This window comes from Triticum aestivum, chromosome 3D (assembly GCF_018294505.1).
Source record: "Triticum aestivum cultivar Chinese Spring chromosome 3D, IWGSC CS RefSeq v2.1, whole genome shotgun sequence".
In the NCBI taxonomy this organism is placed as follows: domain Eukaryota; kingdom Viridiplantae; phylum Streptophyta; class Magnoliopsida; order Poales; family Poaceae; genus Triticum; species Triticum aestivum.
Window position 1 is genome coordinate 581,554,971 of NC_057802.1, and position 72,089 is coordinate 581,627,059.

Consider the following 72,089-nt stretch of genomic DNA (forward strand, 5'->3'; position numbering starts at 1 on the left):
CAAGGGGGAGGAGAGGTTGATGGAGATCCAGCAGCGCGACGGCATGGTGGTGGAAGTAGCGGGATTCCAACAGGGCTTCGCCAAGCGCTGCGGGAGGAGGGAGATGTGTCACGGGAGGGAGAGGGAGGCGCCAGGGCTTGGGTGCGGCTGCCCTCCCTTCCCCCCACTATATATAGGGCCAAGGGAGAGGGGGGCGCAGCCTTGGCCCTTCCTCCAAGGAAGGGTGCGGCCAGGGAGGAGTCCATCCTCCCCAAGGCACCTAGGAGGTGCCTTCCCCCTTTAGGACTCTCCCTTTCCCTTATCTCTTGGCGCATGGGCCTCTTGGGGCTGGTGCCCCTGGCCCATATAGGCCAAGGCGCACACCCCTACAGCCCATGTGGCCCCCCGGGGTAGGTGGACCCCCTTGGTGGACCCCCGGACTCGAGGGTCTGATTCGTCAAAGCTCTACGAGATTAAGGTTTAAAATGGATTTTTTTCCCTTGTTCGGCATGGTTTGGAGTGCCATGCTGAGCTGGGCTGGCCTCCCACATCTCCAGCCTAGAGCCAACTCCACCTAAGGAATAGTGGTCCGTCTCTACGTCAACCATGAAGAATAACAAGAGAAGCGGTTAAACTCCCTGGTCGCCTTGGTCGTTTCGTCTCCCTGGAACAAGCGGAATGACAGACTATGCAACCACACTCAACTTCCGCCGCAGAAGCTAATTGATTTAATTAGATCTGATTGTGTCTTGTGGGTGCGTGCTGGCGCTAAGCATCTACGCACCCTCCACCCTATGTAATTTTTGCTTCACCATGGTTGTTCATTGTCATGACTGGTTGTTCCTGCCTTGTACCACATGCACTGTTTTGTTTTCTTCTTACTTCTATCTGAATATAGGCAGGGCCGGTCCTGAACCCCCCCCCCCCACAGACACAGAAAACTAAGGGGCCCCTCCGAGGGACGTGGCTGGTAACGGCAATCGCTAATCACGCTGGTATCGTACGTGCCTTCCTTCTTCCGATCGAATGTTTTTCTTGCAAAATTCTTCCGATCGCTAATCACGCTCTCGTACCTAAAGTACACTTATATAAGAAAAACAGAAATATGTTATTGGGCCAAGCCCAAGCAGCAATAGGTATACGTACCTGGGGCGTCTAATGCACATCGACGCACAACGCACCCAGCATGCGCCACCCTTTCGCTTCGCATCCGGATCGCGATAGATGAATAGCGGCGGCGACAGGGATGCAATCGAGGAAGCTTGCTTTGATGAGCCCCCACAGTAATCTCGAGCTACCAGGATGGCTCTCCCCTCTCCTCTCTCCCGTGGCGACGCCTCCCTCCCCCTCCTCCCCTCCGGCGGCGGCCTCGTCTCGTGCGGCCTCCCCCCCCCCTCTTCCCCGTTGTCTCCTCCTTGTTCCCCCTCGGCGGCGTGCCCCGCCCCCTCCTCCGCCCCGGCCCCCTTGCCTCGCTCCGTCCTCCCCGCTCCTTCTCGGGCCAACAGGTTCTGGGCTCTCGACTCGGATGATTAGGGGTCGGATTCTGAGGCTCTTCCTCCCCCTCCTCGTCCGGTCGCTGCGGGCGGTCTCTCCGTCGTTTCGGCCCCGGGCCGCCGTCGGAAGTTCGCCCCTGGCGGGCGCGGTCGGCTTGCCGGTGTCGTGGTGGAGGAGGATGGCTGGCATCGCATTTCCCGTGGGCGCCTCCGTGCTGTGGCCTGGTCTCCGGTTCGGGGGCCTCTGGGCTCTGGTGGGGGTGGGGGTGGGGGGGCGGTGGCTGCGGCTTCCTCTCCGTCCTCCCCTCCGGTGGTCCTCCCCGCCTATTCGTTCTCTGGGGGGTCGGCTCCGGCTTCGCCGTCGGCGGCGGCGCCGGCGCCTGACCTAGATCTTGGATGGGGTTGGTGGTGGATTCTGTGTCTGGGCTGCGGGCCCTTGTGCCGCTTGATGGGCCTTGTGGGCTTGGGTCGGTGCCTGCCCTGGCCTGCATGACCGTTCCCCCCTCCCTTCCCTGGACTCTGGGCCACGGATGGCCCAGCCCCAGTCCCCCCCTCCCCCCTCGGCCCTCCTTGTCGGCCCGGGCCTGGCTTGGTCCGGGTATATATGGATCCGGAAGGGGTCGGTTCCCCCATTTCTAGGGTTTCCTGCCTCCTCTTCCGATATGCGTCGTCACCGCCTCCCCATTCGCTTCTTCTCCCGATCTGCTCCTCCTCCTCCCCTTTCTCGTTCGTTTGCGGCGGTGGTCGCGATGGATCGTTCGCGCGGGTCCACAAGCGAGGCCGTCCCCGGCCAGAAGCGGGGGCGTGATGGATCTGGCGAGGCTGCGACCGATCTGGAGTATGAAGCTGCGCTGCGCGCTAAGCTCGAGGCGTCGCTCGCTCCGGAGGCGGGGTCGGCGGCAGCGGCGGCCGGCTCGTCCCCGCGCGCCTCTGGTTCTGGGCCGACGGATCCCTCGCTGCCCAGTTCCCCGATCCCAGCGGCGGCCGCGGGCAGTCGGGCTGGCTCCTCTGGCCCGGTTCCGCCGCCTCCTCCGCATGGTGCTGCTCCCCTGGGTGGTGGGTCGGTGCGGGCTCCGGCGGTGGCTGGTGGGGGTCTGTCGCGTTTCGTCCCGCGAGGTGCGTCGGTCCGCCGTCCCGTTGGCGCTGCTGCTGGGCAGGGCGTCGGTTCTGGGCCCGGTGCGGCTGGTGATGGTATTCTCCCCCCTCCCCCTCGTGGTCCTGGTCGCGCTCCTCCTCAATCTCAGGTCGCCAATCCTACTCTCACCGGCTTCGCATGTCACCGTCCTGGTCATTTTCAGTCCCGATGCCAAAACCCCCCCTTCTGCCTCATCTGTAGGGAAGATGGTCATCTCACTGTGGATTGTCAGAACCGTACCAAGCCTCCTGCCTTTGTCCACTATGGTCTTGGCCTTCCTGGGTGCTCCTTCTTCGCCTTAGATAGGGAGGTTCCTGCTGTTGCTCCTATTTCAGCGCTCTCCAACGTCAGCATCATCTCTGTCCAGTCCAAACGCATAACATCCGAGGTTCTTCTTGATGAGCTCCGGTTGTGGGATGAGGGAGGGTGGGACTGGCAAATCCGTCAACTTTCAGACTTCGAGTTTGCTGCGACTTTCCCCTCCAAGGAAAGCCTCCGCATGATTTCCTCCTGTACTAGCTTCACGTTGCCTCTGAACCAATTGGTTGTCTCGGTCAAGGTTGCATCTAATGGCTCTAAGGCTATCTCCTCCCTGTCTGGTGTATGGGTTCTAATTGATGATGTCCCTCCTGTGTTGCGTTCCATGGCATTTCTGATGGCTTTCGGGGTGCTAATCGGCAAACCTATTGAGGTTGATCATGAGTCTTTGGCTATCCTCGGGCCGGTCCTTCTGCGGGTGTGGTGTGTGGATCCCCTCTGTATCCATGGCTCCATTGATGTCTTCCCCTCGGCTGGCGGCTTCCGGCTCAGGGTCCAGGTGGAGGGTGACTCGGGTCCGGTGTCGCCCCCGCCTCCTCCCCCGCCCCTGCTTCCGGCAATGATGACAAGAGCAAGGATGGTGACGGATGCCCGGACGATTCTATGCATGGCAATGATCAGCGCTTTACCCAGTCGGAGTGGGACGGGCTCTCTCCAGAAGACCAGGACCTGTTGAAGGAAAATGCTCCGGTCGGCCGGGGGGCTAATGATTCGTTGCCGGACTCAGTTGGAGGGGCTGTGGCTTCTGGTGGGGCGAAGGGAACTCCTTTTTTGGCGGTGTGCTCTAACCTTCCAGCCCGCCCTGCCTCTCCATCCCTCTCAGGAATTGAAGACTTGCCCCCGGCTGGCCCCTTAGCCTCCAAGAAGGAGAAGAAGTCGTCGGTCAAGAAATACTCTGCTAAAAGCAGGGCGTCTGGTGATTCAAGGCAGTCTGCGGCTGGGCTTTGCCGCAGGCTGGATGCTGACTTGGGTACGTGTTGGAAATATGCCCTAGAGGCAATAGTAAATGGTTATTATTATATTTCTTTGTTCATGGTAATTGTCTATTATTCATGCTATAATTGTATTGTCCGGAAATCGTAATACATGTGTGAATACATAGACCACAACCTGTCCCTAGTAAGCCTCTAGTTGACTAGCTCGTTGATCAACAGATAGTCATAGTTTCCTGACTATGGACATTGGATGTCATTGATAACGGGATCACATCATTAGGAGAATGATGTGATGGACAAGACCCAACTTAAGCATAGCACAAAAGATCGTGTAGTTTCGTTTGCTAGAGCTTTTCCAATGTCAAGTATCTTTTCCTTAGACCATGAGATCGTGCAACTCCCGGATACCGTAGGAGTGCTTTGGGTGTGCCAAACGTCACAACGTAACTGGGTGACTATAAAGGTGCATTACGGGTATCTCCGAAAGTGTCTGTTGGGTTGGCACGGATCGAGACTGGGATTTGTCACTCCGTGTGACGGAGAGGTATCTCTGGGCCCACTCGGTAATGCATCATCATAATGAGCTCAATGTGACTAAGGCGTTAGTCACGGGATCATGCATTGCGGTACGAGTAAAGAGACTTGCCGGTAACGAGATTGAACAAGGTATTGGGATACCGACGATCGAATCTCGGGCAAGTAACATACCGATTGACAAAGGGAATTGCATACGGATTGATTGAATCCTCGACACCGTGGTTCATCCGATGATATCATCGTGGAACATGTGGGAGCCAACATGGGTATCCAGATCCCGCTGTTGGTTATTGACCGGAGAGGCGTCTCGGTCATGTCTGCATGTCTCCCGAACCCGTAGGGTCTACACACTTAAGGTCCGGTGACGCTAGGGTTGTAGAGATATATGTATGCGGAAACCCGAAAGTTGTTCGGAGTCCCGGATGAGATCCCGGACGTCACGAGAGGTTCCGGAATGGTCCGGAGGTAAAGATTTATATATGGGAAGTCTTATTTTGGTCGCCGGAAAAGTTTCGCGCTTTATCGGTATTGTACCGGGAGTGCCGAAAGGGGTCCGGGGGTCCACCAAGGGGGTCCACCAGCCCCGGGGGGCCACATGGGCTGTAAGGGGTGCGCCTTGGCCTATATGGGCCAAGGGCACCAGCCCCAAGAGGCCCATGCGCAAGAGATAAGAAAAAAGGGAGAGTCCTAAAGGGGGAAGGCACCTCCGAGGTGCCTTGGGGGGGAAGGACTCCCCCCTGGCCGCACCCTTCCTTGGAGGAAGGGGCAAGGCTGCGCCCCCCCTCTCCCTTGGCCCTATATATAGTGGGGGGAAGGGAGGGCAGCAACATCTAAGCCTTGGGCGCCTCCCTCCTCCCCTGCAACACCTCTCTCTCTCTCGCAGAAGCTTGGCGAAGCCCTGCCGGAGACCCGCTACATCCACCACCACGCCGTCGTGCTGTTGGATCTCCATCAACCTCTCCTCCCCCTTGCTGGATCAAGAAGGAGGAGACGTCGCTGCACCGTACGTGTGTTGAACGCGGAGGTGCCGTCCGTTCGGCACTCGGTCATCGGTGATTTGGATCACGGCGAGTACGACTCCGTCATCCACGTTCATTGGAACGCTTCCGCTCGCGATCTACAAGGGTATGTAGATGCACTCCTTTCCCCTCGTTGCTAGTAGACTCCATAGATGCATCTTGGTGAGCGTAGGAAAATTTTAAATTATGCTACGATTCCCAACAGTGGCATCATGAGCCAGGTCTATGCGTAGTTACTATGCACGAGTAGAACACAAAGTAGTTGTGGGCGTTGAGTTTGCCAATTCTTCTTGCCGCTACTAGTCTTTTCTTGTTTCGGCGGCATTGTAGGATGAAGCGGCCCGGACCGACCTTACACGTACTCTTACGTGAGACAGGTTCCACCGACTGACATGCACTAGATGCATAAGGTGGCTAGCGGGTGTCTGTCTCTCCTACTTTAGTCGGAACAGATTCGATGAAAAGGGTCCTTATGAAGGGTAAATAGAAATTGGCAAATCACGTTGTGGTCATACGTAGGTAAGAAACGTTCTTGCTAGAAACCTACAAACCACGTAAAAACTTGCAACAACAATTAGAGGACGTCTAACTTGTTTTTGCAGCAAGTGCTATGTGATGTGATATGGCCAGAAGATGTGATGAATGATATATGTGATGTATGAGATTGATCATATTCTTGTAATAGGAATCACGACTTGCATGTCGATGAGTATGACAACCGGCAGGAGCCATAGGAGTTGTCTTTATTATTTTGCATGACCTGCGTGTCATTGAATAACGCCATGTAAATTACTTTACTTTGTTGCTAAACGAGTTAGCCATAGAAGTAGAAGTAATCGTTGGCGTGACGACTTCATGAAGACACAATGATGGAGATCATGATGATGGAGATCATGGTGTCATGCCGGTGACAAAGATGATCATGGTGCCCCGAAGATGGAGATCAAAGGAGCATGATGATATTGGCCATATCATGTCACTATTTGATTGCATGTGATGTTTATCATGTTTTTGCATCTTATTTGCTTAGAACGACGGTAGCAAGTAGGATGATCCCTTATAATAATTTCAAGAAAGTGTTCACCCTAACTGTGCACCGTTGCGAAGGTTCGTCGTTTCGAAGCACCACGTGATGATCGGGTGTGATAGATTCTTACGTTCGAATACAACGGGTGTTGACGAGCCTAGCATGTACAGACATGGCCTCGGAACACACGCAATACACTTAGGTTGACTTGACGAGCCTAGCATGTACAGACATGGCCTCGGAACACGGAGGACCGAAAGGTCGAGCATGAGTCGTATAGAAGATACGATCAACATGGAGATGTTCACCGATCTTGACTAGTCCGTCTCACGTGATGATCGGACACGGCCTAGTTAAACTCGGATCATGTTTCACTTAGATGACTAGAGGGATGTCTATCTGAGTGGGAGTTCATAATCAGATGAACTTCATTATCATGAACATAGTCAAAAGGTATTTGCAAATTATGTCATAGCTTGCGCTTTAGTTCTACTGGTTAAGATATGTTCCTAGAGAAAATTTAGTTGAAAGTTGGTAGTAGCAATTATGCGGACTGGGTCCGTAAACTGAGGATTGTCCTCATTGCTGCACAGAAGGCTTATGTCCTTAATGCACCGCTCGGTGTGCTGAACCTCAGCGTCGTCTGTAGATGTTACGAAACATCTGACATACACGTTTTGATGACTACGTGATAGTTCAGTGCGGTTTAGAATTGTGGCACCAAAGACGTTTTGAAACGTCGCAGAACATGTGAGATGTTCCGAAGACTGAAATTGGGATTTCAGACTAGTGCCCACGTCAAGAGGTATGAGACCTCTGACAAGTTTCTTAAGCCTGCAAACTAAGGGAGAAAAGCTCAATCGTTGAGCGTGTGCTCAGATTGTCTGAGTGCCACAATCGCTTGAATCGAGTGGGAGTTAATCTCCCAGATGAGATAGTGATAGTTCTCCATAGTCACTGCCACCAAGCTAGTAGAGCTTCGTGATGAACTATAACATATCAAGGATAGTTATGATGATCCTTGAGCTATTCGCGATGTTTGACACCGCGAGAGTAGAAATCAAGAAGGAGCATCAATTGTTGATGGTTAGTAAAACCACTAGTTTAAGAAGGGCAAGGGCAAAAGGGATACTTCATGAAACAGCAAGTCGTTTGCTGCTCTAGTGAAGAATCCCAAGGTTGAACCCAAACCCGAGACTAAGTGCTTCTGTAATGAGAGGAACGGTCACTGAAGCAGTACTACCCTAGATACTTGGTAGATGAGAAGGCAGGCAAGGTCGACAGAAGTATATTGGATATACGTTATATGAATGTGTACTTTACTAGTACTCCTAGCAGCACCAGGGTATTAGATACTGGTTCGGTTGCTAAGTGTTAGTAACTCGAAATAAAAGCTGCGGAATAAATGGAGACTAGCTAAAGGTGAGATGACGATATGTGTTGGAAGTGTTTCCAAGGTTGATGTGATCAAGCATCGCATGCTCCCTCTACCATCGAGATTTGGTGTTTGCGTTGAACATGATTGGATTATGTTTACCGCAAAACGGTTATTCATTTAAGGAGAATAATGGTTACTCTGTTTATTTGAATAATACCTTCAATGGTCTTGCACCTAAAATGAATCTCGATCGTAGTGATACACATGTTCATGCCAAAAGATATAAGATAGTAATGATAGTACCACATACTTGTGGCACTGCCACTTGAGTCATATTGGTGTAGAACGCATGAAGAAGCTCCATGTAGGTGGATCTTTGGACTCACTCATTTTTGAAAAGATTGAGACATGCGAACCATGTCTATTGGTATATATGCATGAAGAAACTCCATGCAGATGGATCGTTTGGACTCACTTGATTTGAATCACTTGAGACATGCAAATCATACCACATGGGCAAGATGACTGAAAGTCCTCGTTTTCAGTAAGATGGAACAAGAGAGCAACTTATTGGAAGTAATACATTTTGATGTATGCAGTCCAATGAGTGCTGAGGCATGCAGTGGATATCGTTATGTTCTTACTTCACAGATGATTTGAGTAGATGCTGAGTGTATTTACTTGATGAAACACTAGTCTGAATTATTGAAAGGTTCAAGTAATTTCAGAGTGAAGTTGAAGATCGTCGTGACAAGAGGATAAAATGTCTGTGATATGATCATAGAGATGAGTATCTGAGATACGAGTTTGGCACACAATTGAGACATTGTGGAAAGTGTTTCACAATTAATACCGCCTGGAACACCATAGTGTGATGGTGTGTCCGAACATCATAACTGCACCCTATTGGATATGGTGCATACCATGATGTTTCTTATCAAATTACCACTATCGTTTATGGGTTAGGCATTAGAGACAACCGCATTCACTTTAAAAGGGGCACCACGCAATTCCGTTGAGACGACACCGTTTATAGAAACCTAAGTTGTCGTTTCTTAAAAGTTTGGGGCTGCGATGCTTATGTGAAAAAGTTTCAGGCTGATAAGCTCGAACCCAAAGCGGATAAATGCATCTTCATAGAATACCCAAAAACAGTTGGGTATACCTCCTATTTCAGATCTGGAAGCAAAAGTAATTGCTTCTAGAAACGAGTCCTTTCTCGAGGAAAAGTTTCTCTCGAAAGAATTGAGTGGGAGGATGGTGGAGACTTGATAAGGTTATTGAACCGTCGCTTCAACTAGTGTGTAGCAGGGCACAGGAAGTTGTTCCTGTGGCACCTACACCAATTGAAGTGGAAGCTTATGATAGTGATCATGAAACTTCGGATCAAGTCACTACCAAACCTCGTAGGACGACGAGGATGCGCACTACTTCAGAGTAATGCGTGATCCTGTCTTGGAAGTCATGTTGCTAGACAACAATGAACCTACGAGCTATGGAGAAGCGATGGTGGGCCCATATTCCGACGAATGGCTCGAGGCCATGAAATCCGAGATAGAATCCATGTATCAGAACAAAGCATGGACTTTGGTGAACTTGCCCGATGATCGGCAAGCCATTGAGATAAATGGATCTTTAAGAAGAAGACGGACATGGACGGTAATGTTACCGTCTATGAAGCTCGACTTGTGGCAAAGAGTATTTTCACAAGTTCAAGGAGTTGACTACGATGAGTTTTTCTCATCCGTAGCGATGCTTAGGTCCGTCGGAATCATGTTAGCATTAGCTACATTTATGAAATCTGGCAGATGGATGTCAAAACAAGTTTCCTTACCAGTTTTCGTAAGGAAAGGTTGTATGTGATACAATCAGAAAGGTTTTGTCGATCCTAAGGATGCTAAAAGGTATGCTAGCTCCAGCGATCCTTCCATGGATTAGAGCAAGCATCTCGGAGTCAGAATATACGCTTTGATGGGGTGATCAAAGTTTTTGGGTTTATACAAAGTTTGTTAGAAACTTGTATTTACAATAAAGTGAGTGGGAGCGCTACAACATTTCTGATAAGTATATGTGAATGACATATTGTTGATCCGAAATGATGTAAAATTTCTGGAAAGCATAAAGGGTTGTTTGAAAGGAGTTTTTCAAAGGAAGACCTGGATAAAGCTACTTACATATTGGGCATCAAGATCCATAGAGATAGATCAAGACGCCTGATGATACTTTCAAAAGACAGCACACCTTGACATGATTTTGAAAGAGTTCAAAATAGATCAGCAAAGAAGGAGTTCTTGGCTGTGTTACAAGGTGTGAGTATTGAGTGAGACTCAAGACCTGACCACAGCAGAAGATAGAGAAAGGACGAAGGTCGTCCCCTATGCTTTAGACATAGGCTCTATAGTATGCTATGCTGTGTACCGCACATGTAGTGTGCCTTGCCATGAGTTGGTCAAGAGGGTACAATGGTGATCCGGGAAAGGATCTCATGACAGCGGTCGAACTTATCCTTAGTACCTAGTGGATTAAGGAATTTTCTCGATTATGGAGGTGGAAAGGAGTTCGTCGTAAAGGGTTACGTCGATGCGAACTTTGACACTAATCCGGATGACTCTGAGTAGTAAACCGGATTCGTATAGTAGAGCAATTATTTGAAATGGCTCCAAATAGCGCGTGGTAGCATCCACAAGATGACATAGATATTCGTAAAGCACACGGTTCTGAAAGGTTCAGACCCGTTGACTAATAACCTCTCTCACAAGCATAACATGACCAAACCAGAACACATTGAGTGATAATCACATAGTGATGTGAACTAGATTGTTGACTCTAGTAAACTCTTTAGATGTTGGTCACATGGTGATGTGACCAGTGAGTGTTAATCACATGGTGATGTGAACTAGATTATTGACTCTAGTGCAAGTGGGAGACTGTTGGAAATATGCCCTAGAGGCAATAATAAATGGTTATTATTATATTTCTTTGTTCATGGTAATTGTCTATTATTCATGCTATAATTGTATTGTCCGGAAATCGTAATACATGTGTGAATACATAGACCACAACCTGTCCCTAGTAAGCCTCTAGTTGACTAGCTCGTTGATCAACAGATAGTCATGGTTTCCTGACTATGGACATTGGATGTCATTGATAACGGGATCACATCATTAGGAGAATGATGTGATGGACAAGACCCAACTTAAGCATAGCATAAAAGATCGTGTAGTTTCGTTTGCTAGAGCTTTTCCAATGTCAAGTATCTTTTCCTTAGACCATGAGATCGTGCAACTCCCGGATACCGTAGGAGTGCTTTGGGTGTGCCAAACGTCACAACGTAACTGGGTGACTATAAAGGTGCATTACGGGTATCTCCGAAAGTGTCTGTTGGGTTGGCACGGATCGAGACTGGGATTTGTCACTCCGTGTGACGGAGAGGTATCTCTGGGCCCACTCGGTAATGCATCATCATAATGAGCTCAATGTGACTAAGGCGTTAGTCACGGGATCATGCATTGCGGTACGAGTAAAGAGACTTGCCGGTAACGAGATTGAACAAGGTATTGGGATACCGACGATCGAATCTCGGGCAAGTAACATACCGATTGACAAAGGGAATTGCATACGGATTGATTGAATCCTCGACACCGTGGTTCATCCGATGATATCATCGTGGAACATGTGGGAGCCAACATGGGTATCCAGATCCCGCTGTTGGTTATTGACCGGAGAGGCGTCTCGGTCATGTCTGCATGTCTCCCGAACCCGTAGGGTCTACACACTTAAGGTCCGGTGACGCTAGGGTTGTAGAGATATATGTATGCGGAAACCCGAAAGTTGTTCGGAGTCCCGGATGAGATCCCGGACGTCACGAGAGGTTCCGGAATGGTCCGGAGGTAAAGATTTATATATGGGAAGTCTTATTTTGGTCGCCGGAAAAGTTTCGCGCTTTATCGGTATTGTACCGGGAGTGCCGAAAGGGGTCCGGGGGTCCACCAAGGGGGTCCACCAGCCCCGGGGGGCCACATGGGCTGTAAGGGGTGCGCCTTGGCCTATATGGGCCAAGGGCACCAGCCCCAAGAGGCCCATGCGCAAGAGATAAGAAAAAAAGGGAGAGTCCTAAAGGGGGAAGGCACCTCCGAGGTGCCTTGGGGGGGAAGGACTCCCCCCTGGCCGCACCCTTCCTTGGAGGAAGGGGCAAGGCTGCGCCCCCCCCTCTCCCTTGGCCCTATATATAGTGGGGGGAAGGGAGGGCAGCAACATCTAAGCCTTGGGTGCCTCCCTCCTCCCCTGCAACACCTCTCTCTCTCTCGCAGAAGCTTGGCGAAGCCCTGCCGGAGACCCGCTACATCCACCACCACGCCGTCGTGCTGTTGGATCTCCATCAACCTCTCCTCCCCCTTGCTGGATCAAGAAGGAGGAGACGTCGCTGCACCGTACGAGTGTTGAACGCGGAGGTGCCGTCCGTTCGGCACTCGGTCATCGGTGATTTGGATCACGGCGAGTACGACTCCGTCATCCACGTTCATTGGAACGCTTCCGCTCGCGATCTACAAGGGTATGTAGATGCACGCCTTTCCCCTCGTTGCTAGTAGACTCCATAGATGCATCTTGGTGAGCGTAGGAAAATTTTAAATTATGCTACGATTCCCAACAGTACGGCCTCGGGCCCGTCTTCTGCTGCGGCATCTCCCTGCAGTGCTCGTCCTGCGCCGTTGCGCTCGCCGGCATCCACGGCTCGCAAGAGCGGTCGCGTCTCCAACAGCGGCGAGCGGGTGGCTGATCGGGCCGCTCGGCCCCCTGCGGCTCGGGATCTGCCTCCTTCAGGTTCGCGTCCATGCCCCCCCTCCTCTAACCCCGATGTTCATTCTCCTGTTCGTTTAGTGCTTCCATCTCAATCTAATGAACATTTGCTTAGTATTTTAGATGATGTGGGTATTTGCTTTGACGCTAGTTTGGGTTCTCCCTCTTCATTGCTTGGCGTTATTAGGGCTAATGAAATAGCTCAGGCTGACATCGCCAAAGCAAAAGGAGGCTGGGCTGGGATCGATTGCCCCATTGGTTGTGGCCGGTGGGGATGAGGGGGGATCTGACAGGAGTCAGGCTCCCCCGACTGCTTCTAAACGTGGGGCTGGGAAACGTGCTAAAACCTGCAAGGCTCCGAGCAGGTCGAGCCTTAGAATTAAAATCCTCTCTTTTAGATGAAGGCTCTATTCTAGAATATTAGGGGTTTCGGCGCTAGGGGGCGCAGGGACCAGCTAAAAGACTTGGTTCGTTCTGAAAATGTTGATATCATTGGTCTTGTCGAGACTCTCAAACCCTCCTTCTCCCCAAATGAACTCTCGGCCGTTGCTGGGACAGATAGATTCGATTGGAACTTTGTGGCCCCTGTTGGTCATTCGGGTGGTATTCTTCTTGGCACTAAGAAAGATGTTTTTGATTTTGTCGCTTTTGATCATGGCATTTTTTGGGCTAGCACGGTGGTTTCTCACCGAATCCTTAACTCTTTACTAGAAATCATGGTGGTATATGGTCCGGCTGATCATTCTATGTCATATATTTTTCTGGATGAACTTCGCAATAAAATTGAATCCTGTGAGCTGCCACTATTGATTGAGGGAGACTTCAATTTGATGCGCTACCCTTCGGATAAGAGTACCTCTAACTTCTCGTGGCCGCTGGCCGACGCGTTCAATGCTTTCATCAGAGACACGGCGATCTGTGAAATCCCTAGGGTCGGGGCCCGTTACACCTGGACGAATCGTCAAACTTCTCCCATTCGTTCTGTCCTTGATCGGGTTTTCTTGTGTCCTAGTTGGGATTCGTTGTTTCCCCGTTTCATTCTCAGAGCCCTAGCTATAGTGGGCTCGGATCACTCCCCTCTGATTCTTGATGATGGTACTCGTTCGGTTGCCTTCCCGAGGTTACAGTTCGATGCCTCTTGGCTCCATGTGGAGGGTTTCGCTGACTTGATTGCGCAAAAGATTTCATCTTTCCTGTCTTCTAACCGCCGATCTTTTGGTCCGATGGACGACTGGCATCAATGCTCCTATTTTCTTTGTAGATTCCTTCGGGGTTGGTCTAAAAATCACTTTGCTGAGTCAAGGCGTGACAAAGTTAGGTTGGCTGCTCAAATAGAGGTGCTTGATGCTCGTGCGGACAACTTAGGCCTCTCCTCGGCCGAGTGGCAGACCCGTTATGGTCTTGAAGAGGCACTTTTGGGTATTCATCGTCAGGAAGAAGTGTATTGGAAGCAAAGATGCACTATTAATTGGACTTTAAAGGGTGACTCGCCCACGGCCTACTTCTTTGCCATCGCGAATGGTAGACGTCGGAGAGGTCTGATCGATAGCCTCCTTATCGAGGGCCTCAGGGTCTCTGATCAATCTGTGATTATGCGTCACGTGGTTCATTTCTTCTCTACTCTCTTATCTGCTCAACCCGAGCTGGGTTTTAGGTTGGCGCCTACCTTTTGGTCTCCCCTCGAACAGGTTTCGAGCGATGAAAACGAGGGATTGATGATTCCCCCTTCAGAAGAGGAGATTTTCGATGCGATCCGAACTGCCAATTCTAACGCGGCTTCCGGGCCTGACGGTTTCTCCATTCCTTTCTTTAGGCAGTTCTGGCCTCAGTTAAAAAGCCTCATTCAGGCAATTACACAAGGCTTTTGGCTGGGAACTGTTGACATCTCTAGATTGAATTACGCGGTGCTCACTCTCATCCCTAAGGTCAAAGGTGCTGACCTGATCACCCAGTTTAGGCCCATTGCCTTAATTAACAACTTCGCGAAGATCCCGGCTAAGGGCCTGGCTACTAGGCTGTCTCCGATCGCCCATCGCGTCATCAGTCCTTTCCAATCGGCGTTCATAAAGGGTAGATTTATTCTGGATGGTGTTCTTTGCTTGCATGAGATTGTCCATGACCTGCGGACCAATGGCACTAAGGCAGTGGTTCTTAAACTTGATTTCGAGAAGGCTTATGACTCGGTGAGCTGGAATTTTCTTCGCCAAGTTCTTCTTGCTAAAGGCTTCGAGGGAGCGGTGGTTCACCGTCTTATGCAGCTCGTTTCGGGAGGGCACACGGCTGTGGCGGTTAATGGACATATTAGTAATTTCTTTACTAACGGTAGGGGCCTTAGACAAGGAGATCCGGCGTCCCCCCTTCTCTTTAACTTCGTTGCGGATGCTCTTTCTCATATCCTTTCTCGAGCAGTAGTGCTGGTCACATTACACCTGTTAGCTCTCACTTGATCCCCAATGGCATCACTCACCTTCAATACGCGGACGACACCATTATTATTGTTGAACTTAATGAGGCCAGCCTCTCGAACCTGAAATTCCTTCTCCTATGCTTTGAGGCGCTATCGGGTCCTAAAATTAACTTTTCAAAGAGCAAAGTAATTGTGACTGGGGTACCTGACTCTGAAGCTCAGAGAGTGGCGCATCTTCTGAACTGCTCCCTTGGTTCTTATCCTTTCAAATACCTGGGCCTCCCAATCTCCCCTCTCAAGCTATTGGCAAAAGACTTTGCCCCGACAGTGACTAAAGTAGGGAACAGAGTCCTGCCGTGGAGAGGCCGTTATAATTCCCAGGCGGGCAAGGTCGCCCTCTCTAATGCGTGCCTCTCCTCCCTTCCGATGTTTCTAATGGGCTTTTATCTCCTGTCCGGAGGGACTCACGCTGGTTTCGACAAACATAGGGGTGCTTTTTACTGGAACTCCTCGGACAATAAGCGCAAATATAGGATGGTTAAGTGGGATCTAATTTGTAGGCCTAAGAACATGGGGGCCTAGGCATCATTAACACGATGGTCATGAACAAGTGCCTCATGATAAAATGGTGGTGGAAAATTATGTTCCTCGAGGAGTGCCCCACCTGGCTTTCTCTTCTCAAAGCTAAGTACTTCCCCTCCTCGAGCCCCATGTTCGCCTCTTCCTCTAGTGGTTCTCAGTTTTGGCGTCAGCTTGTTAAAGTTCGCCCGATTTTCCGGTCCCTCGTTAAGTTTGTAGTTCGGAATGGTAAATCCACTCGCTTTTGGTTAGATTGGTGGGTTGGGGATACCACTCTCGCGGTGGCCTACCCGACCCTGTTCTCGTATTGCGCTGCTCCCGAGATCTCTATCTCTGAGCTCTCGGCTCACAATTGGGACCTTGACTTCCGGCGAACCCTTTCTCCTGTGGAGTTGGATGATTGGCAACGTCTTACTGCCTGCTTCCCCTTGCTCTCGGAGGAAGATGACTCGGTTGTCTGGCCTCACTCTGCTTCGGGGCGTTTCTCAGTTAAATCCGCGTACGCCAAACTTATCTCGGGTGCCCGTACAGTGAAATTCAAGGATATTTGGTCGACCCGTATCCCTCCTAAGATAAAATTTTTCTTCTGGCAAGCTTTCCGTCGTAAACTCCCTGCGGCTGATCAAATTAGGAAGAGGAACGGGCGGTGCTCTGATAGATGCGCTCTATGTGGGGCTCTTGAAAACACCGAGCACATATTTTTTCATTGCTCTTTGGCTAAATTCCTTTGGAGTTGTATTAGACTTTGGCTTCATGTTAATTGGAATCCATCTTCTTTCGAGGACTTGCGGCGCTGCGTCAGTACTTTATCAGGCCGGTCTAAGAGGGTATTCTGGGTTGGTTGGGCAGCGATTTGTTGGTCACTGTGGACTACTAGAAACAAGTTCACTATCGAACATATTTTCCCGGCTAACCCTGTGAATTGCTTATTTAAAGCCAATGTCTTTTTGCAGCAGTGGAGATCATTGACTAAGGAAGTGGATTTAGAGGCTTTCGACGACATGTTATCTAAGATGAGATCTACGGCTTCTTCCCTGCTGCGGCGATCTAGGAGGATGGCTTAAACTCCGGTTCTTTTGGACTCTTGGCTGGCCTGCGTGCCATATTTGGCTGGTAGCCATGTACTCGTACTTCTTAAACTTTGCTCTACTTCTATGATGTTTGGTTGGCTGTGTCGTGACTCTGCCTGATGGCTTTATTTATAAAGTCGAGCGTATGCCTTTTCTCTAAAAAAAAAGAAGCCCCCACACCCACCCAGCGGTGCTCGTGCGTACACACACCACAGCGGTGAGTCGGAGTCTTCCATTGTATCATTAATTGTTATGTTTTTGGCAGTTTCATAATGATGTTTGTAGGATAGATCTCAAAGAAATCAAGAACATAGCAATGTTTTTTTTCACTAATCTTGGCGAGTAGTTTCGGATAAACTGTGTGATGATTGCATAAACAGTAATGCTAGACCCACAAAGGGTTACGTAATTGTTTTACGTACAGGCTGACTTGTAAGATTTGGATTGGAAGTGGGGGGCGATTAGGATTAGGATTTGGCAAGTTACGTAACCCTTTGTAGGTGTTTACGTAGGTTTAGCATTTTCATTGCATAAATGTGGTAATTAACTCTTGATTTACTCATTTCACAACTAGGTAAGAGTAACTTAACACTCCAATATTTTGGATATATATCATTCATATGGATTCGCTCATCTATGATAATTTCTCATATACTGCGAATTAGAATAGCGATTTTACCATCAGCATCCATATTTTCTTTTATAGGACTATTTAGAGTCACATGTATCAAAACCTTTTGGTGTCTCAAACATATTATGTACTCCTATAGTAGTTGTACTAAGCATGACAATAAACATGGCTTTGTACTTCTATGGATGTCCTGTGATAGACACACACCTTTGTTTATTTTCTTGATATAGGACATTATATGTACCTTGGAGTACTCGCAATATTGACAGTGACACAGATCCCAAGTGTTTACCTACAACATTTTCACTTATACATGTATATTGACCATTAATATTACGAGCCCCAACTTTTAGTTTAGCCCTGGGCCCCCAAAATATCGGGACCGGCCCTGAGTATACGACATGCAGTCCTCCTACGTGCTTTGAAAAAATAAAATCTGTGAGTCACAAACAGCAGCAACATTGTGGAACTGTTGTCCTCGAGACTGCCAAGAACTCGACGTGGTATAAACCATGACTAGGGCTCCCATGTAAACCTTGGGAAACCTAGAGATCTCACGGTTGGCATAGCAAATTGAACATGTGTATGCTTCTAAAAGAAACATCATATACAAGATAGAGACACTAGTAGAAAACAGGGCTTTGGTCACAGGGCAATATTAACATTAGTCCCGGTTAAGTCACGAACCGGGACTAATGTGAGCATTGGTCCCAGTTCGTGCGGCTAAGGCATTAGTCCCGGTTCACCTAAGCCCTTTAGTCCCGGTTTGAGACACGAACCGGGACTAAAGGGTGCGATGCCCTTTAGTCCCGGTTCGTGTCTTAAACCGGGACTAAAGGTGGACCTCCAGACAGCGGACACGTGGAGGGCCTTTAGTCTCGGTTCGTGTAAGAACCGGGACTAAAGGGGGAGGCTTTAGTAACGACCCTTTAGTCCTGGTTCCAGAACCGGGACTAAAGACCCTTATGAACCGGGACTAAAGGCCCTTTTTCTACTAGTGAGACCAGTGCACGAACACAGACTTAACACAAGACTTAAGACATACAATCCTTTGAAGTGAAGGATTTCATAAGTAACAATGGATGTCTAGCCTCGCGATCAGAATGAGTGAATAACTTTTGCCTCTCCGGTCACAATAAAGGTGATGATCTCCTACCCTCGTCAATGAAGGTAGAAAAAAGTCTAGTACTTTCGTTCATGACTAATGAATGGTTCAAATACCATCGGTCATGAAAAAAGAGTTGAGTTATGACACAACAATGAATCATGGTGATGATGATCGCGGAAAAATGTATCATGATTTTTTTTAATTTTTTTTTAGAAAATGAGGATGACCCCCGGCCTCTGCATCTGGGAGATCCATGCGGCCACTTTATTGATTATTCTCGAGGACTTTACAAAGTATTACAACGATATGCCTGAATCCGCCATCTTGGCAACATATGCCACTACTCCTAATCATATGATGAAGGGATGCTAGCTGGGCCAAATACCCAGACCACTCACCTAAACCTATCATCAAAAGCCAGAAGTCCCAGTCGAGCCACATACCGGGTCTGGGACACAAAACGGTCTGACGCACTCACATGTGTCGTCGCCGTCATCTTCCACAGGTCCATCTTCAGAGCAGATATTGAGGCTTCCACCTTGTCAGGCCACTATGCCATCGACGCCACCATGATGCCAGACAGCCACCTCCTCCTGCGCGAGTCCATCTACACGCATCGCGCGCCGAGTCTCCGCTGCGCAATGCCGCCGAGATCCGCCGTCTTCGATGCGGAGGAGGAAACACCGCTCCACCTCTGGGCGCATCGCCGGCCACCTACCGCGATGTCGTGCAAGTCCAGCTCTGGGAAAGCACGCAGGGAATCATGATCTTCAAGATGACGCCCTCATGAGGGGAAGCGACATCACGCCATCATCTGGTCCTACACTGCAGGTCCTGGGCTTTCACCCGAAGAAAGTGACCCGGGAGCGGAGGAGGTCGAAGAACTCCACAACAGCCCCCAGGAGGAGAGCGACATCCGCAGACACCGCGCCGTCGGCTTTCGCCCGGAGCATCCCTACCTCCGCACCCTCACGCTGCCAGACGAGGATGGGGGAACCCCAGCGCCGCCAGCATGCGAACCCACTAGCCCAAGCACCTCTTGCGTGGCGGCGGCGCCATCACCACGCAAGACCACCAACCTCACCGCCGGCCGAAGCTAACGGGCCAGATCGGCCGAGCCCACCATGGCCAGATCTGAAACCTCGGGACGCCGTCGCGTCGAGGCACCCACGAGCAGCGGACAGCCCATCACCTGCGAGAGGACGAGGACGCCGCGCCGGGCAGCCGCCACGCCGGCCGGAGACGCCGAGGACGAGACTCCCACCACCACGGGCTCACGCCGGCAACCTAGGCCGCCGAGCGCGCAGAGATCCCCGCCGCCACGGTCCTCCGGCACGGGCTTCGCCCGGTGGACTCATCCGGCGGCGGCGGGAGGGGGACGTGCTATAGAGGGGAGCGGCGGCGGCGTACCTAGGGTTCCCTCGAGCCGCCCTGGGGACGACACGGGGGTCGGGCGACGCGGGGGTCGGGCGACGCGGGGGGCAGTTCACGTTTGCTGCATCATGATTTATAGAGTAGACATATCAATTTGTCATGATGTTGAGTAGGCACACCACTCATACAGAAAAAGCATAAATTTCACTCAACATGTTTTTTTTTGTGAGGGAACACTCAACAAGTATTGATGCTCAAAATAAGTTAAAACTTTGTAGGAAGCTCCCAATAGCACTGGGGTCATGTCACCAAAGTTGGGCTCAAATATGTTTTTTGTATCATTCTGACGCGCACCACGGCCATGTGAACAAACATAATAATTCAGGACATCGAGCTGTTCTTCAAATGATATAGTAGAACTTATAATGGAGCCTTTTACATGTCTCTACTACCCTTCATTAGATTTTCAGAGCTAAACTCTTGGTAGATGCAGGCTAATTTTATTATTTCATCTGTGCTGACCTTACAATGTGTAGCACTACCCGCTGGATGTAACGATTATTTAACTGAAATATGTACAGAGCATGCAGCGAAAATGTACTATGGCCCTAAAATGTTTCAGGCCTGAATCCTTCCTTGTTAAGCTAAGGTTATTTTCTAAGTTAGCACTACTATGCTAATATTGAAAGACTTTTTTCAGGGCCCAACTCACAAGAATTTACTCATGATTAATCTGCCAACGTTGTCCACTTTCGCGAAACGGTGCCTTGCTCTGGACACCTGAATCAAACATGCTGACCCTATGCTGGTTTAATAATTTTAAATATAATAGGTATCCTCTTCTTCAACTTCAAAGCAAAAAGATATCCATAAAAGTTTCATTTTATAACTTGGCAGGGGCCGCGCGAACGCGTACCCCTCTAATATAAATTTTGACGTCCACTCTCCCAAAGGAGATGGTAGATCAACACATTCACTATGTGCAATGTGAACCATTAATATAGGTCATGAGCCTTTTTGATCACCCATAAACCCCGTTCAGGTAAGTATGTTTAAAGGCCGAACTCCTCTAGTTATATACTCTTCTTTACAGAGGGAATCTTGTTAATCTTTCCGTGTGGGACTAAACCAAACGTAATTACCTTAACCACGATTTCACAAAAAGGGCAAAGGATTCAAGGGCCCAATTGCTTCTAGCCCATTAACACCGAGCCAACCTCTCCCCCGATCGCTACCCTTGTGTCTGCTTGTTATTCAAGGGCCGGAAGCGTGGATTCAATCTGCCAGCGGGTATTGGCTGCGTCGTTTAACTATTGCTGCTCAACTTGATCGACCGCTACCCTTGTGTTTGCTTGTGTCCCCGGTCTGATCAAAACATTGCAAGAACACGTACCAGGTGCCGGCTCGTGTCCGCCGTGTGGAGCCACTCCGAGAACGCGTTCAAGCCCCTCACCGCGCTCCCGACCACCAGGGAGGCTGGGCCGGGTGGCCAGCACCGACGCCGGCTCGGACGAGCACATCCTCGGCTGGGACCAGCACGGCAACAGGTGGAGCCTTGCGTGCGACTTGAAAGCGCACGCCATGGCCGTGCTTTGCTTGTGAATGGCCGGTGACCTGGTGTGCACCGGGTCGGCCTGTGGCTCCGGCAGCCGTGCAGCAGCCCACCAAGGTCGGCGCCGTCATTGGCCACGAGGGCCGAAATGCATCCAGGACACCCTGCAGGCCAGCAATGGCTATATGGCGTAAAGCGGGGGTGCCGAATGGGGCCAACGGCGAGGATCGGACGCGAAGACTACACATTTTGCCGGAGGAAGGGTGATATTTAGATTGTTTTTGGTTTGGGTTTAGTTGTTTTTTTGCAGCACTGGATGCTTGAGTTGGTGATGTCCATCGCAGAGAGGAGGATTTAATAAATTTTAAAGAATCGCACAAACTTTGTGATCAGTAAATTATACTGGCACCAATACTCTGGTTTCTATATAGGTTTTGACTTTATTTTCAGTTTCTTATCAGGCATGACAATGAATATTTTTATCAACGAAAAATGTTAATATTGCTTACCTCGTTATTTAAAGAATCGTTGAATAGAATGAGCACATGTGCTCAAACTGAAGAAACACATGCAAGCAAATAACAATAGAAATTGAAGAAATACGTAGACTCATAAACCGATAAAATGGCAAGCAGTGAAGTGCCCCCACACTCACTATGCCCAGACTACACATGTACATGTAGATATGTAATTTCATAGTCTCTGAGTTTTGATTCCTCTAGAGACCATGACCATACAAGATTCATACGTTCAGGGGGTGGACAGGGCACCACATCTAGATTTGTTGTCTAGGCTTGGAAGGCATCAGGATTGACTATTCTACGCCATGCCAATAATTCACTAGCAACTTGCTTACTTGAACCTTGTATAGGGTCACCAGTTGGGTCTTGGAGACACCATTCATTTCCAATGTAAGGGAGCACATGATGTTGATGGGTACATAGAATTCTGTCGACGACCATCATGGAGGAAACACCGAAAACATGGTGGCATTTCTTTTTCTAGAGACTACCATAAAGTCCTGGCGGTCTAGGATCACAAATTGTTGCTGGACTTTCGGGAGCCAAACAGGCTGATATTTTCATACATAGGGCCACCGTGCATTATCTTTCTCTCACTAAAATTGCTGCTCTTTCTTAAAAAGTACTCCCTCCGTTTCTGAATATTTGTCTTTTTAGAGATTTGAAATGAACTACCACATACGGATATATATAGACATATTTTAGAGTTTAGATTACTCATTTTACTCCGTATGTAGTCAGTTGTTGAAATCTCTAAAAAGACAAATATTTAGGAACAGATGGAGTAACTAAAATTGCTGCTTGCATGGATGAAAACTACTAATCCAGAGGCTATACCGTGCACACATGTCAGATATTTCTGGCACAAGCATCACACCTAATCTTGCAGCATATTTTAGCAGACATGTTGACTCCTTCTCTCATCAATAAAAATAAATTAATAGGTATTCTCTTTTCAAAGAAAAAAAACACATCCATCATGTTTTTTCTAAAGTGGATGATCAACACAAAGTTTAATTTTATAACTTGGCAGGGGCTGCGCGAACGCGTACCCCCTCTAACACAAATTTTGACGTCCACTCTCCAAAAGGAGATGATAGATCAACACATTCACTATGTGCAATGTGAACCATTGATCTAGGCCATGAGCCTTCTTGATCGCCCATTGACCCCGTCCAGGTAAGTATGTTCAAAGGTTGCCCTATCCTCTAGTAATATACTCGTATTTAGTGTGCCAATCTTGTTAATCTTTCCGAGCGGGACTAAACCAAACGTAATTAGCCTGGTGGGATGGTCTACCTCAACCGAACACACATTGGCTAGCCAATATTTTCTTACCCATCGGTCGAAGGCTTAGGACGAAGGCTTCAAGTTCAAGGGCCCAGTTGCGTATAGCCGATTAACATAGAGCCAGCCTCTTGCACGATCTCAAAAAACAAGGAAAAAAGGCAGTGATGCTCAAAAAAAAGGAAAAAAGGCAGTTTTTTTTCAAAATGAAGAAGAAGAAAAAGGCAGTCTCTTGCACGACGACGTCGTAGGGGGTAGGGCACCCTGCAATTCCTGCCGTCGTCTTCGGCTTCTCGTTGCTCTGAACTGACGAACCGATATGCATGGCTCAAGGTGTACTCAGGCTTCTGGAACAGGACACTCAGAGTGTGTCGCATGTCCGTCTGCGGCATCATGTACTCCGCCGACGGCCGCCTCAAGGAGTGGGAGAGGGGCAAGGCTGGGGCCTCCTGAGCCAGTGCGCACACCCGCTTGGCCGTCCTCATCGCCCGTGATGGCGTGTCCTGGAAGGCTGGAACGCTACGCGGCCGGCTCTGACGGGTACGCCTTGGGTGGGACCGGCACGGCGGCAGGTGGAGCCTCGTGTGCGACGTGAAGGCGCTCGCCATGGCCATGTTGTGCGCCTGTGCCTGCGCGTGGCCGGCGACCTGGTGGGGGCTCCACCGACAAGACCATCAGCCTATGGCACCGTCAGTTGTGAGGCGGCTTCACCAAGGTCGGCACCGTCAGGGGCCAGCAATGGCTATATGATGTACAGCGGCAGGCTGGACAGGAGCATCAGAGTTTGGTGGGTGCCGTCAGGGGCCAGTAATTCTACACCAACATAGAGTAAGTTACATGTTTTACGTATCAACCAACGTGGATGACCAGGATTAGAGAAGGGGAGGAAGGGCCCCTACCCTGTCTGAAATTCACGGGGTAGAGAATTATTAGGGAAGTTCACGTAAAAAGTTTTGTAGCTTTAAGTGGATGTAGGATTATCATAAGTTGGGTGTAAAATGGCTGTAAACTGTAAATTATAGCACCTATATACTCTGATTTATATATAGGCTCTGATTTAATCTCTCATTACTTCTCCGAAATAAGGTGAGTAGGGAGTCACTCATGTGTTGTAAAAAAAATTACTCCACTATGGACCAACCTGTGATTAGATGGTTAGGAGGACAGTGGTATTCTCAGCTCATGAGGGTTCAAGTCCTGGTGCTCGCATTTTCCTGGATTTATTTCACGATTTCCCGTCGACTAGGTGCGCCTATGGTGTCTTCGTCAATCTCAAGAATATATGCCGGCTCAGTTTCTCGAAGGTGCTCGTAGGGGTAGGATGTGCATGTGTGCATTCATAGGAGTGATTGTATACGCGTATATGTGTGCGCTTGCGTCTGTACTGTGTTAAAAAACGGTTTACTCCATTTTAAAGCAGTTTTTCTCATGGTAAATGTTAATTTATTTTCGGTTGAAAAAATGGCAAGTTTATTTTCATGTAAACAAGGTTTGATTATTCCATAAAAAAGGTTTGTTTATTTTTCTAAATAATGACTTACACGTCCTTCTTCCTGAAAAACAATCTTCTTGTACGTCTTACACGTCCTTCTTCCCGAAAAACATAGTTAGGTGTATTCAGCAAATTAATACTCACCCAACTATGTACAAGGTGGTCCACTAAAAGTTGACAAGGAGCGAAACACACACACACACACACACAAAACGATAAAAAGCCAAGGATTGATGTCTCCCACTCACAATGTCCAAACTATACATGTACATGTCGAGTCTTAGTTTCTATAGCCTCTAAATTTGGATTCCACTAGAAATGATGAAAATACATCATTTGGAGTGAGTGGATCTTGCACCGCATCTAGTTTTGTTTCTTAGGCTTGGAAGACATTGGGATTTATTATTCCGCACATTGCCATTGTTTAACGAGCTACTTGGTTCATTCAACCTTGTAGAGGATAGGCAGACGGGTATTTCAGACACCATCTACGTGCAACGTCAAGGAACACATGTTATTAGTAGGTACGTAGCATTCTGGTTTGCAGCCTGTGTGTCACAGACACCAACAAGACTCTGCCAATTTTTATCTTAGAAGCCATCAAGAAATTAGTGTGGAATAAACCACAACTAGGGTTCTCCCAAACAAACCTTGAGCCACCTTGTGGTCTCGAGGTCGATATAGCAAATACAACATGTGTATGCTTCTAGATGAAAGATCGCCAACAAGATATAAATTAGTGCGCAGACACAGACTTTGCAGAAGATCTTTGAATGGAAGGATTTCATGAGTACCAAATGTGGGGTACAGAATTATTTGGATCATAAGAAGGAGATCACAAAATTTGTATGAATACCTTTCCTACAGTTCTTGTTCAAGTTCTTAAACAACCTATGCCAATCTTAATGACATGATCATAACTCCCAGTGACCTAACATACCCTTTATGAATATTGACATCACAAAAATAAAGACCAATCATTCAACACCACCCGCGAGAATGCATCACCTAGCACAAATATATCTTATATACAATCAATCGGTAGCAAAACAGTGATATGTTCTGTTCCATCCACGCCTATACTATCGAGGCGCGACCTCATCTCTGACCCACCCCACCCCGTATACCTTTAATATTTTCTTTTTTGTAAGTGGGGGGAAGAAAGGAAACGCTAACCAATGATCAATGTCAGCAACGTCAGACACCACGAGGGGTGTGCGTTTGGTTGATGTCAAACAGCGACGAGCGGCAGTGAGAAATAAACACTAATGATCATAGACCATGTGTGTTCTTGAGGTGAAGCATCTGATTTGTTTGGCTAGAAAGTGTGGTCTTGAGATAGTTTTTGTTTGATTTGCACCTTGGTAGCACTGGATGCCTGATGTGGTGATTAGTGTAACTGGGATAATTAAATACTTGAAAGAATTAAAGGAACTAGTCATACGTTTTTTTAGACTAGGTCGGGGTCATTGTCAGTTTTGTGATCATGGGATAGTGTTGTTGTGAATTGGTCTGGCCACACAATAGGTGAAGAGTAGGGAAGGTGTTCATACTAACTTTTATGATCAACTTCAATCTTTGATCGAAAGAACTTCCATACAAAATTTACTTAAATCGGTGATGACCGAGGCCTCATAAAATGACCCGATTAATTACATTCCTTTTTAATTCTGCAGATTACATCTGACTAAGTTACGTTGATGGTCATCACCCTGAAACTTCAATTGTTCGCCAATAGGGTACGTGGTAATAGTGGTCATATGGTGACATAACCAAGCCTCATCAGACAGAGTTCGTTATATAGTCTCAAGGTGAATGCTTACCCCTGTTGGTGATGAACAATGGACGTGTCACCTCATCAGTTAGAATGTATGAATAATTTCTGGCCTCATAGATTATGGAATGATGGCATCCTAGCCTCATCGGTCAATTAGAAAAAAGTCTAACTTCGTCAGTCAGGATCAAGGAGTGGTCGTGGTCTCATCGGTCGCGATAAAGTTTAAGTTATAAGATTGAAGGCCTTTTTCGGTACTCTGTCGGAGGTTAAATTCATCAGGACGTTCATGTACAGAAAACTTGATGCCACAATGTCCATTTGTGAGCATTCCTCTTTGGACTATGGGTCCATAGCAGTACATAATGTATTCAACCATGGCATTACTTAACAAAGACACTAACCCTAGTTCTTGCTAGAAACCACAAGCATAATGCCTACTACACGTCATGCATATCCAATTTCACCATTTCAACAAACGCTTGGAAAAAATTCAATTCACTATGCTTTCAGGAAACTATCAACCAGGGTTCCACCTTGGGGGTAAAAAATGCCACCGAATTAACAAGATTTTACCATAAAAAGTAGTGGATTCAGTGGAGATTGCCTCAAGAAACAAGGGGAGGGAAAGATCCACAAAAAGGAGCTCGGTTTGATGGGGATTTGAGGGGAAATTACCCCAAGCTGAGCATGCTTAACTTTGGAGTTCTGTCCGAATGGGCTTCCGGAAAAGAAGGAATTCCTTATTGATATGAGTAGTCTATCATCCCTATTAAGCCAGGCTATCACATACAACCCCACTAAGAGGAACCACGTCCTCGTCGGGCCACAGGAACGTTCCCTCTTGGCACACACGTCTGTGCATCCAGTCCGGTACATGTGCCATGCCGTGTGCCATGACGGGTCACAAACGTCATGACACCTATCAGCAAACATCCGTGTAACCGCGAGGGCCGGCTCTGATACCAACTTGTAACGCCCCGGACACACCAGTCGGTGGTCGTTACTCCTGGCGAGATCTAGACTGGCCCCATAGATCAATACTAGTCTTTTCTGCGCACTTTGTCCTCACTCGTGCGCACCCGGGACCAACTTCCCGATCGGTCACCCATCCTGAAATTACCCCAAGCTGAGCACGCTTAACTTTGGAGTTCTGTCCGAATGGGCTTCCAGAATTGTTGCTTGGGGAGGCGGCCGATTGAGGGCTGCAATGGGGGTGGGCTCCACATGCGGCCCCTGTGGGTTATTACCTCTTCAGTATGATATGTTGCAGTCTATGGCGTCTCCCTCGGGGTTGAGACACCAATGGGAGGGGGTACATTGATGTCGCGAACCTCGGTGTTTCGGCCATGCCACGTCGGACGGTCCATAAGTGGCGACCAACGCGTGGGCAAGTTCCAAACGACATTGACCTCGGCGTCTCCCATGTATCGCAAATGCCACGATGGGCGGCATCCCTAAAAAAGGGTTAGATCATGCAAGACTTTTGAAGTAGACTTTATTCACGCTAATCTTTAGAAAGGCTAAAACAATGATTTTGTCCCTCACGGTCGCGGGTGGAGATGATGGGTTGCGGGTTGCAGGATGTGGAGCTTAGCGGGCCAGTGACATTTCTAGGCCCAATCAAAAAACCAGATGATTTAGTTGTTTACGGGAGTAGTAAGGAAAGCTACCCCTGTTCGTGACCTAAGTTTCATCTTTTTTTAATTCAAAAAGAAGGATTACTCCTGGCCTCTGCATCAAGCGATGCACACAACCTTTCGCAAAAAAAAAAAGCGATGCACACATCCATTTTATTAGTATATTATAAAAAATCCAACAAACAAATACAAGGATCAAGCCAAAGCCACCTTTTTGACAACTACTGTCGCTACACCTACAAGGTTGATGATGTGCATTGATCGCACATCAACACACACCATTTATACCGGTAGCCTCACCAAGCCACCCGATGGCAAGCCGAGATCATCAACCGGCCTAGCTAGACCCTGTACGCGCAATGCATGCACACGCCCTAGGATCAGCTGCCGCCATCTTCCACCAGCCCCCTTCAGGAGTGATCGACGCATTCACCTTGCCAGGCCATTCTACTGTTGATGTCACCACGACGCCAGGCAGCGCCTCCATCTTGCGCTTGTCCGTCCACACGTACCCTTCGTCGAAACTGCGCTGCGCCACGCCGCCGAGGCCCGTCATCACTGAAGGTGCCATCATCATCCGATCCGGGAGACCTAAATCTTGGGTTTCCCTTGGAACATCCCGAGTGCGGTGACGCAAACTGCAACGACGATGCCTTGAGAAGGAAACGATGTCAGAGCCGCCGCCATCGTCCGCCATCACCGTAGACGGCGCGATTTTCACCGAAACTCGCATCGCCCCAATCTCGCAGCTGACTGGATCCGTGCGGAGCCTCGCCATGAGGACGTACGCTGACGCAGACATGCCGGAAGAGAGCCTCCATCTGCGCATCACTAGTCCTTCCACAAGCCGTTGGACGGTCTAAGGCCAGTCCGCGACAGATCTAGCTGGGATGCCAGATCCGCGGCCACCGCCACCACCAACCTCCAGGCCGAGCAGCCCACCCCGCAGGCCACGGAGCGCCGGCCACCTCCGCCACCCATCTCCAGTAGGACAGTCCACCCCTCTGGCCGTGGAACGCCGGATCCACCGCACAGATCTGGGGCGTCGTCCGATCCGCTGCCCAGGGAAGCTCCGCAAGAGGCGCCCCAGCCGCCTCAGGGGTCCTATTGCGTTCCACCCGCCCGGGTGCCTTTGGCCCTAAGTTTCATCTGAAAGCTAGGAAAGATATGGACATTAAATCGATGAACCAGAAGTGGTGGAGACGTAAGCGGGCTGGGATTAGGTTCAGTTTTACTGTCCTGAATGTGTTTGAAAAATCAATACTCGCCTAACAGTGCACAACGCAGGCCACTTTTAGTTGACTAGGAACAAGTACATGTGCTGATATTGAGGAAACACATGGGCCCATGAGCCAATAAAAAGGTAAGCATTGAGGTGCCTTCACGCTCACAATGGCCAAGCCACACATGTATATCCTCTAGAGATCGTGAACATAAATCATCACTACGTTGAGGGCTGGGAGATTGGACCACATGAGGTTTGTTGCTTAGACTTGGAAGGCATAGTGATCCACTATTCAGCTTCATTTTTATGTACCACGAGCAACATGGAACATTTAGCCTTGTTCAGAATGACCAAGTTGGGTATTGTCGACGACATTCTCTTGTCCAAAATGAAGGAATACACGATGTTGGTGGGCTCACAACATTCTTCCCCACACGAATTGTGGGGAGCAAAACACCGGCAAAGAAAATGTATCATGATTTATAGACTAGCCATGTCAATGTGTCATGATGCAGAGCAGCTACACTGTACGTAAGCTCAAAGCACACGTTTACTCAGCAACTATTGATGCTAGGAATAAGGTAAACCTTACAGGAGGCTCGAAAGCAGCGGGACGCATGACCAAAGTTTGGCTCACAGATTTTCTTTGTGTCATTCGGTGAAAATTGTCAGTTCTGACGCACATCACGGCCCAGTGAACAAAGATAATAATTCAGGCAATCGATTGTGCCTTGAATAATATGAAACTTCTAATGGAGCCTTTTACATGTCTATGCCACCAAACATCTCCAGAATTGAACTCTTCTTGGTGCTGACCCTGATAAGAAGCATCAACTATTGTATGTACGAATTGCTTGAGGGAACTCATCTGCCTCAAGTTAGCTGAAATATTTACAAGAAAATCAGAGGAAAATATAGTACGCCCACAAAATGTTTCAGGCCCAATGAATCCTTTCTAGTTAAGCCAGGGCCATTTTCTAAGTTAGCACCATTGATAGTTGTGTTTCGGCGAGCAGGCATTTAACTATGCTAATTTTAGAGAGACTTATGGTGCATCAACTCAGCTGAAAATTTACCAAACATCTCTTATTGTGTGGCCGTCCTCTACTAAAATTTTCAGGTCCCTACTCACAACAGTTCGCTCAACATAAACCTCCAATGTTGGCTCCTCTGTTTCATGAACGATGCTATGGTACCTGCGCAGGCTATCTGCTACCTCATCATAAAATTTCATACAACTAAGCTTTGAAAACAAAGTTTCTACCGAGGATAAACAAAGTGAAACACAATAGCTAAGATTCAACAAAAAGTTTTAATTTCATATTATGTTGATAGGGGCCACGCGGACGCGTATCCCCTCTAACAAAAATTACAATGTCCACTCTCACATGAAGGGGAGATGGTAGATCAACTCGCTCACTAGGTGCAATGTGAACGATTGATCTAGGCCATGAGCCTTACTGACCAGTTATATAATTGTCTTCCCTGAGCCAATCTTTTTAATCTTTCCGTGTGGGACTAAAACAAACTTAATTGGTCAGCCGTCCTGGTCTATCTGAAGTTCTCAACCGAACACATTGCCCGGATCCAGGGCCCGGGTTGCATCTAGCCCATTAATACAAAGCTAGCCTCTTGCACGATCTTCTCGAAAAAAGAAAAAAGCAGCCTCTTGCAGGATGTCGTAGGGACACCCGGCAGTTCCTGCTGTCGTCTTCTCGTTGCTTTGAACTGCTTCGTTAACTGCGGCTGCTCATTGCAGGTGTTTTCCAGATGCGCTGGGGTATGATGTATATTAAAACTAAAATTTTGACCAAGTCCAAATGTCTTGTCATGATGGACTTTGCTAGCTAGCTCAACTTGATCGATCACCACCCTTGTGAGTGCTTGGCGGACCCAGCTGTTCCGATCGGACCAAAACATTGGAAGACCACGGACCAGGTGCTGGCTCCTTTGGCATCCGGTCAGTAGCATGCATAATTGCACATGGCCTAGTAATGGTCAACTTTTACATTCAGTCTTTCTGCCATGTGATGTCTTGGAGATTTTGAAAATTCGAGCATCCCTGAGACAGGGTGCGGATGTACTAGCTTGGGGTCCAGGAAAATTTGGTGTTTTCACAGTTAAATCTACGTACGAAAGGCGTTTGATGAGTCATGCCATGAGATTGCCCAAGGCTCTAGTTCTCCACCAGAGGGGAGGCGGGCCTGCTGGAAATTGATTTGGGGAGGTATGTCTACACCAACGGTTAAAAACTTTGCCTGGAGAGTTGCTATAAACAGGGTCGGTCCTGAGATTTCAGGGCCCGGGGCGAAACCAAAAGTCGGGGCCCCTTCACATAAACATTATAGGAGTATATATATTATCGCTTAAATGCACCAAAAGCGACATTTTTATCAAATAATGTATACATATTACCTTTCAACCATTTCAAACAATCAATCATAAAATTTCACTTATAATGGGGCCGATCGATCCTCCTTAAACTTCTTATTTCATTTTTTTTTTCTCTTTTTAGTGGATGCATATATTCTAGTCGACATGATAATACGCACTGCTAAAAACGAAAAATTAAATTACGTCAAAAGCTTGAACACTGCAATCTATGTATCATGCATGTGAACATAAATAAATTACTCAATTAGCAATATAGATATAGGAAGTAGATAGTCTGATATTACCTTGGATTGATCGGAGCAGCGTTGACCACCTGATCAGGCAATGGCCATGATGCGATTTAGACTGACATGAGATAGGAGGCGCTTGACGATTTGCATCACCTGGCGACCGAAGAGCGGCGCAGTTCGCCAGCGCGCAAATTGTGACCTGCATCTGGAACGTCAGATCTCCGGCTGCCACCATGGCCGTTGTCAGATAGAACTGCACGGGCCACCACCTTTGAAATCCAGCATCAACGTCGCTCCCTCATCCATCCCCATCGCCGGCTTGCCGCGAGAGGAAGGGAAACAAGGAACGACGGCTGCCTCCAGTTTGTTCGGTTCGGCCATGAGCATGCGAGATCTTGGAATAGATTTCTTTTTTAGGAATAATATATCGAGGAATAGATGAATAGGGAACATGGTCACGATTAGAAGGAAATCCGAGCAAGGGCAACACGTACACGCTAGCAGATCGACCGACGAGACGAGGAATCAGCGGCTCCGTGGGCTAGCTACATGCATCGGAGGACAACGCGTACAGGCCTTTTGTGCATGCGCTGCCCTGCATCCCTGGGCCTTGCGTACGTGCATGCTAGCTGGGTGGGGGCCCCTAGACTTTGGGGGGCCCGGGGCGGCCGCCCCCTCTGCCCCCCTCAGGGCCGGCCCTGGCTATAAATTCACTTCCAACCTGGCAGAATAAATATAAGAGAGGACTAGAAACTTCATATGTTTGTCCTGTTTGTGGTACTGAACCGGAGGATAGTTTCCATGCACTATGCCGATGTCCACTAGCAGTCCAGCTCTGGGACTGTATGAGGGAAGTGTGGCGCTCGCCGAATCTGAAGGAAGTAATTAACACTTGTGTAGAATGGCTACTGGATGTCTTGTATCCATTGGGAGATGTTCAACGAACCATGGTTTTGTTTACCTTTTGGAGAATATGGCATAACCGTAATGAGGTGACACACAACAAGACCCCACCACCGATGGATACATCCAGACTTTTTTGTGCAGTTACATGGACTCCTTGATCGCAATGGCCCAAGACTATGGTTGTGATCCTGTGAAAGGTAAAGTTGTACTCCCTCCGTAAAGAAATATAAGAGCGTTTAGATAACTAGAATAGTGATCTAAATGCTCTTATATTTCTTTACAAAGGGGGTATTATCTTATGCTCCGGTTGTGAAATGTACGCATGAAATATCAGATGGTACAAATCCTACAAAGTGGTCTCCTCCACCCGTTGGTTGGGTCAAACTTAATATGGACGGATCATGGATAGAGGACGGTAAAGCCGGAGCTGGTATGGTGTGTTGTTGCCGCGCCCTTCTCCCTCACTCACCGGAGCACTACCCCCCTCTCTCTCTGCACTCGAGGAAGAAGAGGACTGAAGGAAGAAGAAGCACACAGGGACACAAGTGTTTTCCGGCGCACGTACGCCACCCGCCGCACGAACGGCGTTCTCCTTTTTCTGAGCACGAACTCAGTCCAGCTGCCGTGGCAATACACAGGGGTGGGGGAGCCTTATACACCTGCGTGCATACGCCAGGCCATGCCCACTCAACCCACTCGCCACGTCCCGCGGATCCTGGCTCGCACACCCGCTGCTCCTACGCGGACGACGCGGCCGCTCCCATCGCGGGCGACGCGGTCACACCTCCTGGCTCCTCGCCAACCAGCTCACACACGCGCACGTACACATACTGCTACACACACTCACGCAGCTACGGCCCTGACTATGCCCGGCTCGTCTGGCACCCGCATGCACGCGCGCCCGACGCGCCCAGCCGAGCCACGGCTTATTCGTCTAACATTCACCCCCCCTAAGCCGTGGCTCAGAGGAGTCCGCTGTCTTCAACGTCGGCGTCCGCCATCAGTGCGCCCTCCGCCGCCGGCTTCCTCCGCAGCTGGGGGCAATCCCTCTTGAAGTGGCCGCACTCGCCGCACTTGTAGCAGCGCCCGCGCCTGTTGCCACCGTTGCTTGACGCCACGCTCTGCCCGTCATTGTCGTCGCGCACTCCTCCCTGCTGCCGCTCCCGTGCCCGCCACTGCGGCATGGTGAGCACTAGCTGATCGCCGCCATGCTCACCGCCGTCTTGTCCACGGCGCTGAACCCGCTCATCAAACGCGCGCAGCTGCCCGAGCGCCTCGTCGAACGTCATCTCGTTGAGGTTGCAGAACTGCTCGATGCCGGCGACGACGGGGAACAAACGATCGGGGACGGTGTCCAGGAGCTTTTTCACCAGCATCGCGTCGCCGAGCATGTTCCCGAGGTTCGCAAACCGCTCCGTCATCCCTGCCAGCCTCCCGGCGTACGCATCCAGCGCCTCGTCGTCCGCCATCTTCATGCGGTTAAGCTCCCCGCGCAGCGTCGCCCGCCTCGCCGCGCGCACCCGATCGGCGCCGACGAACCTCACCTTCAGGGAGTCCCATACCTCCCTGGCGGCGAGCTTCGTCGCCACCTGCAGCAGCATGTCCTCCGGCAACGCTCCGAGGATCAACGCACGCGCCGCCTTGCACTTCTTGGCGTTCACCACCGCGTCGCCCGGTGCCACCGCCTCCCACACAGTGTGGACGTCGAGGATCGCCTGCGCCTTGATCGCCCACACTGTGTAATTGTCCAGCGTGAGCATCGGCATCGCCATCGACACCGATCCGCCAGTGCCGCCGCCGTGTGGGATGAGCGCCATGGCTGCCGGTGATCGCCCGAACCGAAGCTATGATACCAATTGTTGTTGTCGTGCCCTTCTCCCTCCCTCACCGGAGCACTACCTCTCTCCCTCTCTCTGCACTCGAGGAAGAAGAGGACAGGAGGAAGAAGAAGGACACAAGGAGACAAGTGTTTTCCGGCGCACGTACGCCACCCGCCGCACAAACGACGTTCTCTTTTTACCTGAGCACGAACTCAGTCCAGCTGCCTTGGTAATACACAGGGGTGGGGGAGCCTTCTACGCCTGCGCACATATGCTAGGCCATGCCCACTCAACCCACTCGCCACGTCCCGCGGATCCTGGCTCGTGCACCCGCCGCGCTCCTACGCGGACGATGCGGCCACTCCCATCGTGGGCGACGCGGTCACACCTCCTGACTCCTCGCCAACCAGCTCACACACGTGCACGTACACGTGCTGCTACACACACTCACGCAGCTACGACCCTGACTATGCCTAGCTCGTCTGGCACCCGCACGCATGCGTACCCGATGCGCTCTGGCCGAGCCACGGCTTATTCGTCTAACATGGTGCTTCGTGATGATCGCGGCAATACCTGTTGGGGAACATAGTAATTTCAAAAAATTTCCTACGCACATGCAAGATCATGGTGATGCATAGCAACGAGAGGCGAGAGTGTTGTCCACGTACCTTCGTAGACCGAAAGCGGAAGCGTTAGCACAACGCGGTCGATGTAGTCGTCCGTCTTCACGATCCGACCGATCAAGTACCAAACGCACGGCACCTCCGAGTTCAGCACACGTTCAGCCCGATGACGTCCCTCGAACTCCGATCCAGCCGAGTGTTGAGGGAGAGTTTCATCAGCACGACGGCGTGGTGACGATGATGATGTTCTACCGACGCAGGGCTTCGCCTAAGCACCGCTACAGTATTATCGAGGTGGACTATGGTGGAGGGGGGCACCGCACACGGCTAAAAGATCAAACGATCAATTGTTGTCTCTAGGGTGCCCCCTGCCCCCGTATATAAAGGAGCAAGGGGGGAGGTGCGGCCGGCCAGGAGGGGCGCGCCAGGTGGAGTCCTACTCCCATCGGGAGTAGGAGTCCCTCCCTTTTCCTAGTTGGATTAGGAGTGAAGGGGAAAGAGGTGGAGGAGAGGAAGGAAAGGGGGGGGCACCGCCCCCTCTCCTTGTCCTATTCGGACTAGGGGGGAGGGGCGCGCGGCCCTGCCCTGGCCACCTCTCCTCTTCTCCACAAAGGCCCACTATGGCCCATTAAGCCCCCGGGGGGTTCCGGTATCCCCTCGGTACTCCGGTAAAATCCCGATTTCACCCGGAACACTTCCGATTTCCAAATATAGGCTTCCAATATATCAATCTTCATGTCTCGACCATTTCGAGACTCCTCGTCATGTCCGTGATCACATCCGGGACTCCGAACAACCTTCGGTACATCAAAACATATAAACTCATAATATAACTGTCATCGAAACGTTAAGCGTGCGGACCCTACGGGTTCGAGAACTATGTAGACATGACCGAGACACGTCTCCGGTCAATAACCAATAGCGGAACCTGGATGCTCATATTGGCTCCCACATATTCTATGATGATCTTTATCGGTCAGACCGCATAACAACATACGTTGTTCCCTTTGTCATCGGTATGTTACTTGCCCGAGATTCGATCGTCGATATCTCAATACCTAGTTCAATATCGTTACCAGCAAGTCTCTTTACTCATTCCGTAATACATCATCCCACAACTAACTCATTAGTTGCAATGCTTGCAAGGCTTAAGTGATGTGCATTACCGAGAGGGCCCAGAGATACCTCTCCGACAATCGGAGTGACAAATCCTAATATCGAAATACGCCAACCCAACAAGTACCTTCGGAGACACCTGTAGAGCACCTTTATAATCACCCAGTTACATTGTGACGTTTGGTAGCACACAAAGTGTTCCTCAGGTAAACAGGAGTTGCATAATCTCATAGTCATAGGAACATGTATAAGTCATGAAGAAAGCAATAGTAACATACTAAACGATCGAGTGCTAAGCTAACGGAATGGGTCAAGTCAATCACATCATTCTCCTAATGATGTGATCCCGTTAATCAAATGACAACTCATGTCTATGGCTAGGAAACATAACCATCTTTGATCAACGAGCTAGTCAAGTAGAGGCATACTAGTGACACTCTGTTTGTCTATGTATTCACACAAGTATTATGTTTCCGGTTAATACAATTCTAGCATGAATAATAAACATTTATCATGATATAAGGAAATAAATAATAACTTTATTATTGCCTCTAGGGCATATTTCCTTCAGTCTCCCACTTGCACTAGAGTCAATAATCTAGATTACACAGTAATGATTCTAACACCCATGGAGCCTTGGTGCTGATCATGTTTTGCTCGTGGAAGAGGCTTAGTCAACGGGTCTGCAACATTCAGATCCGTATGTATCTTGCAAATTTCTATGTCTCCCACCTGGACTAAACCCCGGATGGAATTGAAGCGTCTCTTGATGTGCTTGGTTCTCTTGTGAAATCTGGATTCCTTTGCCAAGGCAATTGCACCAGTATTGTCACAAAAGATTTTCATTGGACCCGATGCACTAGGTATGACACCTAGATCGGATATGAACTCCTTCATCCAGACTCCTTCATTTGCTGCTTCCGAAGCAGCTATGTACTCCGCTTCACACGTAGATCCCGCCACGACGCTTTGTTTAGAACTGCACCAACTGACAGCTCCACCGTTTAATGTAAACACGTATCCGGTTTGCGATTTAGAATCGTCTGGATCAGTGTCAAAGCTTGCATCAACGTAACCATTTACGATGAGCTCTTTGTCACCTCCATAAACGAGAAACATATCCTTAGTCCTTTTCAGGTATTTCAGGATGTTCTTGACCGCTGTCCAGTGATCCACTCCTGGATTACTTTGGTACCTCCCTGCTAGACTTATAGCAAGGCACACATCAGGTCTGGTACACAGCATTGCATACATGATAGAGCCTATGGCTGAAGCATAGGGAACATCTTTCATTTTCTCTCTATCTTCTGCAGTGGTCGGGCATTGAGTCTTACTCAACTTCACACCTTGTAACACAGGCAAGAACCCTTTCTTTGCTTGATCCATTTTGAACTTCTTCAAAACTTTGTCAAGGTATGTGCTTTGTGAAAGTCCAATTAAGTGTCTTGATCTATCTCTATAGATCTTGATGCCCAATATATACGCAGCTTCACCGAGGTCTTTCATTGAAAAACTCTTATTCAAGTATCCCTTTATGCTATTCAGAAATTCTATATCATTTCCAATCAGCAATATGTCATCCACATATAATATTAGAAATGCTACAGAGCTCCCACTCACTTTCTTGTAAATACAGGCTTCTCCAAAAGTCTGTACAAAACCAAATGCTTTGATCACACTATCAAAGCGTTTATTCCAACTCCGAGAGGCTTGCACCAGTCCATAAATGGATCGCTGGAGCTTGCACACTTTGTTAGCTCCCTTTGGATCGACAAAACCTTCTGGTTGCATCATATACAACTCTTCTTCCAGAAATCCATTCAGGAATGCAGTTTTGACATCCATTTGCCAAATTTCATAATCATAAAATGCGGCAATTGCTAACATGATTCGGACAGACTTAAGCATCGCTACGGGTGAGAAGGTCTCATCGTAGTCAATCCCTTGAACTTGTCGAAAACCTTTTGCAACAAGTCGAGCTTTATAGACAGTAACATTACCGTCAGCGTCAGTCTTCTTCTTGAAGATCCATTTATTCTCAATTGCTTGCCGATCATCGGGCAAGTCAACCAAAGTCCACACTTTGTTCTCATACATGGATCCCATCTCAGATTTCATGGCCTCAAGCCATTTCGCGGAATCTGGGCTCACCATCGCTTCTTCATAGTTCGTAGGTTCGTCATGGTCTAGTAGCATAACCTCCAGAACAGGATTACCGTACCACTCTGGTGCGGATCTTACTCTGGTTGACCTACGAGGTTCAGTAACAACTTGATCTGAAGTTCCATGATCATCATCATTAACTTCCTCACTAATTGGTGTAGGCGTCGCAGAAACCGGTTTCTGCGATGAACTACTTTCCAATAAGGGAGCAGGTACAATTACCTCATCAAGTTCTACTTTCCTCCCACTCACTTCTTTCGAGAGAAACTCCTTCTCCAGAAAGATTCCGAATTTAGCAACAAAAGTCTTGCCTTCGGATCTGTGATAGAAGGTGTACCCAACAGTCTCCTTTGGGTATCCTATGAAGACACATTTCTCCGATTTGGGTTCGAGCTTATCAGGTTGAAGTTTTTTCACATAAGCATCGCAGCCCCAAACTTTAAGAAACGACAACTTTGGTTTCTTGCCAAACCACAGTTCATAAGGCGTCGTCTCAACGGATTTTGATGGTGCCCTATTTAACGTGAATGCAGCCGTCTCTAAAGCATAACCCCAAAACGATAGCGGTAAATCAGTAAGAGACATCATAGATCGCACCATATCTAGTAGAGTACGATTACGACGTTCGGACACACCATTACGCTGTGGTGTTCCGGGTGGCGTGAGTTGCGAAACTATTCCGCATTGTTTCAAATGAAGACCAAACTCATAACTCAAATATTCTCCTCCACGATCAGATCGTAGAAACTTTATTTTCTTGTTACGATGATTTTCAACTTCACTCTGAAATTCTTTGAACTTTTCAAATGTTTCAGACTTATGTTTCATTAAGTAGATATACCCATATCTGCTTAAATCATCTGTGAAGGTGAGAAAATAACGATATCCGCCACGAGCCTCAACATTCATCGGACCACATACATCTGTATGTATGATTTCCAACAAATCTGTTGCTCTCTCCATAGTTCCGGAGAACGGCGTTTTAGTCATCTTGCCCATGAGGCACGGTTCGCAAGTACCAAGTGATTCATAATCAAGTGGTTCCAAAAGTCCATCAGTATGGAGTTTCTTCATGCGCTTTACACCGATATGACCTAAACGGCAGTGCCACAAATAAGTTGCACTATCATTATCAACTCTGCATCTTTTGGCTTCAATATTATGAATATGTGTATCACTACTATCGAGATTCAACAAAAATAGACCACTCTTCAAGGGTGCATGACCATAAAAGATATTACTCATATAAATAGAACAACCATTATTCTCTGATTTAAATGAATAACCGTCTCGCATCAAACAAGATCCAGATATAATGTTCATGCTTAACGCTGGCACCAAATAACAATTATTTAGGTCTAAAACTAATCCCGAAGGTAGATGTAGAGGTAGCGTGCCGACCGCGATCACATCGACTTTGGAACCATTTCCCACGCGCATCGTCACCTCGTCCTTAGCCAATCTTCGCTTAATCCGTAGCCCCTGTTTCGAGTTGCAAATATTAGCAACAGAACCAGTATCAAATACCCAGGTGCTACTGCGAGCATTAGTAAGGTACACATCAATAACATGTATATCACATATACCTTTGTTCACCTTGCCATCCTTCTTATCCGCCAAATACTTGGGGCAGTTCCGCTTCCAGTGACCAGTCTGCTTGCAGTAGAAGCACTCAGTCTCAGGCTTAGGTCCAGACTTGGGTTTCTTCTCCTGAACAGCAACTTGCTTGCTGTTCTTCTTGAAGTTCCCCTTCTTCTTCCCTTTGCCCTTTTTCTTGAAACTGGTGGTCTTATTGACCATCAACACTTGATGCTCCTTTTTGATTTCTACCTCCGCAGCCTTTAGCATTGCGAAGAGCTCGGGAATCGTCTTATCCATCCCTTGCATGTTATAGTTCATCACGAAGCTCTTGTAGCTTGGTGGCAGTGATTGGAGAATTCTGTCAATGACGCTATCATCCGGAAGATTAACTCCCAGTTGAATCAAGTGATTGCAGTACCCAGACATCTTGAGTATATGCTCACTGACAGAACTATTCTCCTCCATCTTGCAGCTGTAGAACTTATTGGAGACTTCATATCTCTCAATCCGGGCATTGCTTGAAATATTAACTTCAACTCCTGGAACATCTCATATGCTCCATGACGTTCAAAACGTCGTTGAAGTCCCGGTTCTAAGCCGTAAAGCATGGCACACTGAACTATCGAGTAGTCATCAACACGTGACTGCCAGGCATTCACAATGTCTGCAGTTGCTGGCGCAGGTGGTACACCTAGCGGTGCTTCCAGGACGTAATTCTTCTGTGCAGCAATGAGGATAATCCTCAAGTTACGGACCCAGTCCGTGTAATTGCTACCATCATCTTTCAACTTTGCTTTCTCAAGGAACGCATTAAAATTCAACGGAACAACAGCACGGGCCATCTATCTACAATCAACATAGACAAGCAAGATACTATCAGGTACTAAGTTCATGATAAATTTAAGTTCAATTAATCATATTACTTAAGAACTCCCACTTAGATAGACATCCCTCTAATCCTCTAAGTGATCACGTGATCCATATCAACTAAACCATGTCCGATCATCACGTGAGATGGAGTAGTTTCAACGGTGAACATCACTATGTTGATCATATCTACTATATGATTCACGCTCGACCTTTCGGTCTCCGTGTTCCGAGGCCATATCTGTTATATGCTAGGCTCGTCAAGCTTAACCTGAGTATTCCGCGTGTGCAACTGTTTTGCACCCGTTGTATTTGAACGTAGAGCCTATCACACCCGATCATCACGTGGTGTCTCAGCACGAAGAACTTTCGCAACGGTGCATACTCAGGGAGAACACTTATACTTTGATAATTTAGTGAGGGATCATCTTATAATGCTACCGTCAATCAAAGCAAGATAAGATGCATAAAAGATAAACATCACATGCAATCAATATAAGTGATATGATATGGCCATCATCATCTTGTGCTTGTGATCTCCATCTCCGAAGCACCGTCATGATCACCATCGTCACCGGCGCGACACCTTGATCTTCATCGTAGCATCGTTGTCGTCTCGCCAATCTTATGCTTCTACGACTATCGCTACCGCTTAGTGATAAAGTAAAGCATTACATGGGCGATTGCATTGCATACAATAAAGCGACAACCATATGGCTCCTGCCAGTTGCCGATAACTCGGTTACAAAACATGATCATCTCATACAATAAAATTTAGCATCATGTCTTGACCATATCACATCACAACATGCCCTGCAAAAACAAGTTAGACGTCCTCTACTTTGTTGTTGCAAATTTTACGTGGCTGCTACGGGCTTAGCAAGAACCGTTCTTACCTACGCATCAAAACCACAACGATAGTTTGTCAAGTTGGTGTTGTTTTAACCTTCGCAAGGACCGGGCGTAGCCACACTCGGTTCAACTAAAGTTGGAGAAACTGACACCCGCCAGCCACCTGTGTGCAAAGCACGTCGGTAGAACCAGTCTCGCGTAAGCGTACGCGTAATGTCGGTCCGGGCCGCTTCATCCAACAATACCGCCGAACCAAAGTATGACATGCTGGTAAGCAGTATGACTTATATCGCCCACAACTCACTTGTGTTCTACTCGTGCATATGACATCTACGCATAAAACCTGGCTCGGATGCCACTGTTGGGGAACGTAGTAATTTCAAAAAAATTCCTACACACACGCAAGATCATGGTGATGCATAGCAACAAGAGGGGAGAGTGTTGTCCAAGTACCCTCGTAGACCGAAAGCGGAAGCGTTAGCACAACGCTGTTGATGTAGTCGTACGTCTTCACGATCCGACCGATCAAGTACCGAACGCACGGCACCTCCAAGTTCAGCACATGTTCAGCCCGTTAACGTCCCTCGAACTCTGATCCAGCCGAGTGTTGAGGGAGAGTTTCGTCAGCACGACGGCGTGGTGACGATGATGATGTTCTACCGACGCAAGGCTTCGCCTAAGCACCGCTACAGTATTATCGAGGTGGACTATGGTGGAGGGGGGCACCGCACACGGCTAAAAGATCAAACGATCAATTGTTCTCTCTAGGGTGCCCCCTACCCCCGTATATAAAGGAGCAAGGGGGTGAGGTGAGGCCGGCCAGGAGGGGCGCGCCAGGTGGAGTCCTACTCCCATCGGGAGTAGGACTCCCTCCCTTTTCCTGGTTGGATTAGGAGTGGAGGGGAAAGAGGTGGATGAGAGGAAGGAAAGGGGGGGGCGCCGCCCCCTCTCCTTGTCCTATTCGGACTAGGGGGGAAGGGGGCGCGGCCCTGCCCTGGCCGCCTCTCCTCTTCTCCACAAAGGCCCACAATGGCCCATTAAGCCCCCGGGGGGTTCCGGTAACCCCTCGGTACTCCGGTAAAATCCCGATTTCACCCGGAACACTTCCGATATCCAAATATAGGCTTCCAATATATCAATCTTCATGTCTCGTCCATTTCGAGACTCCTCATCATGTCCGTGATCACATCCGGGACTCCGAACAACCTTCGGTACATCAAAACATATAAAATCATAATATAACTGTCATCGAAACGTTAAGCGTGCGGACCCGACGGGTTCGAGAACTATGTAGACATGACCGAGACACGTCTCCGGTCAATAACCAATAGCGGAACCTGGATGCTCATATTGGCTCCCACATATTCTACGAAGATCTTTATTGGTCAGACCGCATAACGACATACGTTGTTCCCTTTGTCATCGGTATGTTACTTGCCCAAGATTCGATCGTCGGTATCTCAATACCTAGTTCAATCTCGTTACCGGCAAGTCTCTTTACTAGTTCAATACCTAACTCATTAGTTGCGATGCTTGCAAGGCTTAAGTGATGTGCAGTACCGAGAGGGCCCAGAGATACCTCTGCGACAATCGGAGTGACAAATCCTAATCTCGAAATACGCCAACCCAAAAAGTACCTTCGGAGACACCTGTAGAGCACCTTTATAATCACCCAGTTACATTGTACGTTTGGTAGCACACAAAGTGTTCCTCCGGTAAACGGGAGTTGCATAATCTCATAGTCATAGGAACATGTATAAGTCATGAAGAAAGCAATAGCAACATACTAAACGATTGAGTGCTAAGCTAACGGAATGGGTCAAGTCAATCACATCATTCTCCTAATGATGTGATCCCGTTAATCAAATGACAACTCATGTCTATGGCTAGGAAACATAACCATCTTTGATCAATGAGCTAGTTAAGTAGAGGCATACTAGTGACACTCTGTTTGTCTATGTATTCACACAAGTATTATGTTTCCGGTTAATACAATTCTAGCATGAATAATAAACATTTATCATGATATAAGGAAATAAATAATAACTTTATTATTGCCTCTAGGGCATATTTCCTTCAATGCCATCTATTCATCCTGCAGGGTACTCTTCTCACTTCGAGATGCCTTAGAAGCAGAAATAAGTGCATGCATGGAGGGTTTATCTCTAGCCTTTCAGCGTTCGGATCTCCCAATTTGCATTGAGATGGATTGGATACTAGCGGTGAACATGTTGAATGACAGTGGCATGAACAAGTCTGTTTATGCGGCGCTGGTGTAGGAGATCATGCATTTGAAGTCTCTTCGTATGACTCATATTACTCATATCAATCATGGTCAGAACTGTGTAAGTGATTTCCTAGCTAAATTAGCTAGAACTGGTAGTAGAACCGTAGTTTGGTTGGGCTCTGGCCTCCAAGAAGTCATTGAGTTATGTAAGAAGGATTGTCCGGTTGATGCTTGAGTAATATAAGTTTTTACCCGCAAAAAAAAATTAAAAAATTGTATGTATTCATTTAGTACATCATGTATTAGTCACTAAGCTCAATACAATTTTCCTTGTGCACTCAACAAGTGATTACTATGTGTTTTTTCTTTGCGAATAAAGTGATTACTATGTGTGACTGTCACATACAATGTCATGTTTATTTCCTCTTCTTATTCCATGATAAAGAAAATGTAACTTATCACTAGTAGAAAAAGGGGCTTTCGTTCGGGCCCGGCCAGCCCATTAGTCCCGGTTCTGCCACGAACCGGGACCAATGGAGGCATTTGTCCCGGTTCGTGAGCCCAGGGGGCCGGCCGAGGCCTCGTGGGCATTGGTCCCGGTTCGTCTGGGCCCATTTGTCCCGGCTCTTGGCACGAACCGGGACCAATGAGCCTCGCTCCTGGCCCACAACCATTGGTCCCGGTTCGTGGCAGGAACCGGGATAGAAGGATGGCCTTTAGTCCCGGTTCCAGCCATGAACCGGGATAAATGAGTTGCCTATATATACCCCATCGCCGGCGAGCAGAGCACTCCATAGTGCTCTGTTTTTTGCTGGCCGGCGAGGAAGGGCATTTGAGTGTCTAGCTCACCTCTTATGCATGTGAGGTGTTCGATGAAATGCCCGAGCCACACTAGTTAAGCTTTCTCCTCTCGAAGCTCGACCTCCGAGCTCCATTTTTTCCGAGATTTGTCTAGGTTTAGCGGTCCATCACGCCCCGTCCTCGTCTTCACCTCCGTCGATCGCCCGTGCCGATCTCGTCGCCGGCACCACGGTGGTGAGCCTCTTGTTCTTATCTTCTTTTTGAAAGAAAAAAAAATCTTACTTTGGATAGATACTTGTCTAATTTTCTTACTTTTGACACGCAGATGAACCGGCAATGGATGTACGGTGGCAGACACACCTCCGAGTACATTAAGGGCGTGCATAATTTTCTCGAAGTGGCTGAGGCAAACAAGCAGAATGGTTTTATGTGTTGTCCATGCCCTAATTATGGGAATACGAGGTCTTACTCTGACAAGAAAATCCTTCAAACCCACCTGCTTTATAAGGGTTTCATGCCACACTATAATGTTTGGATGAAGCACGGAGAAATAGGGGTTATGATGGAAGACAGCGAAGAAGAAGAGGACGATGACAACTATGTGCCCCCTGAATACGGTGATGCTGCAACGGGGGAAGCTGAAGATCAAGAGGAAGCTGAAGATCCAGAGGAACCAGACGATGTGCCCGATGATGATCTCCGCCTGGTCATTGTTGATGCAAGGGAAAAGTGCAAAAGTGAAAAGGAGAAGCTGAAGTTCGCTCGCATGTTAGAGGATCACAAAAAAGGGTTGTACCCCAATTGCAAAGATGGCAACACAAAGCTCGGTACCGTACTAGAATTGCTGCAGTGGAAGGCAAAGAATGATGTGCATGACAAAGGATTTGAGAAGCTACTGAAAATATTGAAGAAGAAGCTTCCAAAGGATAACGAATTGCCCGACAGTACGTACACAGCAAAGAAGGTCGTATGCCCTCTAGGATTGGAGGTGGAGAAGATACATGCATGCCCTAATGACTGCATCCTCTACCGCGGTGCGTACAAGGATTTGAACGCATGCCCGGTATGCGGTGCATTGCGGTATAAGATCAGACGAGATGACCCTGGTGATGTTGAGGGCGAGCCCCGCAGGAAGAGGGTTCCTGCGAAGGTGATGTGGTATGCTCCTATAATACCACGGTTGAAACGACTGTTCAGAAATAAAGAGCATGCCAAGTTGATGCGATGGCACAGTGAGGACCGTAAGAAAGACGGGAAGTTGAGAGCACCCGCTGACGGGTCGCAGTGGAGAAAAATCGAGAGAAAGTTCTGGGCTGAGTTTGCAAGTGACCCAAGGAACGTATGGTTTGCTTTAAGCACGGATGGCATTAATCCTTTCGGGGAGCAGAGCAGCAATCACAGCACCTGACCCGTGACTCTATGTATGTATAACCTTCCTCCTTGGATGTGCATAAGCGGAAGTTCATTATGATGCCAATTCTCATCCAAGGCCCTAAGCAACCCGGCAACGACATTGATGTGTACCTAAGGCCATTAGTTGAAGAACTCTTACAACTGTGGAATGGAACAGGCGTACGTGCGTGGGATGAGCACATGGGGGGAGAATTTGACCTAAAGGCGTTGCTGTTCGTGACCATCAATGATTGGCCCGCTCTCAGTAACCTTTCAGGACAGACAAACAAGGGATACCACGCATGCACGCACTGTTTAGCTGACACCGAAAGTATATACCTGGACAGATGCAGGAAGAATGTGTACCTGGGCCATCATCGATTTCTCCCGACCAACCATCAATGTCGAAATAAAGGCAAGCATTTCAAAGGCGAGACAGATCACTGGAAGAAGCCCGCCATGCGTACCGGTGATCACGTACTTGCTATGGTCTCTAATTTACACGTAATATTTGGAAAGGGTACCGGCGGACTAGCTGTTCCGAATGACGCTGAGGGACGCGCACACATGGATAAGAACAAATCTATATTTTGGGACCTACCCTACTGGAAAGAGCTAGAGGTACGCTCTTCAATCGACGTGATGCACGTGACGAAGAACCTTTAAGTGAACCTGTTAGGCTTCTTGGGCGTGTATGGGAAGACAAAAGATACACCTGAGGCACGGGAGGGCCTGCAACGTTTGCATGAAAAAGACGGCATGCCTCCAAAGCAGTATGAAGGTCCTGCCAGCTACACTCTTACCAAAGAAGAGAAGGAAATCTTTTTTGAATGCCTGCTCAGTATGAAGGTCCCGACTGGCTTCTCGTCGAATATAAAGGGAATAATTAATATTGCAGAGAAAAAGTTCCAGAACCTAAAGTTTCATGACTGCCACGTGATTATGACGCAACTGCTTCCGGTCGCATTGCGGGGGCTTCTACCGGAAAACGTCCGATTAGCCATTGTGAAGCTATGTGCATTCCTCAATGCAATCTCTCAGAAGGTGATCGATCCAGAAATCATACCAAGGCTAAGGAGTAATGTGGCGCAATGTCTTGTCAGTTTCGAGCTGGTGTTCCCACCATCCTTCTTCAATATCATGACGCACGTCCTAGTTCATCTAGTCGACGAGATTGTCATTCCGGGCCCCGTATTTCTACACAATATGTTCCCCTTTGAGAGGTTCATGGGAGTCCTAAAGAAATATGTGTGTAACCAAGCTAGACCAGAAGGAAGCATCTCCATGGGCCATCAAACAGAGGATGTCATTGGGTTTTGTGTTGACTTCATTCCTGGCCTTAAGAAGATAGGTCTCCCTAAATCGCGGAATGATGGGAGACTGACTGAAAAAGGCACGGTAGGAGCGGACTCAATAATATGCAGGGACGGGCATTCTTGGTCTCAAGCACACTACACAGTTCTACAGAACTCTACCTTGGTGACCCCGTATGTCGATGAACACAAGAACAGTCTACGCTCCAAACACCCGGAGCAGTGTGACGACTGGATTACATGTGAACACATCAGGACTTTCAGCAGTTGGTTGGAAACACGTCTCAGAGGTGACAACACTGTCTGTGATGAGTTGTACTCGTTGTCTAGGGGACCATCTTCGACTGTATTGACTTACAAAAGTTACGAGATAAATGGGAATACATTTTACACGATCGCCCAAGATCAAAAGAGCACCAACCAAAACAGCGGTGTCCGCTTTGATGCAGCAACCGAGAGGGGAAAGGACACATATTATGGTTACATAGTGGACATATGAGAACTTGACTATGGACATGATTTTAAGGTCCCTTTGTTTAAGTGCAAATGGGTCAATCTGTCAGGAGGCGGGATACAGGTAGACCCACAGTACGGAACGACAATAGTGGATCTGAACAATCTTGGGTACACTAACGAACCGTTCGTCCTAGCCAATGATGTGGCACAGGTTATCTATGTGAAGGACATGTCTACCAAACCGAGAAAAAGAAAATATAAGGAAGCAAATACATCATACCATGAGCCAAAGCGCCACATAGTTCTTTCAGGAAAAAAGGACATCGTGGGAGTGGAGGGCAAGACAGACATGTCTGAAGATTATGAAAAGTTTCATGAAATTCCTCCCTTCAAAGTCAAGGCTAGCCCAAGCATCCTGTTAAACGATGAAGATTATCCATGGTTACGGCGCAATAAGCAATTCACACAAGCGGAAAAAAAGTGAAGACTTTCTCTCCACAACTATTATGATGATACCATGCCAACTTTCAACCTTTTCGTAATTCATTTGAAATGCCCGTTGTAACAGACGTGTTTCCGTATGAAATCCTGATACTTCGAAACAGATTGTCCGTTTTGTACACGAAGTGCATCCGGTTTTTGCCGTAACCCTCTCTACTTTCTTGCACATGCTATGTGGGTGAAATGATGACACCATGCCAACTTTCAACCTTTTCAGAGTTCATTTGTAGTGCTTTTCAATTTCATGGTCTTATAGCTCAAAATAATCAGTAAATGCATGGAAAGTAACAAATGAAGTCAGAAAGGGTTGAAAATTGATGATGTGGCTTTGAATAGTGCATTTTGAACACAGAAAAACTATGGAGTTCAAATAAGTTCTAAAAAATGAAATCCCTTTGTAACAGACGAGTTTCCGTATGAAATACTGATACTTCGAAACAGATTGTCCGTTTTGTACACGAAGTGCATCTAGTTTTTGCCGTAACCCTCTCTACTTTCTTGCACATACTATGTGGGTGAAATGATGATACCATGCCAAGTTTCAACCTTTTCAGAGTTCATTTGTAGTGCTTTTCAATTTCAGGGTCTTATAGCTCAAAATAATCAGTAAATGCATGGAAAATAACAAATATCATAAAATAAAATAAATAAGTAATTAGAAACAGAATAAAATAAACTTTAATAAAATATATAAGTAGACACAAAATAAAATAAACTTTAATAACATAAATAAGATTTATGAAACTAAAATTATCAACTTATTTTCTGTTCAAAACATTATAAGCAACCTCTAGTATTATTGAAACTAAAATTATATAAAATTGATGCAACTAAAATTATCAAAGTTTTTTGTTAGAAACTTTAATAGCAAAAAGAATTATCATAAAATAGAATAAATAAGTAATTAGAAACAAAATAAAATAAAATAAATAAGTATTTTGTTGTAAGTAGAAACAAATAATAAAGCAAAAAAGAAAAGAAATAAACTGGGAAAAAATAAAAAAGCAACCTACTGGGCCACCACGGCCTGAATACGACTAGAAACCCACCCATGGGCCAGGATTCAGGCCCGTAGAAGACCCAATATAGATACAGTGTGTTTAGGCCCGAAAGCCTGCATTTAAGAGGAGCTCGAGAGGGCAGCGGGACTGGGGCTTATAAACCACTCTCGAGCTCTCTCAGCTAGCGAGGTAGGACTAAACATTCGTGCCGCGATGCGGGCAGCATAAGGCCTTTAATCCCGGTTGGTGCCACCAATCGGTACTAAAGTCGTACATTGGTACCGGTTCATGCCAACAACCGGTACCAATGCGCACCCTTTAGTCCCGGTTTGTGCCACCAACCGGGACCAAAGGCCTCTGCTTCCCGCCCTTTCGGCTGCTGAAAAGCGACCTTTGGTCCTGGTTGGTGGTTCCAACCGGGACTAAATGGGTGCTTTGGTCCCGGTTGTAGCCACGAACCGGGACCAACGGTCTGTCTATATAAACCACACTTGTGAAATTTTCAGTTCAGTTCTTCTTCCCACTGCCCCGACGCCGTCACTGCGTGCTCCCCTGCCCCGACACCGTTGCCGCGCCGCCGCCCCCTGCCCCAACACCGCCGCCGCGCGCCGCCCCTGCCCCGACACCATCGCCGACGCCGCCCCCAGTGAGCCCCGACCCTCGCGCCCCTGCCCTGCCCCCGCCGCCGTACAAAATATATGATTAGATGATTTTTTTTGTTCATAGATGTGATTTTTTTGTTCATATATCATATGATGTTTTTATATTGTTCATAGATGATCGATCATATTTGTTCATATGTATGCAAGCGAAGTCGTTGTAGTTAGTTGTACTGTTTAGGGTTAGGGTCGTCGAGGAAAGAAATTGAGGAAAGAAGAAAAGAGGAAGAAGGAAGAAGAAGAGAAATAAGAAGAGGACGAAGAAGAAGAAAAAAAGAGGAGAAGGAGAAGGAATAGATCTATTTTTTTTCTTCTCCTCTATTCCTTCTTCTTCCCTTTTTTTCTTCTTCTCCTCGGACATGTGATGAGGGGGGAGAGGAAAAGGGAAAATAAGAAGAGGAAAAGGAAAAGGAGAAGAAGAAGGAGAAGAAGAGGAGAAGAAGAAGTGGAGAAATAAATAAGAAGAGGAAAAAAGAAGAAGAAAAAGAGGAGAAGAAGAAAGTAATAGAGGAGAGCCTCTATTCCTTTCTTCTTCTCCTATTTTTTTTCTTCTTTTTTTCTTCGATCTTCTCCTCTATTCCTTTCTTCTTCTCCTCTTTTTTTTCTTCTTCTTCCTCTTCTTATTTTTTATCGGGTATGTCGTTGTCGATATACCCCCTCCCCGATAACTTCGACATGAGGGGTGGGGGGGGTCGATAAATAATAGAACTAGTTAAACAAGTTTATTTTTAGTAAGTACTACTTTATTTTATTTATAGTAAGTGCTTAGTAGTTGAACTAGTTGATTTAATAAAACTACTTTATTTTACTATAGAAGTAGTTTATTTTTAGTAAGTACTACTTTATTTTATTTATAGTAAGTGCTTAGTAGTTGAACTAGTTGATTTAATAAAATTACTTTATTTTACTATATATAGAAGTAGTTTATTTTTAGTAAGTACTACTTTATTTTATTTATAGTAAGTGCTTAATTAGTAGTTGAACTAGTTGATTTAATAAAACTATTTTATTTTACTATAGAAGTAGTTTATTTTTAGCAAGAAAAATAATATAACTAGTTTTTTTTAGTTCAAGCAATTATTCCTGCATCGACGTCGACGATGCCTATCCCGCATCCTCGTCGTCGACTCGGCGGAGGAGGCCGGCTTGATCAGAGGGGCCATGTCCGGGACTGGGCTCCGCTGGGCTGGTATTGGGAGGTGCTACCTTCCGGGGGCGTAGGTTGGTGAGGAGCCAGCCCGTCGTTGACCCGATCCTTGTTTGGTGACGGTCGCGTGGGCCAGTGACGGTGCCTAGGCTTCCGGACACCACGGAGGTGGTACGTCACCGTGTCAGCGAGGAGGACGAGCACGTCCGTCGCTACATGGTTGTGTTTGAGGGCAGGTTCGACAATACCTGGCAGGTTCTTCAGGGATCTCACTGAAGTATGATCCAATGATGGTTCCTTCCCTTTGGGTATCCACCGCCCGCGCCGATACCCGTCGGGTGCTACGGTTCTAGCTGTACTAGCGATGCTATATATATGTATGATAGTATTCAAGGTGTATTAGTGATAATATTCGACGATGTACGGAGGGAAGAGATGATGTAGTTTTGCTTATAATTGAATGCATGCTAATTTGAATACTACTTTATTTTACGATTTGGTTTTGCTTATTGAATGCTCAAATTGGAAAACTACTCCTACTTTGAATGCTAAAATTGGAGAGCACTATGCAAGGCGTATGCATATGATTAGTTGATAGCTTATAGGATTTTTGTTGTCGTGGAAATCTAGGAGCCCTCCTCCATCATCCCCGCCGTCATCCCCGTCACCGACCCCCTCCGACCTCGAGGTGAGACCAACCAAATCCTTTTTTAGAAAGATAATTAAACGATATTTCGGGTTGACTTTAAGTCTGTCGAGTCTCCACCATATATGAGAGGACGAAGAATCCCGACTGTTGTCATGGGGTAGCTTCTCCTTCGTTCCCGTGTGCTAGACAATTTGGTGTAATGCACTCGGGAACGAAAGGAGGAGCTACCATCACCGACGGTCACAAATGTCAGAGAGGAATCAGTGAGGGAGAGTTCCACCATATATATATGATAGGACGAAGAATCCCGACTGTTGTCGTGGGGGTCGCTTCTCCTTCGTTCCCGTGTGCTAGACATTTTGGTGTAATGCACTCGGGAACAAATGGAGGAGCGACCATCACCAACGGTCGAATGTATACACCACGTGAGCTGAGAGTTTTCAAGAAAAGACTCGACAAACCGATAGTCAACCCGTGATGAATAATAATGATCTAATTTAGTTTTTGTAGTACAGATATTTAATTGTACAAGTTTAATCTTTGAATTATGAACGTAGAAAATGTCGTCATCGGACGACGAAAGTCTCCCGGGGGAGTGCGGCTGGTGCCACAACGATCGAGGTTTGTGCGACAGGCCTCACCTGGACGATGATCGGTGCTTCAGCATTAAGCTCGAGGAGACCTTCGATGTTGAAACGGTACGCAATGACGACAAGTGTTTTTTTCGTAATTAAGCATGACTTCAACTATTTCAACGTGTAATTTTCATCTTTTACAATTCGAGTATAGCTTATCCCATGCCATGCAAGACGCTATGTCTTGGAGAGGATGGATTTTGAAGACCATGAAAATTTTGAAATGAAGAAAATTTACCTAAGGACCCATCATGATGTGGATTTTGAAATAAATCTGTATAATGCTGAGAGCATAACCCATTTTGGTTGCAAAAGTTGGGAAGCATTTTGCAAGATGTATGGTTTTGATGAGGGTATGCTTGTCACCATGGATCCAGGGCCGGCCCTGAGGGGGGGCAGAGGGGGCAGCCGCCCCGGCCCCCCCAAAGTCTGGGGCCCCCACCCAGCTAGCATGCACGTACGCAAGGCCCAGGGATGCAGGGCAGCGCATGCACAAAAGGCCTGTACGCGTTGATTCCTCGTCTCGTCGGTCGATCTGCTAGCGTGTACGCGTTGCCCTTGCTCGGATTTCCTTCTAATCGTGACGATGTTCCCTATTCATCTATTCCTCGATATATTATTCCTAAAAAAGAAATCTATTCCAAGATCTCGCATGCTCATGGCCGAACCGACAAACCGGAGGCAGCCGTCGTTCCTTGTTTCCCTTCCTCTCGCGGCAAGCCGGCGATGGGGATGGATGAGGGAGCGACGTTGATGCTGGATTTCAAAGGTGGTGGCCCGTGCAGTTCTATCTGACGACGACCATGGTGGCAGCCGGAGATCTGACGTTCCAGATGCAAGTCACAATTTGCGCGCTGGCGAACTACGCCGCTCTCCGGTCGCCAGGTGATGCAAATCGTCAAGCGCCTCCTATCTCACGTCAGTCTAAATCGCATCATGGCCATTGCCTGATCAGGTGGTCAACGCTGCTCCGATCAATCCGAGGTAATATCAGACTATCTACTTCCTATATCTATATTGCTAATTGAGTAATTTATTTATGTTCACATGCATGATACATAGATTGCAGTGTTCAAGCTTTTGACGTAATTTAATTTTTATTTTTTAGCAGTTCGTATTATCATGTCGACTAGAATATATGCATCCACTAAAAAGAGAAAAAAAATGAAATAAGAAGTTTAAGGAGGATCGATCAGCCCCATCATCAGTGAAATTTTATGATTGATTGTTTGAAATGGTTGAAAGGTAATATGTATACATTATTTGATAAGAATGTCGCTTTTGGTGCATTTAAGCAATAATATATATACTCCTATAATGTTTATGTGAAGGGGCCCCGACTTTTGGTTTCGCCCCGGGCCCCTGAAATCTCAGGACCGACCCTGCATGGATCTTGGTGATCCTGACATCGACCAAGACAATATGGACATTTGGGTCCTTGTTGATACGCCTCCAGTTCTACCGCTATGTGAGTTTCTCAAACATTGTTAATTATTAACTAATTTATATTATTTATTTCAAAATAGTTGACAGCTTATTTCCATTGACAGCTTATTTTGATTGTTCAAACAATGTGCGGAACATGGTAGACAAAACCCACTACACCGATGGCTCCGAGTTAACTTATCAGGAGAAAAATCATCTGATCAGATTTTGTACTGATCTTGAGAATTACAATATCTACAATCAAACTCCTCAACATTATGGTCAATACGTGCCACTAGTGCACGTGTTGAACTACGGTAACTACCATGGAGATATCCTGGTAAGATTTTTTACTATTACGACATCTGTGCATGTTTTGCATACTTCTAAAACTAGTACATCATTGCTAACTATGAAGTTATTACTATGTTTTTCAACAGAGAATCCCAGAGGATTGTGTGCGTCATTTGATGTATCAGAATGGCAGCCTTCGTGTTTTGAACATATATCCAGGTCATCCTACGAATCTCAACTGTCCATACCGGATTTCTAAAAGAAGTGGAGACATGCTAATCAGAGAATGGAAAAAATATATGGACAGTCGTAAGGAGGTTCTTGGAAGCAAAAGGAAGCGCTGCGCAAGAATTGGAGACATGATGATCTCCATTCTCCATAATGGAGAGTCAGGGTCTATATTGTTTTATGCTATTTTACCTTAAATAGGGTATTTAGGTCCTGGATAATACTGATGATCATGTGCTAAGAACAATTAAGTAGGGTTGGTTCGATGACTATCAGGATGATGATCGTATGACTTGTTATTAATAATGAGTAGAAGTTGTATGATGATGATTAGTAGGACTTGTTATTATGATGATGCATGATGCGAGCATGAAGAGTTATTATATATCTGTGGGTGAAATGAACATGGATTGGATTGAAGTGAAGGCAACATGCATGTGGTGCATGTCGAAAGTAGTACAATCCAAACTTGATCAAGTTAGGATTAGTATTACTTTTGACATGCACCACATGTTGCCTCACTTCAATCTAAGTTATGTTTAGGCATAGCAGTAGCAGTAGCACGGAGATAAGAGAAGACACATCTCTCTATTAGCTACCTATAACAACCTAAATTAACCCCCAAAACCCCTAAACCACCTCCTTCAAAAAAAAACCAGCCCCTGAATTGCTGACGCGTGGAAGCTTATTGGTCCCGGTTGGTGCTACCAACCGGGACCAAAGGCCCTCCTGCCTGGGCTCGCCGGAGCGGCCACGTGGAGGCCCATCTGTCCTGGTTGGTATAAGAACCGGGACTAAAGGCCTAGGGCATTAGTAACGACCCTTTAGTCCCGGTTCCCCAACCGAGACAGATGGGCCTTATGAACCGGGACAAATGGCCCTTTTTCTACTAGTGTATAGGAAGAACATTGTGAAAATATATCTCCTACCTATAGATATTTCGGCACGACAAATTTTCGCGCAAACACATCTGGAAGAAACATCGTTGGCACGACAAAGCACAATGCGTCAACATGGACTTAGGACTATGAACCATCCTCTTCATCAATCAAGGAATGACTTGGGCCCCAACCTGGAAGGCGTGGCTGAACTGTTATGACCTACAGTCCTTTGAACTGAAATACTTCATAAGAAGTAAATTTTGTATGGAAGTTCTTTCGATCAAAGATTGAAGTTGATCACGAAAGTTAGTATGAAAACTTTCCCTACTCTTCACCTATTGTGTGGCCAGAACAATTCACAACAACACTATCCCATGATCACAAAACTGACAATGACCTGCCATAGCCTTTACAATATATTGAATAGTTTGTGCCCCTGACCTCTGCGTCGCTTCCACGAGTGACACATGGGAACCCTTCACATGGCTTTGCAGTAATGAAGCAGACCCCTGAATGTATTTCAAAAGAAAATAAATGCTCACCGAACTATGGACAATGCAACCACTTCTAGTTGATTAGGAAGGAGTACATGTGCTGAAATTGAAGACACACATTGACTCACCAGCCGATAAAAAGGTAAGCAGTGAGGTACCCTCACACTCATAATGGGCAAACTATAAGTGTATCTTCGTAGTTGCATAGCCTCCTAGTTCTGGTTCATCTAGAGACCATGGACATACATCATCCATACCTTGAGGCAACGGAGATTGCAACACATGTATTTTTGTTGCTTAGGCCTGGAAGTCATCAGGATTCGCACAACCGCCATATTTTCATGTCCACTAGCAACCTTGTTTCTTTAGCTTTGCTCATACTAGCCAGTTGGGTGTTGTAGACACCATTCATGTCCAATGGAGTATGTCATGGAACACACGATGTTGGTGGGCACACAAGATTCTATCATTATCCTATATACATAAGAAGTTGATCCCCACTATCCTATTTATCTCAACATGCACACATGCCACCCAAGATAGTTAGAGTCGGGACTCGGAGTCGGATCGATTTTCCTCAGACAGAATCAAGTCGTAAGATCAAGTCGTAGAAATGTGGAATCGAGGATTCTACTGGATTTACTCAAATAAGATGTTTTGTATGCACACAAGAAATTTATATGGGTTCTATAGAGTTTTGATACTAAATATGGAGCAAAGGACGTACACATCAATGCTAATTGTATTCCACTTCTTTTTATGGCTAACCTACCATCTAGCTCACATGTATGGAACATATATGAGAGGGAAACATATAGAACATTTAAATCTTCAATGCACGAAATTTACTTAGGTTATTTTTAGAGTGCGTGAATAGTCGATCACTTATCTATCTGACCTGTAGTGCTAAACCTTGAAGGATCTTGCTCTCCTTCTCTGATCAATCTTGAAGCATCCTCCTTTTCACGCCAATTGCATCTGTCAACAAACCTGATCCTCAATTTCGATCTAGGGTTTCTGTGAGCTAGATCAAAGGTGTCGACGGCTGAGTGTTTGGGCTTGGGAGGGGAATAAAGGTCCATGAGGTATATGAAAGGGGGTTTGGATGATGGCATACTATTCTGCTACAACTAAACAAACGGCTTAGATAAATTAGTAGAATCGGACATAGTCCATAGCATAGTCGGGATTGTATAGTTTTGTATAGGATTCTATGATTTGGATCGCGACTCAACATGGATTCTACCTGATCTGGATTCATACTAGGATTTGGATCGACATGCTTCCGCAGGGTCGTGAAGTCGTAGGATTCTAGCAGTCGGGTCAGGATTCTGACTACCTTGATGCCACCTAATCAAAGGCCCACCACTACATGCATGAGGCAAAGTTTTCCTTTATTATTTGATCTCATGCACACTTTTCACCTCACCACACATGCCACATCATCAAAGGTCCACTCAACATGCATGAAAAAAGGTTTTCCATTATGTTATGTCACTTGTATTCAAAATATGTTCTAACTACACAATAATCAATTGCAATATATAATATTTATTTTTAGCTTTAATTCATATATTATTAATTCAACAATGGAAGCTTCATACAATCAAATTACTGAAATATATTGCAATCAATTCCCGCAGCAACGCGAGGGTATTATCTAGTTTATAAAATAGTCATGTCACTATGTCAAGACGTGGAGTAGCCACACCGTTCATACCCACAAAGCACAAATTTACTCAGCAACTAATGATGTTGAGAATAAGATAGACTTTACATGAGGCTCCTAAAGTATTGGGGACACATGACCAAGGTTCTGCTAATATATTTTCTATGTATCCCTTGGTAAAAATTGCTGAAGTTCAGGAAATTTGTTCCGACGCGCACCATGGCTGGGTGAACAAATATAATAATCTTGGCAGTCGATCATACCTCAAATAATGGAACTTCCAGTGGAGCCTTTTAGATGTTTCTATTCTACTACCTCTCATAACATTTTCAGAGCGCTAAATTCGTCTTGGTCGAAACGAGCTAAATTCATTAGCTCAGTCTGTGTTGATCCTGCAATGTGTCACCGTACCTGATGCATGTATGAACTGTTGCAGAGACCGTTGTCGTCCCAATTTAGCTGAAATATTACAGGATATTCAGTGGAAAATCTACTATGCCCACAAAAAGTTTCAGGCCTGAAACCTTCCTGGTTAAATCCAGGTGATTTTCTAAGTTAGCACTACTAACGTTGTGGTCCTGCGCCGACTATGCGATATTTTGGAGAGACTTAAAAGTTATGATGCCTCAATTGAGCGGACATCCGTTATTGTTTCACCATTCAACTCACAATAATTCGCTCGTGATTAATCTGCCAATGTTGGCCACTCTGATTCACGAAACAGTGCCTTTCCTCCAGACATTGATAATTATTTGGATCGGTTTCCATGAATCAAACATGCTGAAGCTTTGTTGGTGCCTGCGCATGACTGTCTACTAGTCTGGCGGCTTGTCTTTTTTCCCCCAATCTCATGCACACACATGTCAAAATTATCATTTTCTTGGGCATAAATCTTTAATCTACTTTCATGTTCGTCTAGGCATAAGCATCAAGCCTAATCATTCTTGTTCTTAGGAGACGACATTTTCAGAGACTCTGTACTCCTTTGCTGCCTTCTTGTATCTGTTATAAATAATAAAAATAGTTTGTGTTTTAAAGAAAAAAGATTAATACAATATTTCTGAGTTGGCCAATAAAACTTGAATTTCATAATTTGGCAGGGAACGCGCGGACGCGTACCCCCTCTATCATAAATTATAACGTCCACTCTCCCAAAGGAATATGGTAAATCAACGCACCACTACCTGCAATGCGAACCATTGATCTAGGCCATGAGCCTTCTTGAGCACCCATAGACCCCGTCCAGGTAAGTATTTTCAAAGGTTGTCCTACCCTCTAGTTATATACTCAACTTTACCGAGCCAATCTTGTTAATCTTTCGGTGTGGAACTAAGACAAACATAATTACTCTGGTGTCCGGTGTATCTCAAGTTCTCAACCGAACGCACAGATGTAACCGGGCCTGTGAGTCCCTCGGCCTTTCTTCTAGACAATGGCCATTAGCACAAAGCACGGCCTCTTGCAGGACGTCGTAGGCACACCCTGAGATTCCTGCCGTTAGTCGATTTTCGGTTTCTCATGCTCTGAACTGAAGAGCTGGTATGGCTAACTGTCGACTTGCTATTGGACGGTTTGCTGCGTCGTTAACTATTGCTGCTCGTGCAGGGGTTTTCCGGACCGGATGCTCTGGGAACTAAACTTTGACGGTGGACTTTGCTATCGAGATGCTGAACCTGATCGATCGCTGGCAACGTGTGTCTGCTTGGTGGAGCCAGTTCCGATCGGATCGTCAAAATATTAATTGCAAGAGCACGCACCAGGTTCCGGCTCCATTGACATCCGGCAGGTAGCATGACTCGTATACGAGTATTTACATGGCCTAGTAATTGTATGCGTATGCGTGTTGTAAGCAGCGTATCAGTGACTAAGGGCACCTCCAACGGCAACTCACAAAAAACCTGCCACATCCGTCCGCAGACTGGGGGCCAGTCCGCGGAGACGAATGCGGGAGGTCGATATCCAACGTTAGCCGCATATGTTTTCATAACAACTCAAATCAACCGGACAAAATTCGTGCAAACACGTTGAATTTTGATATAAACATGGCGGATTCCATTAAAAGTAGGATAATTTGTACATAAAACCGGATGATATTTCGTCAGGTGAACTAAAAACTAAAACTAAAATCCTAAACTATCCTATACTTCACGGTGACCTCGTAGCCAATGCCAGGCTGGCCGGCTGCTCCTCCGTCATCGTCGCCAGACCCGCCGTTGGAGTCGGAGTCGCCGGGTTTGGGGCGGCGGAAGGTGATGGCGCCGCGACAGGGCTTACCCGGCGGCCGCTTGACGCTCGCGGATGATCCTCTCCGCGTCCTCCTGATCAGATCAAAATATTAATTGCAAGAGTGCGCACCAGGTTCCGGCTCCTTTGATATCCAGCCAGTAGCATGACTCGTATACGAGTATTTACATGGCCTAGTAACTGTATATGCGTATGTGTGTTGTACGCAGCGTATCAGTGACTAAGCTCAGTACAATTTGCCAACTATTACTTGTAAGCATGCTGGACCATTTCTGTTGAATACATATTTCTATAAAAGAAAATTGAGAGCACCTTACGAACACAGCTACATAAGGTCACATCTTCACTGCGTGCACATGCATGCTTGCACTCAACTACTGGCTTGCATATCCGCTCACGCCACCGCCGCTGCTGCCGTCGCCGCCATGACACAATTTACCTTAAACTTAGCTGGGTGATGCAACTCTACATGGCCATGACACCATGCAACAAATTAATCATGGCCTAATCCTAAATGCTTAATACTAATAACAAGATTTGTTCCAACACCTTTTACATGTCTGCACTACCCATCATTACATTTTCAGAACTAAATGCTTATTGGTAGACGTGGGCTAAATTTATTATTTCATCTGTGCTGACCTTGCAATGTGTAGCACTACCCGCTGGATGTATGGATTGTTTGAGGGGCGGCCTCTGCTGTCTCGTTTAACTGAAATCTTTACAGAACAGTCGGTGAAAAGCTACTATGGCCAGAGAATGTTTCAGGTCTGAAGCCTTCCTGTTTAAGCCAGGGTGGATTTTCTAAGTTATAGCACTTCTGATGTTGTGGTTCTGCAAGTAGGCAGTCGACTATGCAAATATTGGGAGACTTTTAATGCATCAGTTGAGTTGAACATTTTACCATAGATCCATTAATGTTTCACCGTCCTCAGGTGAAATTTCCAGGCCCAACTCACAAGAATTGGCTCGTGGTTAATCTGCAAACATTGGCCATGTCCTGGTTCACGAAACGGTCCCTTGCTCTGGACTCATGAATCATACATGCTGAATCTTTGTTGGTGCCTGCGCATGACTGTATACTACTCCCTCCGTCCCATAATATAAGAGCATATATTATGGAACGGAGGGAGTAGTATAAATTTCTGGCGCGGCGGTTGGTGATCTATCCAATTGTTTTGTGGACTTCTAAGAACCAAACAGGCTGATATTTTCATACATTGAGCCACCGTGTGTTCTCTTTCTCTCACAAAAAAAAAAATGCAGCTTGTCATGGATGAAAGCTAAACTGTGGCCGCTTGCTTCTTCTGTTTATTGCCTCAATACCCATGCACACATGTCAGATTTTTCATCATCTGGGGAAAAATCTTTATTGCTTGTTCTTTTGGGCACAAGCATCAAGCCAAATCTTGCAACATATTTTACGAGACAGACATTTGCAGACATGATTGTACTCCTTCACTGTCACCAGTAAATAAAGAAAATATAATAGATATTCTCTTGAAAGAAAAGAGATATCAAAGTTTATAATTTCATAATTTAGCAGAGGCCGCGCGGACGCGTACCCCCTCTATCAGAAATTATGACATCCACTCTCCCAAAGGAGATGGTAGATCAACGCACTCACTAAGTGCAATGTGAGCCATTGATCTAGGCCATGAGCCTTCTTGATCGCCCATAGACCCTGTCCAGGTAAGTACGTTTAAAGGTCACCCTACCCTCTAGTAATATACTCATATTTACTGTGCCAATCTTGTTAGTCTTTCCGTGTGGGACTAAACCAAACGTAGTTACCATACTGGCTAGCCGATATTCGGTTAATCCATTGGTCTAACAGAAAGGCCCAAGGATTCAAGGGCCCAGTTGCGTCTAGCCCATTGAAACAGAGCCACAAGGAAAAGTCAGTCTCTTGCACGATCAGCGGGGTGACCGATCTTACGTGCCTCGAGTCCGTGCCCGCCCACGACGACGCCACCGACGCCGTCGCCGCCGACTGCGGGGTTGTCTACTCCGCCTCCGCCAACGGCTGCGTTAAGGCCTGAGAGATCGGCAAGGCCGGGCCTGCCGGCACTGGTGCACACTCTCTCTTGACCATCCGCGTCCCGCGCGCGCCCAACGGCGTCTCATGGAACGCCGGCGCCGCGGGGCGGCGCGTGTGGGCAGCCGGCTCGGACGTGCACCTCCTTGGGTGGGACCTGTACGGTCGCAAGTGGAGCCTCGCGTTCGACGTGAAGGCGTACGCCATGGCCGTGCTGTTCCTGTGCGTGGCGGGCGACCTGGTGTGCACCGGCTCCGCCGACAAGACCATCGGCCGTGGCGCCATCGGAGGTCACGAGGGCCCCAATAAATGCATCCAGGCCTCCCTGTGCAGGGCCAGCAATGGCTATATGGTGTACAGCAGCGGGCTTGACAAGAGCATGAGAGTTTGGTGGGTGCCGAATGGGGCCAACGGCGACGAGCGGACGATGAAGAAGTGCGTGATTGCACTGCGTGACTTGTTGACTATCGTAGAGTGGAGGTTTTGAATTTTAAAGAGTCACACTAAATAGTCTTTAGTCATAGGTTGGGTATGAAATGGCTGTAAACTGTATAGTATAGCCGAAAGTCCTATTCTACTCCCGAGCTCAAATACTCCCGCATTAACAGTAAAATCGAAAAAAATAGTAAAAAAATTCTAAAAAAAATTGTGATAAACTTTGACAAATGTTTTGTATGCATGCAAAATTTCAGTACGAAATAACATTCATGCAAGGCGTGGCAAAAAAAAATCAGCACTCAAAAATGTTTCCAATCATTTTTGGAACCTCAAGTGCACCGACGACTCCTCCAAGGATGAGTAGGGCACGGGAGGCGGCAGGGCCTTGTGTCCCATGTGGGTCAGTCCGTCTCCCGTGTTCTACTCTTCCTCGCTGGACACCGCAACTTCACTTCATCGTTTTGATCGCCGGTGCTCATGGAGACGGAGGATGGAGGACGGCAAGGGCTTGGACACTCGACACCATCGTAGGATAAGTTTAGGGTCTGGTCGGTACAGTTTTTTTTGTTCTGAATGTTCGAAATCTAAAGAAATCCGCTGTGTTTGCATGAATGTCGTTCGGTTTTTATGAAATCCGTCGTGTTTGCATGTATTGCGTTCGGTTAGGTCAAAGAATGGTTGAAATATATGCGGGCAGCATTGGATGGCCGCCTCCCCCATCCATGTCCGCGGACTGGTCCCCTCTGTCCGTCGACGGATGCGGGAGGAAATTTGAGGTTTGCCATTGGAGGTGCCCTTACTATGTGTTTTTTTGCGAATAAGTGATTACTATGTGTGACTGCCACATACAATTTCCTGTTTATTTCTTCTTCTGATTCCATGATAAAAAATATAACTTATAGTAACAACATTGTGAAAATATATCTCCTACCTATAGATATTTCGGTGCGACAAATTTTCACACAAACACTTCTGGAAGAAACATCATCGGCATGACAAAGCACAATGCGCAAACACGGACTTAGGACTGTGAACCATCCTCTTCATCAAGGGATGACATGGTCCCCAACCTGGAAGGCGTGGTCGAACTATTGAGACCTACAGTCCTCTGAACCGAAACATTTCATCAGAAGTAAATTTTTTGTATGGAAGTTCTTTTGATCAAAGATTGAAGATGATCACCAAAGTTAGTATGAATACGTTTCCTACTCTTGACCTATTGTTTGGACAGCCAATTCAAAACAACACTATGCCATGATCACAAAACCGACAATGATGTGCCATAGCCATTATAAACTATTGGATAGTTTGTGTCCCCGCCGCCTTGCGTCGCTTACACGAGCGACACATGGGAACCCTAGGTTTCGCCGCCGCCAGGCTCCCCTTCGTTATGGGTTTGTAGGCCTTGCTAATGTGGTTGAGACATCAACAAGTGGGAGGGGGAGGGTGCTGAAGCAGACCCCTAAATGTACTTGAAAAGAAAATGAATGCTCACTGAACTACGTACAATGCAACCACTTCTAGTTGACATGGAAGGAGTACATGTGCTGAAATTGAAGACACGCAGACTCACCAGCCGATAAAAATGTAAGCAGTGAGGTGCCTTCACACTCATAATGGGCAAACTATAAGCGAATGTTCGTAGTTGCATAGCCTTCGAATTCTCGTTCATCTAGAGACAATGAATATACGTCATCCATACCTTGAGGCAACAGAGTTTTCAACACATGTATATTTGTTGCTTAGGCTTGGAAGTCATCGGGATTCGCACATCCGCTTTACTTTAATGTTCTACTAGCAACGTGATTTCTTTAGCCTTGCTCAGACAGACGAGTTGGGTGTTGTGGACACCACTCATGTCTGATGGAGCATGTCATGGAAAACGCGATGTTGATGGGCACACAAGATTCTTCCCGACGTGATTTGTCAGTCACAAACACCAGCCAACAAAATGTATCATTATTTATAGAATAGACATGCCACTGTGTCATGACATAGAGTAACCACACCGTTCATATGCACAAAGCACAGATTTACTCAGCAAGTAATGATGCTCGAAAAAAGGTAAACTTTACATGGGGCTCCTAAAGCACCAGGGACACATGACCAAGCAGGTTCGGCTCAAGTATTATCTATGTATCACCCGGTGAAAATTGTTCAAATTGGGGGGCATTAGTTCTGACATGCACCGTGCCCCGGTGAACAGAGATAACAATCTGGGCAGTCGACCGTACCTTAAATAATATGGAACTTCCAATGGAGCATTTTAAATGTCTCCAGTACCTCTCAAAACAATTTCAGAGCGCTAAAATTGTCTTGGTCGACGCGGGGTAAACTCATTAGCTCTCTGTGTTAACCCTGCAATGTGTCGCACTGCCTGATGCATGTATGTACTGTTGGAGAGACAGCTGTCGGCTAGATTCAGCTGAAATATTTCTAGGACATTCAGAGGAAAATCTACCATGCCCACAAAATGTTTCAGGATGGAAACCTTCCTGGTTAAGCCAGGTGAGTTAGCACTACTGATGCTATGATTCTGCGTCGACCATGCTCAATTTTCGAGACTTACGATGCATCACTTGAGCTAACATCGCCTATTGTGTCACCATCCAACTCACAACAGTTCGCTGGTGATTAAATCTGCCAATGCTGGCCACTCTGATTTACGAAAGGGTGCCTTCTCTCTGGACTCTGGTAAATTTTTGGATGGGTTCTCATGAATCAAACATGCTGAAACTTTGCTGGTACCTGCACATGTCTGTCTACTAGTCTTTTGTAAGACCCCAAATCTCTAAGCCTCTTAGCTCACCCCGTAGGCCGTAAATTTTTGGTGCGAATGGTAGTAATCTACAAAAAGGCTGAGATTTTCACTGACTGGGCCACCATGTTTCTTCTTTGTCTAGAAAAATTTCTGCTCATTATGGTCAAAAACTACTAATCTAGCGGCTTGCTTTTTACCCCTCAATCTCATGCACAGACCAGTCAAAATGTTGATTTTCTTTGGCATAAATCTTATATCTACTTGCTTGTTCGTCTAGGCATAAGCATGAAGCCAAATCTTGCAACATATTCTTATTCTTAGGAGATGACATTTTCAAACACTATGTACTCCTTTGCTACCTTCTTTTATCTGTTATAAACACTAAATATGATCAGAGTTTTAATGAAAAAAGATTAACACAATATTTCTTTTAGTTGGCCAAATAAAATTTAATTTCATAATTTGGCAGGGGCCGCGCGGACACATACCTCCTCTATTACAAATTATGACGCCCACTCTCCCAAAGGAGATGGTAGATCAACGCACTCACTACATGCAATGTGAACCATTGATCTAGGCCATGTTGGAAATATGAGCAATTTACCAAATGATTTTATTAACAAAAATACTAGATAAAGCAAGACTAATATAGCCGCGATAAAGCAAGTCATGCAATCTGACGGAGAGAAAGTAAATAGCATCTGCATATATGAACTTGAACTAAACACATCTAGAAGAGACACTAGATAACGTTGCATATATGAAGTAGAACCTATCATATGTAGGGCAGAAACTAGAGCAAAGAACTGTGTCATGACATCTAACAGAAAGAGCAAGAACACGTACGGGACAGCAGCAGCAGAAGCACTGGACTTGGGGTCGACATCCTCTCCAGCCATGTCGTTGCTGAGGTAGTCGACGTCGGGGAAGAAGTCGTCGTCGGGGAAGTAGTCGCCGGAGTCCGTGGTGAAGAAGCCAGTAGTCGCGCAGAGCGCTCCCCAAAAACCTTATCACCCTTCTCCCGTGCAGGACTCAACAGGTGCGGTTCCGGAGGCCTACTGTCCCGACCTGTGGTGCATGCCGCAAGCCGGGATGGGGAAGAACGTAGCAGCAGCACAGTGCTCGGAACTTTGTGGCGAGAGGAAGAGGAGCTTCTGGTGTGTCTCTCTGGAGAGGAGCAACCTCTCTTATATAGGCACAGGAGAAGGACGCGAACAGGCTGCGGCGGGAGGTGAAGCAACGGAGGGATACGAAACGAACAGGCAGCGGCCTAAGAGGCGCGCCGTTCAAATTCAGTGTCCACTACAGAAAACGTTTCAGCTCCCGCGTGACCTTTCGTATACCCGTCGTGCGTGGCAAAAATTTAGACATCGGCTCGGCTCATTCCCGCAACCCGCGGCGCGTCGTGACAAGGCGTGGCGGGCAGCGGAGGAGGAGCGCGCGTGGATGTCCCTCTTGTTCTCATGCTCATACAAGTGGGAAAGAACCTCCCTTATAAAGAGGTCCAACTCCCTCTAAACTAGCAATGTGGGACTAAACTTTTGTTCCACCTCTTGCCTTGCACGAATGGGCTGCGTGGGCCTCTAGGATTTATTAGGAATTTCTGAAACTGCTATTGGGCTAGGCCCAAAATAGACAAAATTCCAGCAATCCCCCACCAGATCCGAGAGGCACACAAAATTTGCCTTTGGTTCCAAAACACTGTTTTATATACCGGTACTGCAGTGGAGACTGTTAAGTTGAACTTCCACCTAGAACTCTATGCTACACTAGTAAGCAACTTGAACAGTGGACTAGGCCTTGAACTGCAAGTTTTCTGCGAATCTAGCTTCACATAAAGCCTTGACCGATACGTGGCTACTGTGGGTCTTCCCCGCGGGTGGAGCTTATGCGTCATACTCCGAGACCTTTCATGAGTTTACTAGAGAGAACCCTACTCTCATAGATTGCGACGTTTAACAATCAGACTCATATAGGTGTGTTCTTCAAAAGATGTTCTGCAGGACAACATCTCTGCTTAAAGAGCCACTTAGAACACATTAAGATATACATCAACCTGCCATGCAGATTAGAAGAGTATTGCATCTTCATGGAGTGGTATTGTTAATAGTAAGGATACTCTCCTCTCAGTTGACCAACAGCTTGTCTTCCACATCTAATTCACGGGATCTCCGATCACAAAGAATAGGTTACCACTGTGAACAACTCATATTGTGGGTCTCATACCCATCTCCCTCGATGCATTATCTATCACATTACGTGATAGACCCTTAGTAAAAGGATCTGCCAGATTTTTAGACGTTTGGATATAATCCAATGCAATAACTCCGGAGTTTCTCATTTTCCTGACAGACTTTAACCTTCTCTGAACGTGTCTTGATGACTTCATGTTATCCTTTGAGCTTCTCACTTTTGTGATCACAGTTTGATTGTCGCAGTTCATAAGGATTCCCGGTACAGGTTTCTCAACAACCGGTAAGTCATTCAAGAGTCAGCGAAGCCAATCTGCTTCGACCGTAGCTGTATCTAGTGCTGTGGGTTCTGCTTCCATTGTTGACCTCGTTAAGATGATCTGCTTGCAAGACTTCCAAAAAACAGCGCCACCTCCATGAGTGAATACATACCGCTCGTGGCCTTTATCTCATCAGCATCTGAGATCCAGTTTGAGTCACTATACCCTTCAAGCACCTTTGGGTGCCCAGTGTAGTGAATTCCATAATTCGCAGTGCCTTTCAAATAACGCAAAACTCTCTCTAGAGCTTTCCAATGCACATCTCCTGGTTTTGAGACAAACCGACTCAGTTTGCTAACAGCAAAAGAGATGTCAGGTCTTGTAGCACTGGCTAAGTACATAAGCGAGCCAATAATCTGAGAATATTTCAATTGATCTCTAGCAATTCTTCGATTCTTTCGAAGTAACACACTCGCATCATATGGTGTTGGAGAGGGCTTGCAGTCACTATAGCCAAAGCGACTCAAGATCTTTTCCACATAGTGAGATTGAAGCAATGTAATCCCACCATCATCGTCTCTCAACAACTTGATGTTCAGAATGACATCAGCCACTCCTAAATCCTTCATCTCAAAACAACGAGATAGGAAATCCTTGACCTCCTTAATAACATTCAGATTTGTTCCGAAAATCAGTATGTCATCAACATACAAGCAAAGGATAACTCCCTCGCCCCCACCATGGCGATAGTACACACATTTGTCAGCTTCGTTTACAACAAAGCCTGCAGCTGTTAAAGTTCTTTCAAACTTCTCATGCCACTGTTTGGGTGCTTGCTTGAGTCCATACAAAGACTTCAGCAACTTGCACACTTTCCCTTCCTGACCATCTAGTACAAACCCATCTGGTTGTTCCATATAAATTTCCTCGTCCAACTCTCCATTTAGGAAAGCAGTCTTAACATCCATTTGATGAACGAGAAGACCATGTGAGGCAGCTAGTGAAAGTAGAACTCGAATAGTGGTCAGTCGAGCCACAGGTGAGTAAGTATCAAAGAAGTCTTCACCTTCCTTTTGGGTATAACCCTTAGCCACGAGCCGAGCCTTGTACTTTTCAATAGTACCATCAGGCCTAAGCTTCTTCTTGAATACCCATTTGCATCCTATAGGTTTGCACCCATAAGGACGATCAGTTATCTCCCAAGTTTCATTCGCCAAGATGGAATCCATCTCGCTACGAACCGCTTCCTTCCAGTAGTCAGCATCTTCAGATGCATAGGCCTCTGAAATAGAACTGGGAGTGTCATCTATGAGATACACAAGAAAATCATCACCAAAGGACTTTGCAGTCCTCTGTCTCTTGCTCCTAGTAGGAACTTCATTGTTTCCTCCACAGGACTTTCAAAGTGTTCCATCGAAATGGCAGGTTCGGTAATTGTAACTGGTTCCTGATTCGATGAACTAGGCATCTCCTGATTAGATGAGGTAGCCATATCCTTCATGGGAAAGATATCTTCAAAGAAAGTCGCATCATTCGACTCCATGATCGTACCGACATGCATGTCAGGTACCTCAGATTTTACAACCAAGAATCTATAGCCAATGCTATGAAAAGCATATCCCAGGAAAACACAATCCACAGTCTTTGGTCCAAGCTTCCGCTTCTTTGGAATTGGAACATTGACTTTCGCCAAACAACCCCATGTTCGCAGATAAGAGAGTTTTAACCTTTTCTTCTCCCATTCCTCGAATGGAGTTATCTCTTTGTTCTTTGTGGGGACTCGGTTTAGGACATGACATGCTGTCAATATCGCCTCCCCCCACCATGCCTTGGAGAGACCCGATGTGTCTAACATGGCGTTAACCAAATCAGTTAGAGTACGGTTCTTTCTTTCGGCCACCCCATTTGACTGAGGTGAATAGGGAGGCGTCCTCTCATGGATTATACCATGTTCCACACAAAAAGCATCAAATTCATTGGAAAAATACTCTCCACCACGGTCGGACCTAAGCCTCTTGATTTTTCGATCAAGTTGGTTTTCCACTTCAGCTTTATAGATCTTGAAAAAGTTCAAAGCCTCATCCTTAGATTTCAGAAGATACACACGGCAGTATCTAGTGGAGTCATCAATTAACGTCATGAAATATTTCTTTCCACCTTTTGTCAAAACACCATTCATTTCACATAGATCTGAATGTATGAGCTCTAGTGGTGCAAGATTTCTCGTTTCCGCAGTCGTGTGAGACTTACGAGGTTGCTTAGCTTGCACACACACTTGACACTTAGATCCCTTGACAGTGGTGAAACTAGGGATTAAGTTCAACTTCGCTAGTCGCGACATGCAACCAAAGTTAACATGACAAAGACGTGAATGCCACACATTTGATTCACTATTGTTGCAAATATGATTAACAACTTTATTGCAAACGTCTGATAAGGATAAACGAAACAGGCCTCCTGACTCATAACCTTTACCAACAAAGGTTCCATACTTGGATATTACAAATTTATTCGACTCAAAGACAAGCTTGTAGCCATCTCTACACAGAAGAGATCCGCTAACAAGATTTTTATTGACGGAGGGGACATAATGCACGTTCTTCAGCCGCACGATCTTCCCCGAAGTAAACTTCAGATCGACCGTGCCAACACCACGAACAGAAGCACTTGAACCGTTGCCCATCAGCACGGTTGAAGTCCCTGCGGTCTGATAAGACGAAAACATGGAAATATCACCGCATACATGCACATTAGCACCCGTGTCAATCAACCAATCAGGAGAATGACATACTGAAAGAATAGTGGGAAATATACCATACCCAGCATCCTTCATGTCAGTGTCTCCAATGACAACATTAGCGGTCTTGCCGCCTTTCCCAGGATGACGCTTGTCATAGCGATTAGGGCAACTAGGAGCCCAATGATCAGGATCCCCACACACATGACAAGCACCTTTCTTCTTGTCATTCTTCTTCTTGAAGTTCGTGTGTTGCACAGCCTTGTTCTTCCCATCAAACTTTGCTTTACCATCAAACTTGCCCTTGTTCTTGAACTTGTGGGGCTGGAAGTTCTTCTTCTGTACCAGATTGGCACTAGATCCTCCCTCAATACCTCGAGCACGTGTGTCCTTTGCTCTCGCCTTTTCTTCCACATCAAGAGTACCAATGAGATCCGGGACGGAAAACTCCTGTCTCTTATGCTTCAGTAAGGTAGCAAAGTTCCTCCATGAAGGAGGAAGCTTAGTGATAATACCTCCGGCAACAAACTTGTCCGGTAGCATACAACTGAAGTGCTCAAGTTCTCTAGCAAATGACTGTATCTCATGAGCTTGCTCAACCACGGAGCGCTCTTCAGTCATCCTGTAATCATAGAATTGCTCCATGATGTACAGCTCAGTGCCAGCATCCGAGACCCCAAACTTGGCCTCGAGTGCATCCCACATATCTTTTCCATTATCAATTGACGCATAAGCATCAACTATGTTCTCACCAAGAACACTCAAGAGAGCAGCCTTAAACAGAGTATCCATTTTCTGAAAGGCTTGTGCCTGTTGAGCATCAAGCTCTCCTTTAGGTTTGCCAAGAGTGACGTCATAGCAACTCATGGTTTGAAACCATAAGACTGCTCTCACGCGCCACCTCTTATAGTGGATACCCTCAAACATAGGAGGTCTCATGGAAGCAGCAAAACCACTCGGGGTAAATTGCCTATAATATGGTTTTTGGATTGTTGGAAATATGAGCAATTTACCAAATGATTTTATTAACAGAAATACTAGATAAAGCATGACTATATACACATGTTTTTGCCGCGATAAAGCAAATCATGCAATCTGACAGAGAGAAAGTAAATAGCATCTGCATGTATGAACTTGAACTAAACACATCTAGAACAGACACTAGATGAAGTTGCATATACGAAGTAGAACCTATCATATGTAGGGCAGAAACTAGAGCAAGGAACTGTGTCATGACATCTAACAGAAAGAGCAAGAACACGTACGGGACAGCAGCAGCAGAAGCACTGGACTTGGGGTCGACATCCTCTCCAGCCATGTCGTTGCTGAGGTAGTCGACACCGGGGAAGAAGTCGTCGGAGTCCGTGATGAAGAAGCTAGTAGTCGCGTAGAGCGCTTCCCAAAAACCTTATCACCCTTCTCCCGTACAGGACTCAAAATGCGCGGTTTCGGAGGCCTACTGTCCCGACCTGCGGTGCACGCCGCAAGCCGGGATGGGGAAGGACGCGAACAGGCTGCGGCGGGAGGTGAAGCAACGGAGGGAGACGAAACGAACAGGCAGCGGCCGAAGAGGCGCACCGTTCGAATTCAGTGTCCACTACCAACCCGCGGCGCGTCGTGACGAGGCGTGGCGAGGCGGGCGGCGGTGGAGCGCGCGTGGATGTCCCTCTTGTTCTCATGCTCATACAAGTGGGGAAAGAACCTCCCTTATAAAGAGGTCAAACTCTCTCTAAACTAGCAATGTGGGACTAAACTTTTGTTCCATCTCTTGCCTTGCACGAATGGGCTGCGTGGGCCTCTAGGATTTATTAGGAATT

At 46.8% G+C, this 72,089-nt stretch overlaps 4 non-coding genes and 1 pseudogene across 4 annotated transcripts; all 5 read right to left on the reverse strand.

Moving 5' to 3' along the window:
- Positions 1–20,680: 20,680 nt before the first annotated feature.
- On the reverse strand, positions 20,681–20,837 carry LOC123081250 (U1 spliceosomal RNA). The gene has a single exon (XR_006438720.1). It is a non-coding gene; the product is annotated as a U1 spliceosomal RNA (small nuclear RNA).
- A 2,052-nt stretch (positions 20,838–22,889) lies between these two features.
- LOC123081246 (U1 spliceosomal RNA) lies at positions 22,890–23,047 on the reverse strand. The gene has a single exon (XR_006438716.1). It is a non-coding gene; the product is annotated as a U1 spliceosomal RNA (small nuclear RNA).
- A 7,562-nt stretch (positions 23,048–30,609) lies between these two features.
- LOC123081251 (uncharacterized) lies at positions 30,610–30,758 on the reverse strand (annotated as a pseudogene).
- Positions 30,759–58,698: 27,940 nt separating this feature from the next.
- Positions 58,699–58,856, reverse strand: LOC123081249 (U1 spliceosomal RNA). Its single transcript, XR_006438719.1, has one exon. It is a non-coding gene; the product is annotated as a U1 spliceosomal RNA (small nuclear RNA).
- A 2,532-nt stretch (positions 58,857–61,388) lies between these two features.
- On the reverse strand, positions 61,389–61,546 carry LOC123081247 (U1 spliceosomal RNA). The gene has a single exon (XR_006438717.1). It is a non-coding gene; the product is annotated as a U1 spliceosomal RNA (small nuclear RNA).
- Positions 61,547–72,089: the final 10,543 nt, after the last annotated feature.